The sequence below is a fragment of the Miscanthus floridulus genome, chromosome 5 (assembly GCF_019320115.1).
Source record: "Miscanthus floridulus cultivar M001 chromosome 5, ASM1932011v1, whole genome shotgun sequence".
NCBI classification, from domain to species: Eukaryota; Viridiplantae; Streptophyta; class Magnoliopsida; order Poales; family Poaceae; genus Miscanthus; species Miscanthus floridulus.
The window spans coordinates 148323820-148395908 of record NC_089584.1 but is presented as its reverse complement, the minus strand read 5'-3'; the positions used below and the strand labels follow the sequence as shown (position 1 = coordinate 148395908).

The 72089-nt window shown below is 45.3% G+C and overlaps 2 protein-coding genes, 1 long non-coding RNA gene and 3 pseudogenes across 3 annotated transcripts; 4 read left to right on the top strand and 2 right to left on the bottom strand.

Moving 5' to 3' along the window:
* The first annotated feature begins 400 nt into the window (after nucleotides 1-400).
* Nucleotides 401-1019, top strand: LOC136454092 (uncharacterized). Its single transcript, XR_010759118.1, has 3 exons — nucleotides 401-504; nucleotides 697-808; nucleotides 914-1019. It is a non-coding gene; the product is annotated as an uncharacterized lncRNA (long non-coding RNA).
* Nucleotides 1020-1125: 106 nt separating this feature from the next.
* On the top strand, nucleotides 1126-4842 carry LOC136454091 (uncharacterized; annotated as a pseudogene).
* A 1181-nt stretch (nucleotides 4843-6023) lies between these two features.
* On the top strand, nucleotides 6024-7895 carry LOC136455599 (uncharacterized). The gene is made up of 3 exons (XM_066455554.1): nucleotides 6024-6534; nucleotides 6728-6814; nucleotides 7054-7895. Exons 1-3 carry the CDS (start codon nucleotides 6024-6026, stop codon nucleotides 7893-7895), a joined length of 1440 nt encoding a protein of 479 aa, XP_066311651.1.
* A 20301-nt stretch (nucleotides 7896-28196) lies between these two features.
* Nucleotides 28197-47347, top strand: LOC136455598 (DNA-directed RNA polymerase V subunit 1-like; annotated as a pseudogene).
* Nucleotides 47348-47900: 553 nt separating this feature from the next.
* On the bottom strand, nucleotides 47901-58402 carry LOC136451144 (PH, RCC1 and FYVE domains-containing protein 1-like; annotated as a pseudogene).
* Nucleotides 51537-52559, bottom strand: LOC136454089 (uncharacterized). Its single transcript, XM_066454640.1, has one exon. It carries the CDS (start codon nucleotides 52316-52318, stop codon nucleotides 51692-51694), a length of 627 nt encoding a protein of 208 aa, XP_066310737.1. The 5' UTR covers nucleotides 52319-52559; the 3' UTR covers nucleotides 51537-51691.
* Nucleotides 58403-72089: the final 13687 nt, after the last annotated feature.

Here is a 72089-nt window from a genome sequence, read left to right as displayed (position 1 = left end):
AGATGCATGTACTAGTACATACGTTGATCCGTTCATGCAGGCTGTGGTCGCCACCTCCAAGTTGATTCTCCCTCGTCTCTGTTTTTTCCCAGTTTTTATTGATTCAAATTCAAATTTCCTCAATTATTAGTCATTTTTAAACATTTTTTCTGTTTTTTGTTGTATCAATTATTTTCAGTCAGATTTTTCTAAGGTTCCTTGCTGATGTGTCAAATTTCCATTGTATTCAAGAAAAGAATAAAATGAACTAATAAAAATACTAGTCAATTGCTACCAAGAAAATAAATAATTAGAAAGAATAGAATGGAAATAAAGGAAACGGGGCCACGATCCGGGCTGCTTCTACCCGCTGGGCCTATTATATATGGGCTGGCTGGAGTCCGTCTACGGAAACCGACCTCGATCTCCCTGATACGGACGGAAACATAATCTCCCGTTCCCCTCTTCTTCTTTTCCGTCCGACGGCTGGCTGTGCGAGCGGCGCCGGCGACGAGCATCCACCTGGTACGCCCTTGCCTTGCTCACCATGCCCGCTGTGCGAAACCGAGCACCCCAAACCCTAACGCTAACCTAGTTGTATTTGGAGTCTGCATTAGTGACCCTTTGATTAGTGGGTTCGTTATGGTTTTACTACGTTGTTTTAATTTATTACCGGTATTGAGCTACATTTTGTGCTCTTCTAGTTCTGCTCATCAGTGTGGGAAATATGTTGGTGACTAAAAGGGGTGGCGATGATCTCACAAGGTCAGGTGAGAACAAAAGAGCTTAGCCTGTAGTGGAGAAGAGGCAACTGAATCATCGACCTTAGGTCTGCCGGCCCTTCCTCTTTTCTCTGCTTCTGCACATATACTTTACACCTCTATTTGACCACTTACAATAGTATTGTCTCATGTTTGTTTGTTTGTTTATCTAGGTGACTTACAATTGGACTCTAATGATGAATGTATCTTGAGTGAAACTATTCAAGAAGTTGCATACAATTTGTCTAGAACTGTTGTCCCAGTTGTTCTGTCCAATGGTGATTATATTATGCTGTTATAATTTTATTTTCCCTATTACATATTTAATGCTTTTACCCATAAATGATTTTAAGGTATTTTCTACTGTAGGATACACTGTCCTTATTTGCATGCTCGGGCATAGCTATAGAGTCTGGGGAATCTGTCTCCCTTGGGCCTTGTACAGCCTTTCTGACTTCTGCATGTTTGGTCAGAGCTTTAGATGATAATAGAACAAAATACCATGATGATGACTTGAAGGTTGGTGCTTCTAATCATCCTTTAGACCTTTACCAATCTAGCTTGTTTGACTAGGAAAATTGTGATCATTGTGTACTTTCTTGCATTACCTCTATATAGATATAGATTGAAGTGCGCTACGAAGGCAATGTTTACACAGGGTCTTTGCAACAATATGATTTTGACCACGATATTGCTCTTGTCTACGTCATGATGTGCATTCATGTTAATGGCATATATTTTGCTGAGGTCAAGTGTCCTCCCTATAGTAAGGTAGTAGATGTAGGGCGTGACATATCTGGCAAACTAATGGCCACAAGTGGGATACTGACCGGCGATTCAAGTGGATCTGAAGACTGTGAAGATATTTAGCCTGTTCGCTTGGTCGTATTTGGCTTATAAGCCATGACTTATCAGCCAACGAACAATATTTTTCTCTCATACCAAACCAGCCAACAGTACTTTCAGCCATGACTTATAAGCCAAACAAGCCCAAACGAACAGGGCTATTATGATATCTACTTGTAAAATTTTTGAGGTACACTTCTCATATCCTATGAGTTTTTCAATCTGTTTCTGCTACTAGAATATGTATCCCTGAAGCAGTAAGTGATGTTTGTCCCATCCAACTTTGTTCCATATCATTTTATTTTGTTCCTGTGTAACCCTGGTTGCCTCTCACCTTTTCCTTTGTCCTAGGCTTGGAGAGGTGGGCCACTTGTTGATTTTGATGGGAACTTTGTTGGCATGAATATTTGTTTGGTTACGGAAGGAACTCTTTTCCTGCCCGTGGAACGAATTCTTGAAAGGTTGGGGTATTTTCGGACATCCATGCGAAGGACCAAATTTATTGCACGGTTATCGAATGCAATCAGGTATGTCATATATTTTCGTTTTTCTTATTTATGTTTGCCCTTCACTTGTTGATCTACAGTCTCCTATCTCGCTGCTGCATGAGGGTGTAATGAAGTCGGTTCATATGCTACACCGTTATCTTATGTGGGCTGTGCAACTATTTAGATATTAGAGGTTCATTTTGTGGCTTTTTTTTGGCATTTCTAATTGCTCGGCAGCGTTCAATGTTTACCCTTAATAACAACTTGGTTCCTTGCCATCCCTAACATGATATCTGCTTTCGTATTGGCATATATCAGTGTCCCTGGACTAGATTGATCATATTCCTTAACCTTTCAATGTCAAAGCCAAAATATGTATAATTAAAGAAATTCTTTTATTCAAATAAATATGCACACTGTAAGGGATTACGGTGCTTTGTTACTCTGGAGATTCTGTATGACATTTCCTCGATTCGTTCTTGTTTTCCTGAAATATTTATATACATACAACTTCTGTTCTCTTTTCTGAATCCTTCTCTATCTAGTTTCCTACAATTCTACCCATGTAAATTTGCTATCATGTTGATGTTCTTCTGCAGAGATGGAGGAAGACCTAACATATCTAACTTCGATCCAGAAGGTGAGCATACGTCCACTTGTTTTCTGTATGTTGTATTATTGTGCAATTCGTCACCATTTGTTAATGAAATATATACTTTTAAGATCCTCATAACCGTGCAAAATTAGCTTTTACATATGTACTTAGCTTTTTACGCTTTGTTCATGGTCATGTAATCATGTTTAATCAGAATACCTTGTCATGCGAGTTGTTTCTCTAGTTATCACTGTTTATTTTATTGTACACTCTGATTATTATGTGCAGAATTGTTTGTTAAGTTAACATTATATTTAGTATTAGCATCTTTCAGTGCTAATCATTTGGTATTTTTGCACCAGTACATAGAGTTATCGCAGAAGATGAGATTATGGATATAGACTCCTTAGGTTATCCAAAGCCATCAAAGAACATGTGAGATGGTGAGCAATTGCTTGTAATTTGGTGCCTTTTCCTGCATTACCTCTTTTTTCAGCAATGCTGCAGTGTTGTATCACTAAGAACAATTGTACCATGTGTCTTCAACCAGATGGCATGGTTTTGGTTAATACTTTTGAAGAACCTTTTGGTGATGTATATGGTAAAGGTGAATGGAGTGAGCTCGGTAAAAAAGTTTCTGCTACCATATGTCGAAATGTCGTGGCGCTTGCTTCATTCTTCGGTAATTTGCAATATTGTGCTGGTTACAGTACCATATTTGTATTTGGTCATCTCCAGCTAATAATATTCAAAATCGCGATATGCAGGAGAAACTAGGTTTTTTGCTTGCACTGGTTTTTTTATTGAATGGGATGGATTGGAGACTATTCTGACTTCGGCTAGCTTGGTTAGAAACTCTGTTGATCATAACAAGATTGATGAAAACTTGAGGGTTGGTACTCCTGAAGTCCTAAATCAAAACTATTTTGTGACCCTTTTTTAGTGTACTGCTTAACTAACTATGGTTTGCACTTTGCAGATTGAAGTGTTGCTTCCAAACAACAAGTACAGAGCAGGGACATTAGAACACTATAATTTACATTACAATTTTGCTGTAGTCAGTGTCAAGGATTTCCGTGCTGTTTGCCCAGCAATCTTTCAACCTGAGTGTTATTATGGTAGTCCTTCTAAGTTAGTAGCTGTCCGGCGATGCTTCAAATCAGGCACATTAATGGCTTCAAAGGGGCAACTGGTTGACTGGTCAGGCCAACTTGATTGCAGATGTCTTGTACACTCAACATGTAAAACCACTAAGGTACTGGTATTGACTTCCTTTTTTCTTGCCTACTTTTCTTTTACACAGTGGAAGTAAATTGTTTCACCAGAATATAAGTGTTAAAGTATCTTATCTATTTTTTGGATTACTAATAACAACATGTCCATGTCACCTCTCTATAGGCTGGGATTGGAGGGCCCCTTGTTGATTTCAGTGGGAAATTTATTGGCATGAACTTCTATGAGAAGAACATAGGAACGCCAAGCCTGTTATGTAATGAGATTATCGTTGTGATGGAATCTTTTAAGAAAACAGGGTAAGTCTACATTTCTTTCTGGTTACTCCGTATTTAAGTAACTTGTCATGGGAAGTATCTAGGTTTCAAGTAACATTCTAAGAATCTTGCTGAAGCAGATCTGGTAAAAAAATTTCCTCTAGCATGCCTTTCTGGACTATGGATATGGATAAAGATGATACTGTTCCTCCTAACAGGTATTCTTATATGTCTAGTTAGTAGTTACTACCATTATCTAAAAAAAACTTAAGCAGTTACCACCATGTTAGAATGTTTTGGATACATTTATTGATCATGTTGTGTCATGGGAAAATTATTAAATTACAGATGGCCCGTGCCTAAGCCATATTGGTGTCACCGTGACAATCTCCCTGAGGATACATCTGTATTCGCACCCAACGGTCGCATGCTATACGGGTATCGTGAAGGAAGGATGGTACAGTATGATTAAAATCCATCAGGTCCTTAGCTTGTACCATGTGGAAGAGCTCTGCATCATTTTAAGTCACAACAAACAGTGACTGTTGTATAGTCTTGTAAAGTTTCGTTTGCGCTTAGATTGACACATTTGTCTGGTTTGTTGCTATGATATGAGTATATTATATCTTGTACTGGTACGGTCATAAACTCAGTTGAAGCCCCTTTCACAAGGGGGGAAAGAAGTCCAAGTCTATGTACCCTTTAAATTTTGGAGGCAAGAATTTGTTTCAACTTTCAAGTCTTAGTGCATAGCATTTGCATTTGCATTCTTGCGGTTCAGTTGGAGAGATGGATGGCCCGGTTGGTGATAATGCAAGCACATCAAGAGCAGAGGTTTATGCGTCCAGTTCTACAAAATTAATTGTGACGGTGCCTTTCTCCCTGAAACCAATAAGAACGGATGGGGATTCATTATAAGAGATCATTTTGGCAGGTAGTTGCTGCTGGAGCAGGATCCGAATCTTTTATGTTGAATGCACAACAAGCTGAAGCAATGGCTTGCTTGAAAGGAATTGAGCATTTCTGCTCGGCTGGGCATGCAACGCATTACTGTGGAAACTGATGCTGTCAACGTGGTCAGTGCCTTAAACGGAATAGATTTTGATAGATCGTTTTTAGGCACTATGTTTAGAGAAATAAGAGCAAAAATGATGTATGATTTTGTTCGGAGCTCTGTTTCTCATTGCCCTAGGGCTTGTAGTTCAGTTGCCATACAGTAGCAACAATTGGTCTAAATTGTAATAATGGACCTGTTTTCTGGCAGGACCATTTACCTGAATACGTTGCTGTTCTAGTGTCCCGTGAGTTGGCTGGAAAGTGATTAACAGATATTTTACTTCAAAAAAAAAAGGAGCAGAGGTTTATGCGTCCAGTTCTATGAAGCTTAAAGACGGCTGCGGGCTCCTCCAGTCCTACCTATGCTTGCACTGGCCTTTTGTACCCATGCTTACGGGCCTTCTGATCATTCGGGATCCTTGCCCTTCCTTCAGAGATCTTCCACCGCTTATCCATGGTTCGTGGATCCTGCTGGGTGATTTCAACCTTGTCCGCTGCGCTAGCTGCTAACAAGAATAATGGCCAGATCAATGCGACACTCACCGCTGCTTTCAATGACGCGATCCAGGATCTCAATATCACTGAGGTTGATCTCTCAGACTGACTCTACACTTGGTCCAATAAGCAGCCTTTCCTGATCCTTGCAAGGCTTGATCGCTTGCGCCGCAACTACATCCGCATGGTGCGCGTGGATGGAGTGGAGTGGAGGTGGTCAACCACGACGGGAAGACAGCCGCCCTGACTGAGTACTTCAGATCGATCATAGGGGTGGCTGGTGCTTCCGTGCCTGCAGACCTTGACAGCATATATGAAGGGAGGAGCAGCCTCACGGGGCCATTCACTGAAACTGAAAACCAAGCTTGCGCTGCTCTCTATGAATAGGAACAGCGCCCCGGGGCCGGATGGGTTCGGCCCGGCGTTCTACAAAGCCGCATGGACAACAGTAAGGGTGCAGATCATGGAATCCATGGCGGCTTTTCACCGCGTCGATGCTGACCTTGAGAGAATCAATCGTTCTCACATGGTGCTCATCCCAAAGAAGCCTGCTGTGGTGGATGTCGATGCATTCAGACCTATCTGTCTGCAAAACTGCAGCCTCGAGATCCTTTCAAAAGTTCTAACCAGAAGGCTGCAAGAAGACATTCCAAACCTTATTGACCTCAACCAGACGGGCTTCATCAACGGCAGGTCCATCTCGGACACCTTCGTCTATGCGGTCGAGCTGGTTCAGGTCTGCCACAAGAGGAGAAGGCCAGCAATTGTGCTTAAACTTGATTTCGCCAAGGCCTTACTGGGACGGGATGTTCAGAGTGATGCGGGCAAGAGGAAGAGGATTCAGTGAGCGGTGGATCGGCTGGATGAATACAATTCTTACTTCCTCCAAGTCGGCTGTGCTTGTCAACGGATGTCCGGGGCCATGGATCACTTGTAAAAGAGGGTTGCGGCAGGGTGACCCAATCTCCCCTTACTTGTTCCTCCTGGCTGCTGAAACTCTGCATGGGTTGATCACAGGCTGCGGTGGCATCAAGCACCCGACTGAGGAGGGGCTACCATGTGCAGTGCTGCAATACGCCGACGATACCCTCATCGTGCTTAAAGGTGAACGCACAGGTGTAACCCTCCTCAAAAGCATTCTTGATCAGTTTGCATCCCTATCCGGACTGCATATCAACTAAGGGAAAAGCACCTTGGTTCCGATTCACATGGATGAGCACATTGTGACCGATTGCGTGGAGGCCATTGGGTGCAGAAGGGAGGGTTTTCCACAGCACATTCCGACCTCCCTTCCCCTCCTGTACTTTCCTTGCCTGAATCAAGTTATCTGTGAACCAATCTAGAAGAGTTGCTAACAGTTCAAGGCCGGGCATCCATATCAACGCTTAAAGGGGACATCCATGGGGAGCATTGGGAGGTTCTGCGGTCTCTTCTGCCGCTATACCAGGCGATAACCAATGTACAGCTTGGCGATGGGAAATCTTGCTCCTTCTGGCTAGATGTTTGGCATGGGGACGAGGCACTTGCTGACATCTACCCGGCATTATATAGCCACTGTACAATGAAAGATGCCACTGTCAGCGACATGGTAAGCTCTGGACTGCAGCAGGCGCTCGTGCCGCGGCTATCCCAAAGAGCAATGCAAGATCTACAAGATGTTGAAGGTGTGCTCGCGGACATCCAGCTGCTGGAGTCACCAGGACCAGCGCTCCTCAGTTTTCAGCAAGGGTGCCTCTGGGTTAGACAGTGGAGCAATCTACCGTCTGCTAAAAGCTCGCGGGCAACCAAACGACGAAGTGCATCGTTTATTTGGCAGAACTCGGCGCCACCGAGAGTTCAGATGTTCATGTGGCTGCTTGTTCAACGGCGCATCCAGTGCCGCACTGTGCTACACAAGAAGCATGTGCTGCATGATCGCACATGTGAGATCTGCCATGAGGAAGATGAGACACCTGAGCACATAATCAGTGGCTGCAAGCTTGGAAATCAATTCTGGAGAAGGCTCAACATGACCTCCATGCTAGGGACACACGCGGACAGTTTTCATACTCTGTCACCGCAAGGAGGGGTTCCAAGGGAAGAATTCTCAGCCTTCATCGCCTTGGCATGCTGGCAGCTGTGGAAGGCTAGGAATGCGGCGGATTTCAGAAACGAAACGCTATGTAACCAGACTATGATATATTGACTGTAATATGATGGTATGTGTGGGTAAATACGGTCGCCGCCGGCCGATCAACGAGATCGCCGCACGCCGCCGCCGCCGTCGCCCTCAGGCACGGAAGTTCCTAGTTCATGTCCAGGTTTTCCTTCCTACTCCTCTGTTATTTACAAAGAGGCCACGATGGACTGCCCTCGCGTCTGGGCCACACAGGGTCCGTTTTAGATGGTCCAGTCCGGCCCAAAGACTTTGTTACTGGGCTTCTTCACATGCTTGACTTCCTTGTTTCTTCCCGCCGGCTCTTCAGGACTTGCGTCTCTTGTCTTGCCATCGTCAGGTTCAGAGATATCAGCCCGCCGGTGACATCCCTTCCTCCTTTAGAACCAGCTTGTCCCCAAGCTGGTGCATGGGGAAACTGTTGGTGTAGAGACTCTTCGTCTTCCTAGGTGGAGAGAGTATCAGGGAGGTAGGACCAACGCACCAGCACTTGAGGGATCACACGATCATTGTGCTGACGAAGCCGGCGGTCTAAAATTGCTTGAGGCACACTGATTAGAAATGTCAGGTAGCTCTGGACTTGCCAAAGCAGCGGAGGGAATGGCTTTCTTGAGTTGTGAAACATGAAACACTGGATGTATTAGACAATCTAGAGGTAACTGCAGACGGTAAGCTGATGGACCAATCTTTTCAGTTATCAGAAATGGTTCGAAGAAACGAAAAGCCAATTTGTTTGACGATCTGGGCGCCAATGAGGTTTGTCCATAAGGCTGAGCTTTAAGATAGACAGAGTCACCTGATTGAAATGTTCTAGGTGTGCGGTGTCTGTCAGCCTGAGTTTTCATTTTGTGCTGGGCTCTGATAAGATGCTGACGGACCAGTGATTGCATTAGAGATCTTTCTTCCAACCATCCTTTAAGGTCACTGGATTTATAGGCTTGAGATATATCAATACCAAAATGCCGTGGTTCATGACCATAGAGTACCAGAAATGGACTTTGACCAAGAGAAGAATGGAATGAGGTGTTGTACCAGTATTCTGCCAATGCAAGCCATTGAGACCATTTTGCAGGGCAAGCATGCAGGAAACATCTTAAGTAAGTTTCAAGACATTGGTTAACACGCTCGGTCTGGCCATCCGTTTGTGGGTGATAGGCACTACTCATTCTCAAGTCTGTGCCTAGTAGTTTGAACAACTCTTGCCAAATGTTGCTAGTAAAAATTTTATCCCTATCTGAAACCATAACTGTAGGGAGGCCATGGAGTTTGAAGATGTTGTTCAGATAGGCTACAGCTACTTGCAAGGCAGTGAAAGGGTGGGAAAGAGGAACAAAATGAGCATATTTTGAAAATTTATCTACCACCACTAAGATGCAGTTGTAGCTAGCAGATTTTGAAGACCTTCTATGAAATCAAGGGTTACAGTGTGCCAAGCATGATCAGGAATGGGTAAAGGTGCCAACAGACCTGGATAAGCCACTCTCTTGGCCTTAGCTTGCTGGCAGATAGTACACTGTCTTGGACAAATTGTTTGAGCTTGAACCATGCAAATAGATGTTTGACTCTCTTATAAGTGACCTCATAACCAGAGTGGCTGCCAATAGCGCTGGCATGGAGAGAGGATAGGATCTTAGACTGTCAAACAGGTTGATGACCCACCCAAATTCTGTCCTTGTAGCGAATAATGCCATCCTTCAGTGAATACAACCCACTTGGAGAGGAGACAGAGAGTTCAGATAATAGCTTAATAGCTTGAGAATCAGCTGAATAAGAATCTTGAATCTCTTGAAGCCAGAGTGGGCGCACAGTAGAGATAGCAGAGATATCATAATATGGAGCTTGAGATACTCGTGAGAGGGCATCCGCTACTTTGTTGTCCACGCCCTTTTTGTAGTCAATTTGATATGAGAGACCCATTAATTTGGTTAAGGCCTTGTGCTGGATAGGAGTGGATAGTCTCTGATCATCTAAATGAATGAGGCTTTTCTGATCAGTTAGTATGGTGAAAGAGGAGGATTGCAAATAATGATGCCAATGATCCACTGCCATTAAGATGGCCAAACACTCCTTCTCATATGTCGAAAATCCTTGAGCCTTAACTCCTAGTGCTTTACTGACATATGCAATTGGGTGACCTTTCCGTTGCAGGACAGCACCAATGCCTTTGGCTGAGGCATCTGTTTCAATGATGAAAGGCAAGCTGAAATCTGGTAATGCCAGAACCGGTGCTGAAATCAATGCCTTCTTGAGCGCCTGGAAAGCAGCTTTAGTTTCTGAGGTCCACACAAACAGAGTTCCCTTTTTTAACAAGTTAGTAAGAGGTTTGCACAGAAGTCCAAACTATGAAACAAATCTTCTGTAATATCCCACCATGCCTAAAAAACTACGTAACTCCTTGATGTTCTGTGGTTGTTGTAACACCCTGGTGTTACATTGTAATGTTTTGCTTAAACATTTTGTAAGCATCTGAGTTATGTGCATATGTGTATGACATAAAGTATAACTCAATGTTCGGACACTTAAAACATTCATACGAAACATGAGTCCGTGGTTACGTTTCATATAATACTGTGTACTCGCATTGTTCTGGAAACTAAAAGGGCTAAAGAACGTTTGGCTAACGGCGATAAAATAGGTGTGGTCGGACAAGGATAGCTGGTTAGTACCTCGCGTAGGCTGGGTTTGGATTCCGACGCGGAATCATTCGTTTCAACGTCGTTCGCATAAGTTTTGGAAGTGACCGACGATGCCACTTTTGGCAAGCTCTGTGGAACGATCGTCTTAAGCAGTAGGACGATATCTTGGCTCCGTTAGATAGCTTAATGTACCCTATTGTGCATCGAATAGTTAGTTCGGCTTTTGGAGCATCGTGTACAAGTTTTCTGCTTGCTTTAAAAAGCGTGCGCGTCGCTAGAATTAACACTGGGCGCGGTCACCGTTGGCCTGGCACGCTGCTGCATTGCCAGCGCTCTGCCGTGCCGGCCACGTTCGTGCGCACACCGCGTCCACCGTCCCGCTGGGCACGCGCGCGGCTCTGGCATCGCGCGCCAGGTCCACCTGCCCCGCTGCTGGCCTCGACCACGCTATTGCCCCGCTGCCGGCCACGGCCACGCTGCTGCCCGTCGACCAACCTGGCCGCGCCATGTCCTGCTTCTGCACTGCCTTGGCCGGGAGCGCGCCGGGCCCGCGCTACAAGCCACCCGTCATCCCGCCGGTCCTGTGTCCGTTGATGTCTTGTTGGCTGCTCGTGCACTGGGCGACAGCCTGCCCCGCCGTCACCTCGGCGTCAATGTCGCGCTGCCTCTTTTGTCTGGCGCTGACCGACGCGACGGCGCCATACCTCGCTCGTCACCTTGCCGTAGTGGCTGTGCGGACGGCTCGCTTGTCTCGCTGTCCCGTAGTGGTGCTATTGGCCTATGCGTTAACGACGCAGATGAGCCAAGACATGACCTCCCCTGTCTCCGCTGTCCCCTTGGCCAGCCGAGGCGATTCTTCTCAATTCGCCATGATCGTAGTAGTAGACTCCAATTTGGCTTAGGCTCGGCTTCGTTAGGTATCTGACTGCGTCCCGTCCCCACCTTGCTGTGTATGCCTTTGCACAGGGCTGGAATTTCGTAATCCCACGCCACCGGCTCCATAAGGCTGGGCGGAGCCCCTCCAATGACGAGCCAGTCACTCAGTGCATCTCGTAGCTGATTCAGTGCATCCACTAGCCTCGCCGTACCCTCCTGAGCACCCCGCGCACCTCAGCCATAGAATCGCAACAGGCCAGCCCCCACCTCCGCGGTCGTGCCACCGTCGGGCATTGCACCGCGAGTGCACGTGGCCAGCTCTGCTCAGACCACCTCCGACTGAACCGTCAATGCGAAGGTATCCGTGAGTACTCCCTGGTGCTCGCTAGCTTGTGTGCTGGCCTTGCCTTCGCTGTTGCTTACGGGAACGCCTCCGCCATTGTAGGTCTGGGCTCACTGCCGGGGAGGGATTCCGGGACGACACCCCTGCTCGCCGAACCGCTTCCAGACCACATGTGCTGCCTTGGAGGTACTCATCGGCCCCTTAGTTAGGTTGTGGGGACTCGGGTGTCGCCGGCGTGGCCATCCTGTGCCCGCGTCGTCGCGCCGGTGCGCGCCCTAGGGGCCAGGGACTTAGCCACGGTGAAGAAGTAAAAAAGGGAGGGTGCAGCTGTAAAATGGTAGACTGGTGAAATAGTGTCATAGAGTTCTCTGTAAATACCGAAGCAACCTAGGGTGTCCGTGCATATTTGCCGACGCGCGCAGGCCGGCTGGGCCGCGCCTTTGCATGGGCCGCACGGCGGACTACTGACGCGCGCGGGCGGGATGGCACGCTGGGCCGAGCCGCAGCGTTGTGGGCCGACGTGGAGGATTCGGTTTTCTTATTTTCCTGAGAATAGAAATGCTTATTTATTTTTGTTATGAATCCAACTTCGATAAATCGTAGTAAATTACATGGTTGTCCAAAAATAGTGAAACTAAGTTTATTAGGTTCGCAAAAATGCCATCTACCTATTAGTATAGTTAGTTCACCGTTAGCTGCTAGGATGGTAGGCTCATAAGATTTAAGTAGAAAGCTTAGCGTTATATCGATCAATAATTGCAGGAATTATTGTGGCAAACCGACAATAGCTTTAGCTTTGAAATTGTTACAGTAGGTTCCTTAGGCCTTTATATACTTGCTGTAAAATTGGTAGCCGTAGAGCGAGTTGCTTAATAGCGTAGTTATTATCCTTGCTTTATTGTATGTATCGTAAATTGGCATTAGGAGTAGGAACATCCGTAGTCACCGTAAGAATATATGTTACGTTCATACTTGTTAGTGGTACTGGTACGTATATTAGCCTTAGTGGGTAGACCTCACTTAGTAGTTTAATAGATGTACTTTTAGGCGAAGAGTTGTTGTTGTCCTCTTATTAAGCATTGCATCATCATTTCATGTAGATCACGAACAGGTAGACTTCATACCCGTCGACGAGCCGAAGTACGATGAGGTGATCGAGGAATACGAGGAGGAAGATCTTCGCACAGGAGGGAGCCCAGGAGCCTGTTGGTACTAACCTTGTTGACCCGGCACCTGCCCAAGGCAAGCCCCGATGCATAACCCCTATTTTTAAATGATCACTGAATATATATATTTATGATATGCATTTACGTTACAAGGCATTTTATGGAAACTACATGCATAAATATATCTACCATGAGTCCTACTAGTTCAGGTCGAGTAGTTGCTATGCTCAGGATGTCGGTAGCGTGAGTAACCTGCCGTTACTCGTAAATAGGTGATTAAACTATGATATCATGATGAAATAATGGAAAGGAAAATGGTGACCGAGCAGGGATGTAGATTTGATACTGGTGGGTGTGAGGGGTTGTGTCCTGCGGCCAACAGGGCATAGCCCGGTTACACTTTTTCACTGTCTATGTCGATTAAGGACCGGTCGTTGCATATGACTCTAGGCAAGTCACAGATTATTGTCCCAAGCACATACTTGTATATGGGCGCAGGGAAGACTTGCTGCTCTCTTATCGTGGATCCGGCTCTTTTCGGACCGACTGATGGGAAGAGGAGGTGGTGGAGGTCCTTGCACCGCACTGAGTCCAGGACTTAGGGGCGGGGGCTTGGAGTCCAAGTTTGGACGGGGACCTAGACACCCGGGACAGGAGAGTGGTGGGTTAGTCCTGCTTGTGCCTAGGGTACAAGCGGGGCGTGTGTCTTCGGGGCACCTAGCTGGGCACATTGATTCGCGAATCACCGGGCTATCCGGTACGACTTGTCTGTGGTTTAGCACCGTAGTAAGAATTGGAAGTGGAAAAGGAGAAGAAACATCATCGATTGCTCTACTCTTGCTTGAAAGTAGAACATGTGCTTATATAGATTGACTAGATGAAAACTTAATATGGCTGAAAATAATAAAGCATCAATAAGGACTCACTATTAGTATTGCTTTCTGCTAAAGAAAACCAGCAACCATAAAGCCTAGCATATTCCTTGGAGTCGGAAAGTATTCCCACTGGTCGGATAAGTCTTGTGAGTACATTATGTACTCAGAGTTTATTTACCCCTATTGCAGGTGATGCTTGAGGAGTAACTTGTGTGGAGGATCCTTCTAGTGGGCTCAGACAGAATCCTCGTTATCTTATCGCTAGATGTTATCTTTTAATATTCTGCTATTTATCATTCTGCACTCTGTATTTGGTATTATAATAATGTACTTTTTAAGAAACTCTAATGTATGAAATGGACTTGTGTTGTAACTCGTTCTCATTATTGGATCCTTGGGAAAAATGTGGATCTTTCGGGTTCTCCGTCGGGGTGTGCCCGACGGACACCGCTCGTTGTAGTTACTTTCGGGGTGCTTAGTGTCTGGTGGAAGACGAGCGCCTCCGTAAGTACGCTATTTCAGGGCAGTTCTGCCACAGTTGGTATCAGAGCCAATAATGGTCACGAGTTTCCTCACTCTTTTACAAAACTAAAAATTTGACCGATAAAAGTTTTGCGAAAAGTAGGATACGATTAAGTTAAGTTATTTAAGTATAAGCCCTAGCTATATGTTATATCTAGGATAGTGGCACTGGTTTTATCTAATTAGTTTTCTGCAGGTACACTGACTTACGTTGCGTAAGAAATCGTTTAGAACACGGAAAGTGAGCGTACGGTGTGCTGAAAATTTTACGAATGCCGCTATATTCTGGCTTGAGGGAACGCATTGGTCGAAGCATGCATCATATAATAGCATCTTACTTGAACTATAAATCCCCCTTCACGTATAATGAAATTAGTAAATTGGTAGGACTAACTAAATGAATGCTTTAATAAGTGTGCTGTCATCTCTTTAATCCCTGGATTCTGATCAAGAGGGTGTTCTAATGGATGGTTCATCTCTCTTACAGATGAATCTGAGGTCCAGACATGGGAGCACCAGTTTGGGGGCGGCCAATGAGGGCCAAGGTGATAGTGCTCGGGCCTTTGAGCATGGCAACGGGGGAACTCAGGAGGTTTCACCTTTGGTTCCTCATCCTTTCCCGCCGCTGCCACCGCCTCCACCGATGTCCCCCGTGGAGATCATGGTGGAGTTGTTAGCTACTCATCGGGAGTCAGCCGCTGCTCATCAGGAGATAGCTCGTGCCATGGAGATTATGGCACAGGCCGTCGCAGGCCTTGTCCGTGGAGGCCCCGGGGGCAACGGTGGGAATGGGGGTGGTGCTCGCTGTCCTGAGGGACAGTCATCTTACCAGGACTTCCTCAAGACCCACCCACCCACGTTCATGCCATTGGACGAGCCTTTGGAGGTGGAGCACTGGCTTCGCACGCTGGAGCAGAAGTTTCGGCTGCTCAGAGTGGCCAACGAGCAGAAGGTGCACTTTGTGTCCTAGCAACTTTTGGGGTCCATAGGTGCCTAGTGGGAAACTTTCCAGGCCGCGGAGCTATCGGATCATCTAGCAACGTGGCAGGAGTTCTCCACCGCCTTCAGTGAGTTCTTCATACCTGCTGGTGTTATCAACCAGAAGGTGACTAAGTTCCTGGAGCTACGCTAGGGAAGCAGGACGGTAATGGAGTATGTGACCTAGTTTAATCACTTGGCTCAGTATGCTGGTAGTCAAGTGGATACAAACGACAAGAAGAGGGACCGCTTCCTTCGTGGTCTCACTCCTTCACTTCAGGAGAAGCTATATCTGGGAACTATCAGAACTTTGGGGCTCTCATGAACGCTGCTATTGCTCTTGAGGGTTTTCAGCGGGCATCGCAGGTAGATTGGAAGAGGAAGCGGGTGGCAGCTAGATCCTCTAGCCACCCTCATACACAGAAGGTACAAATTATGAGGCGAGGACCCTATCAACCATCCGGCGGGCCTCCATTTCGGTCACCCCAGTAGGCGTCACAGACTTCCTCTACTCAGTACAAAGCACCTCCACAGCAGGTGCAGCCTCAGCAGACTTAGGGACAGCAGGTCCCACCTCATCAGGGATTCGGGAACAAGCCTGGTGCTTGTTTCAAGTGTGGCAAGGATGGCCACTATGCCAGGGAGTGTCCTTAGCAGCAGGCAACTCAGTCGTCTCAGCCGTTTGCAAATTCCAGGCTTATTAAGAGGACTATCATCAAGAGGAAGGTGCCTAGCAGATCTGGTCAGGTGCACTTCATGGATGCTCAACAGGTTGTGCAGCAGGAGACAGTGATGGCTGGTATGTTTACCATCGAATCCCATCCAGCTTTGGTGTTGTTTGATTCTGGTGCATCGCATTCCTTTATGAGCATGGGGTTTGTTGAGCGGCACAACTTATCACTATTGGCTATACCGTATGCCTATAAGATCCGTACTGCGAGTTCCTAGATGTTCATCAATACCCGCATGGATACTGTAAGTTTGGTATTAGCTACCCACACTTACCATCTACAGTTCATGATAATGCCTGGGCAAGGCATTGATGCTATTCTTGGAATGAACTGGTTGTGGGTGTATAGGGTAGTATTGGATATGAAGAGAAGAAGTGTAGAGTTACGGCTTCCTTCTTCTGAGGATATGATGTCTCTCATCATACCCTCAGAACCGGTCTTACCTGTTGCTGCCCATGCTGAAGCCGTTCCTGATCTTACCTCCATTCTAGTAGTATGTGAGTTCCCAGATGTTTTCCCTGAGGATCTTCCTGGATTGCCACCAGACCGTGAGGTAGAATTCTCCATTGAGCTTGAGCCTAGCACTGCTCCTATCTCTAGATGTCCGTACCACATGGCTCTGAGAGAACTAGCAAAAATGAAGAAGCAACTAGAGGAGTTGATGGACAAGGGTTTCATCTGCCCAAGTTCTTCACCATGGGGTTGCCCAGCTATTTTCGTGAAGAAGAAGGATGGTACTCTACGGATGTGTGTGGATTATCACCCCCTTAATGCGGTAACAGTTAAGAACAAGTATCATTTGCCCTGCATAGATACTTTGTTTGATCAGTTAGCTGGTGCTAAGGTATTCTCGAAGATAGATCTCCGATCGGGCTACCATCAGATCAAGATCAGGCCACAGGATATACCAAAGACAGCTTTCTCTACTAGGTATGGGTTGTATGGGTACCTAGTGATGTCTTTCGGTCTCACCAATGCCCCGGCCTTCTTCATGTACCTGATGAATTCAGTTTTCATGCCGGAGTTGGATAAGTTTGTGGTGGTTTTCATTGATGACAACTTGATCTATTCCAAGAATGATGAAGAGCATGCCCATCACCTCCTGATAGTACTAACTCGACTAAGGGAGCACTAGCTGTATGCTAAATTCAGCAAGTGCGAGTTTTGGTTAGATCGGGTGCAGTTTTTGGGACATGTGTTGACACCTGAAGGCGTTTCTGTAGATCCCAGCAAGGTGCAAGATGTATTAGATTAGAAGTCTCCTAGGTCTGTGCACCAGATCCATTAGTTCCTTAGGCTAGCTAGATACTAGCGGCGTTTCATCCCGGATTTCTCCAAGATAGCCCAGCCCATGACCAAGCTGCTCCAGAAAGAAGCTAAGTTTGATTGGAGTCCAGCTTGTGAAGAAGCTTTTCAGTCCCTGAACACTTTTCTGACCACTGCTCCTGTGTTGGCCCAACCAGATATTGAGAGGCCCTTTGATGTTTACTGTGATGCCTCGAAGACGGGATTAGGATGTGTGCTTATGCAAGATGGGCGTGTGATAGCTTATGCTTCGCGCCAACTGAAGAAGCACGAGGTGAACTACCCCACCCATAATTTAGAGCTAGCTACTGTAGTTCACTCTCTGAAGATTTGGAGGCATTATCTGTTGGGCAACAAAGTGCATATCTTCACTAACCACAAGAGCCTTAAGTATATTTTCACTCAGTCTGAGTTGAACATGAGGCAAAGAAGATGGTTAGAGTTGATCAAGGATTATAATTTGGAAGTCCATTATCATCCAGGAAAAGCCAATGTGGTAGCTGATGCTTTGAGTCGTAAGTCACATCAGGTTGAGGAAATACCCTTGTCACTCCACCACATAGAGGTGCTAGCTCAGATTGCATTGACCTCAGAGTTGCTGGAACAAATTATTTGGGAACAGAAGGAAGACTCCGAAGAGATTCCTCATATCAGGAAGTTGCTGGCTGAAGGGCGTGGACCTCATTTTAGCATTGATGGGCAGGGGGTCGTGAGATACAAGAATAGACTGGTGGTTCCATCTAATGAGGAGTTGAGAAGAAAGATTTTGCATGAAGCCCATCATTCAAAGTTGTCTATCCACCCTAGTAGCAACAAGATGTACCATGATCTACGCCAACTGTACTAGTGGTCCTACATGAAGCAAGATATCACCCAGTTCATTGCGGAGTGTGACACTTGCGGTAGAGTCAAGGCAGATCATATGCGTGCTCCTAGATATCTGTAGCCTTTGCCCATTCCTATTTGGAAATGGGAGGATATTTCCTTGGATTTCATTGTGGGTTTACCCCGCACCTTCATGGGCTTTGATTCTATTTGGGTCATTGTGGACCGTCTCACTAAGTATACCCACTTCCTTCTGGTGGATACTAGATACACTGCCAAGAAGTATGCAGAGTTATACTTTGATCGGATTGTGACCCTACATGGAGTTCCTCTCACCATCATCTCTGATAGAGGGTCAGTTTTTGTCTCTCATTTCTGGAAGAAACTCCAGGAATGTCTAGGTACTCGTCTTCTCAGAAGCTTGGCATACCACCCACAAACTGATGGTCAAACTAAAAGGGTGAACCAGGTGCTCGAGGATATGCTGCGGGCTTACACCATCTCTTTTCTTGAGAAGTGGGATCAGTGTTTGAAGCTGGTAGAATTTTCATACAATAATAGCTACCAAGAGAGTATCCACATGGCACCATTTGAAGCTTTATATGGGCAGAAGTGTAGGACGCCACTAAACTGGGTTGAAGTAGGAGACCGTGGGTACTTCAGGCCTGATTTCATAAAGGAGGCTCGAGAGAAAGTAAATATAATTCGTGAACACTTGAAGGTAGCTCAGAGTTGGTAGAAGGCTTACGTAGATAAGCGAAGAAGGCCTTTGGAATTTATAGCTGGGGATTATGTTTATCTCAAGGTATCTCCTATGAGAGGGGTACATCAGTTTGGTGTCCATGGCAAGTTAGCCCCTCGGTATGTGGGTCCAAACAAGGTGTTGCAGCAGTGTGGTCCCGTTGCTTATCGTCTCCAACTCCCTGAAATTCTCTCAGTAGTTCACAATGTATTTCATGTCTCGCAATTGAAGAAATGCCTACGAGTTCTTGAAGAATCTGTGAAAATAGAGGGACTTCTGCTCCAACCTGATCTATCTTATGTGGAGCATCCTATAAAAATCTTAGATGAGAAGGAGAGAGTGACCAGGAACAGGGTGATAAAGTTTTACAAGGTGCAATGGCAAAATCATTCCGAAGATGAAGCCACCTGGGAGCAAGAGAGCTACATATTAAAGCATTACCCCCATCTCCTCTCTAGGTCAGATAGTTAGTTATTGCGCCAAATGTACTCCCTACCTCTTTTTCACACTAGGCACATGAAATCTCGGGTTGAGATTTTGTTTTAGGGGGGGTAGATTTGTAACACCTTGGTGTTACATTGTAATGTTTTGCTTAAACATTTCGTAAGCATCTGAGTTATGTGCATATGTGTATGACATAAAGTATAACTCAATGTTCGGCACTTGAAACATTCATACGAAACATGAGTCCGTGGTTACGTTTCATATAATACTGTGTAATCGCATTGTTCTGGAAACTAAATGGGCTAAAGAATGTTTGGCTAACGGTGATAAAATAGGTGTGGTCAGACAAGGATAGCTAGTTAATACCTCGCGTAGGCTGGGTTTGGATTCCGACGCGGAATCGTTCGTTTCAACGTTGTTTGCGTAAGTTTTGGAAGTGGCCGACGATGCCACTTTTGGCAAGCTCTATGGAACGATCGGCTTAAGCAGTAGGACGATATCTTGGCTCCGTTAGATAGCTTAATGTACCCTATTGTGCATCGAATAGTTAGTTCGGCTTTTGGAGCATCATGTACAAGTTTTTTGCTTGCTTTAAAAAGCGTGTGTGTCACTGGAATTGACACTGGGCGCGGTCACCGTTGGCCTGGCACGCTGCTGGCATTACCAGCGCTCTGCCGTGCCAGCCGCGTTTGTGCGCGCACCGCGTCCACCATCCCATCGGGCACACATGTTGCTCTGGCATCGCGCGCCAGGTCCGCCTACCCCGCTGCCGGCCTCGGCCATGCTACTGCCCTGCTGCTGGCCACGGCCACGCTGCTGTCCGCCGACCAACCTTGCCGCGCCATGCCCTGCTTCTACACTGCCTTGGCCGGGAGCGTGCCGGGCCCGCGCTACACGCCGCCAGTCGTCCCGCCGGTCCTATGTCCATTGATGTCTTGTTGGCTGCTCGTGCGCTGGGCGACAGCCTGCCCCGCCGTCACCTCGGTGTCAATGTCACGCTGCCTCTTTTGTCTGGTGTTGCCCGATGCGACGACGCCAAACCACGCTCGTCACCTTGCCGCAGTGGCTATGCGGACGGCTCGCTTGTCCCACTGTCCCATAGTGGTGCTGTTGGCCCGTGCGTTGACGCCGCAGACGAGCCAAGCCATGACCTCCCCTGTCTCCATTATCCCCTTGGCCACCGAGGTGATTCTTCTCAATTTGTCATGACCGTAGCAGTAGACTCCAATTCGGCTTAGGCTCGGCTTCGTTAGGTATCTGACTGCGTCCCATCCCCACCTTGTTGTGTATGCCTTTGCATAGGGCCAGAATTTCGTAATCCCACACCACCGGCTCCATAAGGCCGGGCGGACGCCCTCCAACGGCGAGCCAGTCACTCAGTGCATCTCATAGCATTTCAGTGCACCCACAGCCTCGTCGTACCCTCCTTAGCACCTCGCACACCTCAGCCGTAGCATCGCAGTAGGCCAGCCCCCACCACCGTAGTCGTGCCACCATCGGGCACCGCCGCACCGCCGTGAGCGCACATGGCTAGCTCTGCTCAGACCACCTCCGACTGAACCGTCAACGCGAAGGTATCCGTGAGTACTCCCTGGTGCTCGCTAGCTCGTGTGCTGGCCCTGCCTTCGCTGTTGCTTACGGGAATGCCTCTGCCATTGCAGGTCTAGGCTCACCACCAGGGAGGGATTCTAGGACGATGCCCCTGCTCGCCGAACCGCTTCCAGACCACATGTGCTGCCTTAGAGGTACTCATCGGCCCCTTAGTTAGGTTGTGGGGACTCGGGTGTCGCCGGCGTGGCCGTCTAGTGCCCGCGCTGTCGCGTCGGTGCGCGCCCTGGGGGCCAGGGACTTAGCCACGGTGAAGAAGTAGAAAAGGGAGGGTGCAGCTGTAAAATGGTAGATTGGTGAAATAGTGTCATAGAGTTCTCTGTAAATACCGAAGCAACCAGGGGTGTCCGTGCATATTTGCTGACTCACGCAGGCCTTCCCCGTCGCGGGCCGTTGGCCGGCTGGGCCGCGTGGCGGACTGCTGACGTGCGTGGGCGGGATGGCACGCTGGGCCGAGCCGCGCATTGTGGGCCGACGTGGAGGATTCGGTTTTCTTATTTTCCTGAGAATAGAAATGCTTATTTATTTTTGTTATGAATCCAACTTCGATAAATCATAGTAAATTGCATGGTTGTCCAAAAATAGTGAAACTAAGTTTGTTAGGTTCACAAAAATGCCATCTACCTATTAGTATAGTTAGTTCACCGTTAGCTGTTAGGATGGTAGGCTCATAAGATTTAAGTAGAAAGCTTAGCGTTATATCGATCAATAATTGCAGGAATTATTGTGGCAAACCGACAATAGCTTTAGCTTTGAAATTGTTATAGTAGGTTCCTTAGGCCTTTTATACTTGCTATAAAATTGGTAGCCGTAGAGCGAGTTGCTTAATAGCGTAGTTATTATCCTTGCTTTATTATATGTATCGTAAATTGGCATTAGGAGTAGGAACATCCGTAGTCGCCGTAAGAATGTATGTCATGTTCATACTTGTTAGTGGTGCTGGTACGTATATTAGCCTTAGTGGGTAGACCTCACTTAGTAGTTTTATAGATGTACTTTTAGGTGAAGAGTTGTTGTTGTCCTCTTATTAAGCATTGCATCATCATTTCATGTAGATCACGAACAGGTAGACTTCATACCCATCGGTGAGCCAGAGTACGACGAGGTGATCGAGGAATATGAGGAGATCTTCGCACAGGAGGGAACCCAGGAGCCTGTTGGTACTGACCTTGTTGACCCAGCACCTGCCCAAGGCAAGCCCCGGTGCATAACCCCTATTTTTAAATGATCACTGAATATATATATTTATGATATGCATTTACGTTACAGGCATTTTATGGAAACTACATGCATAAATATATCTACCATGAGTCCTACTAGTTCAGGTCGAGTAGTTGCTATGCTCAGGATGTCGATAGCGTGAGTAACCTGTTGTTACTCACAAATAGGTGATTAAACTATGATATCATGATGAAATAATGGAAAGGAAAATGGTAACTGGGCAGGGATATGGATTTGGTACTGGTGGGTGTGAGGGGTTGTGTTCTGCGGCCAATAGGGCATAGCTCGGTTACACTTTTTCACTGTCTATGTCGATTAAGGACCGGTCGTTGCATATAACTCTAGGCAAGTCACAGATTATTGTCCCGAGCACATACTTGGGTATGGGCGCAGGGAAGACTTGCTGCTCTCTTGTCATGGCTCTAGCTCTTTCCGGACTGACTGATGGGAAGAGGAGGTGGTGGAGGTCCTTGCACCGCACTGAGTCTGGGACTTAGGGGCGGGGGCTTGGAGTCCAAGTTTGGACGGGGACCTAGACACCCGGGATAGGAGAGTGGTGGGTTAGTCCTACTTATGCCTAGGGTACAAGCGGGGCATGTGTCTTCAGGGCACCCAGCTGGGCACATTGATTCGCGAATCGCCGGGCTATCCGGTACAGCTTATCTGCGATTTAGCACAGTAGTAAGAACTGGAAGTGGAAAAGGAGAAGAAACAATATCGATTGCTCAACTCTTGCTTAAAAGTAGAACATGTGCTTATATAGATTGACTAGATGAAAACTTAATATGGCTGATAATAATAAAGCATCAATAAGGACTCACTATTAGTATTGCTTTCTGCTAAAGAAAACCAGCAACCATAAAGCCTAGCATATTCCTTGGAGTTGGGAAAGTATTCCCACTGGTCGGATAAGTCTTGCGAGTACATTGTGTACTCAGGGTTTATTTACCCCTGTTGCAGGTGATGCTTGAGGAGTACCTTGTGTGGAGGATCCTTCTGGTGGGCTCAGACAGAATCCTCGTTATCTTATCGCTAGATGTTATCTTTTAATATTCCACTGTTTATCATTCCGCACTCTGTATTTGGTATTGTAATAATGTACTTTTTAAGAAACTCTAATGTATGAAATGGACTTGTGTTGTAACTCATTCTCATTATTGGATCCTTGGGAAAAATGTGGATCTTTCGGGTTCTCCCTCGGGGTGTGCCCGATGAACACCGCTCGCTATAGTTACTTTTGGGGTGCTTAGTGTCTAGTGGAAGATGAGCACCTCCGTAAGTACGCTATTTCAGGCGGTTCTGCCATAGTTGTGGCCAATCTTTGATAGATGCTGTCTTGCAAGGATCTGTGGCTACACCTTGCTTACTGACAATGTGGCCCAGATAAGATAACTACTGTTTGGCAAATAGGCACTTGGACATCTTGACATGGAAATTGTTTTGTTGCAGTATACTGAGAATTTCTTGTATGTGTAGAAGATGATCTGCCCAGGATTTACTATAAATGAGAATGTCGTCTATAAAGACAACCACACATTTCCTTAGTAAGGGAGCCAGAATCAGATTCATAACTGTTTGAAATGTGGCTGGACCTCCTGTGACTCCATACGGCATGACCCTATACTCATAGTGTCCATTATGAGTCTAGAATGCTATTTTGAATTCTTCCCCGGGGGCCATGCGTATTTGATGAAACCCAGAGCAAAGGTCAAGAGATGTGAACCAAGAAGAACCATGTAACTCCTCTAGAAGCTCTTCAATGATAGGTAGGGGGTACTTGTTCTTTTTAGTCAGTGCACTGAGTCTACGAAAATCAACGCATAAACGACAGTCGCCAGTTTTCTTGCGTACCAGTAGGACAGGAGATGAATAAGGGCTTGTACTAGCTTGAATCCATCCCTTCTGGAGCATGTCAGCTATCTGATTCTCTATCTTTGTCTTCTAGGCGGGGTTGTGGCGATAAGGTCTGAGGCAAAATGGTTGAGCGCCATCTAATAATGGAATGGAGTGGTCACCCAGTCGGGAAGGTGGAAGTGTGGTTGGGGGTTCGAAGACTAACTTGAATTATGCCAACAAGTGTTGGAGATCTGGAGGTAATGATGGTTCTTGAGGTGCAGCAGGTTCCAGTGCTTGAATTTGTACCAAATATAGGATGGAGTCTGTCTTGTCAAAGGCAAGCAACTAATTGTGAGTAACTGGAGGTCCTAATTGAACAACAGTAGGAATGCCTTGAAGAGTTATGAGTTTGTCTTGATAGGAGAATTGTAACCATCTATCCACCCAATGAATTTTCATAGGGCTGTGGGTTTCCAACCAGTCCATGCCTAATATGATATCATAGCCTCGGATTGGAATGATTTTCAGTGTTGTACAGAAAGAATGGCCTTGTGTGCCCTAGACTTGATCAGGTAGCTCATGAGTACAAGACAGAACCTCTCCATTAGCTACTCTGATAGTTACTGACTGAGATAGTGGCTGCCATGGAGAAACATTAGCTACAACCAGATCGCTGACAAAGCTATTTGAGCTTCCAGAATCAATCAACATAAATACTTCTTTGCCTTGAAGGTAACCTCTTAGTCTGATGGTTCTAGAGCCTTTAATGCCATTCAGAGCTTGTAGAGATATAGCCATCAGATCATCTCCTGAGTCAGACTCTACAGCTTTTGTTCTTGGTACTAGATCTTCATGATCAGCAATACATTTCCAGATATCTTCTATAGCATTGAGAGATATAGAAGGAGGACACTTATGGTTGGGTCCCCATTTTTCTCCACATTTGAAACACAAGCCTTTGGATCTTCTATAATTCTTCAAAGCAGTCAATTTATCCTCCCCTGTATGCCTGGGCTTGCCAAGATCAGGTGGCTTCTTCTCTTCGACAACTCTTGCAAAATGAGGAGTGGTTGCAAAAGGTGCTTTGACAGAGTCTTGATTGTTTCTCTTTGGATAAGAGCCCAAATCAGTTCACCTGATAGGTTGGTCTTGAGAAGCTTCTTCCTGCAAAAAGGCCAAAGAGCTAGCAGTATCCAAATCTTGAGGTCTGTGCATCATAACCACTGCACGTACATCCTTTTTAAGGCCATCAAGAAAGTGGTTTGTAATAACGGTAGCAGGAAAAGATGGATCATGGGCTAATAACTGATGGACAAGGTCACTGAATTGTTCGACATATTCAGAGACTATAGTGGTTTGCTTAATATGAAAGAAATGGCGCAACAGATGATTGTGTTCATCTTTGTCAAACCTATTACAAAGAGCTACAACAAAGGATTCCCATGACATTTTACTGATGGCAGTTTGCATAGTCTGAAACCAAAGTGCTGCAGAACCCACAAGACGCATAGTAGCTAAGCGAACCCAAAGACTTGGATCAGTTTGATAGACATCGAAGTATGTTTCACAGTGTTTAATCCACAAACGTGGGTTAGAGCCATCAAACTTATGGAATTCAACTTCAGGAAAGGGTGTGAGGGGTGGGTAGTGGGAGTAGTGTAGCCGATCACAGTGCCCAGAGTCATAAGTATGAAGTAGAACAGGGGTGGATTTGGGAAGAATTGGTGTCGCACCTGTGACCGGGGACCGGTTCCGGGGCGATGGTGTACACTGCCCTGAAATCAGCACCCCGGTGAGAAGTTCGCTTGCCGTGGTCTAACGACCCTAGGTACCTGCCCTTGACGGGTGAAACTCCAGATGAGCGGAGCTCGGCGCCTTGACGCTCGGAGAGGCGAAGTGGTCCTCCCGAATTGTCCGTGGTGAGCGAGGGTTGGGCGATGGTGACTTCCCCAGACTGCTCCCCATGGTTTGGTTCCAGAGGTTGGGCCAGCGAAATCCGAGATCCCAGAGCTTGCTCGATGCGCTCCCCCAGATTCAGCACGACGTGCTCGAGCTCATGAACTCTGTTGTCGACTTCGGGCTTCCACAGCAACAAATCCATCTTCATCGCGGTCATCTCCGTCATCGAACTCTTGAGCTCGTTGATTCCCTTGGTGTTTTCTCCCAGCAACGCCAGGATTTGCCCCAACTGCTCTTCCTTAGAGATTGAGGCCATCTGTCTTCGGGTGAGGTATTGATGTGATGCCAAAGTCACGAATTTCCCCACAAATCGATTCGCGGGCTTGGGAATTACCGAGAAATCTCTGGTGGCAGCAGCTCACTGCCCTCCAAAAATCTCAATCGTACCCGAAGCGTTTGCGACTTTGACCGATGGAATGCGGAAATTCGAGGGACCGAGGATCGAGAGGCAATCTGATACCAGATGTAACCAGACTATGATATATTGACTGTAATATGATGGTATGTGTGGGTAAATACGGTCGCCGCCGGCCGATCAACGAGATCGCCGCACGCCGCCGCCGCCGTCGCCCTCAGGCACGGAAGTTCCTAGTTCATGTCCAGGTTTTTCTTCCTACTCCTTTGTTATTTACAAAGGGGCCACGATGGGCTGCCCTCGCATCTGGGCCACACAGGGTCCGTTTTAGATGGTCCAGTCCGGCCCAAAGACTTTGTTACTGGGATTCTTCACACGCTTGACTTCCTTGTTTCTTTCCGCCGGCTCTTCAGGACCTGCGTCTCTTGTCTTGCCATCATCAGGTTCAGAGATATCAGGGCCGCCGGTGACACGCTAACAATCACACAAGTGTTTGCAGCCTGCAAGGCAACGGTGGAGCAATGGCGCTTCAGATTTTCCAAAAAGAAGAAGCACATTGCCGATACATGGTGTCAGATTTTCGAGATGGCAAGACAAGGGCAAGGATAGATACACTGACGCAATTGTTTTTCTTATTTTTCTTGTTCAACATCACCATCTATGTGATTTTGTAACAACAATGTACTCCTAAACATCATAAGGGGCCGTTTGGGGCCAATATAAATATATCAGGTGGGGAACGCCTCGCCCCGTTGACCTTCAAAAAAAAAGATGAGATCCTGGACAGCAGCTGTGCTAGGTGACCATCAGCAGCTAGCCAATCAAAAAGGAAACATGAAATTTCTGAGTTATCCTTCTTCACATGAACCTGTCATGCTTCTGTATAGCTAATTGAGAAGAACATGCATTGTACCAACTCACTTCCACATTGTACACATTTTAAAAAAAAAGGAATCAGATAATCAAATCATGATTTTTGTACCACAAACATGCCGTATGTATTTCAGTTTAAAAAAACTACATTGTATTTATATATTACATCTTGTATTCAAGTCTGACGAAACTGAAACACTTCTTCAGAGTACGCCGGCTGTGAGGAGAGCTGAATATTGCTACTCATATTATCCATCCCCCCCGTCCTGTTATCCTGTTAGAAGTTAGAATCCTATCCTATTATATCGATTTTCATCCACTCCATCCTTGTCTCTCGATCTCTGTGCTTCTTTGGGGACGGACGAGTACTGAACTGGGTTTAATAACAAGTCAAATATCTCATTTCCAAGTTTTTTCGGTGCAAGCACGGGAGTACCAACACACCCTTTTCGTTCATTTACTCAACGGAGTTCACTGAAATAGGGCAATGAATCCCAAGCAGCTGGCCCCACGCCACATGTCGATCCATCCATCCATCTCACATGACCCCCATATATCATCCAGTTCAGACGACCATGCATCGTGTTGCTGGTTCACCGGAATTCCAAAATTCACTTCAGCCTTCTCTCTCACGAATACAAGTGCACCCAACTACAGGTCTGTACATGAACGAGTAGTGGACTGGATTTTGTAACAAGTAATAAAACATCTCCTTTCCAAGTTTTTTTGGGTACAAGCTAGCTAGTACACAAGTACCAAATAACACATCCTTCTCGTTCATTTACTTCACGTACTTCACTGAAATACTCAAATGAATCCCACACTTAAAAGAAGTAAAAAAAAAACATACTGATGCTGGTAAGTGGTAACACGACCAACTTGTGATGAATGAACAAAAACATATAGGCAGGCTGTACGTAGGAGACCTCTTCGGACAGAAACCCTTCTGCTGTTGGTTGGTTGTTGCTCCCGCTGCCTTCTCCTCTTCCCAGCTCCTACTCAACTCAACAAAGCTAGTAGCCGAGACCACATCGGAATGGAGGACGACGATCCAGCAGCTGCTGGCCTGACCGTCCCAGAGGCCTTCATCCGCCGGGTCAAACTCAGCGTCGCAAGCAACGAGGAGATCGTAAGCACCTCTCCTCTCTTCCCTTCACGTTAGTTTTCTCCTTCCATCAACTCTCCCTGTCTGCCTAGCTCATGCATCTTCTTCTTCTCCGATGAACAATGCCCATCATCCGGCTGGCAGAAGCTCATGGCGCATCCGGTGGAGAACCCCATCCCGATCACGCACTGCAGCCAGCTCCAGGACAACCCATCGCTGGGGCTGCCCCTGCAGGTCGGCACCAGCTGCGAGTCCTGCGGCGCCACGCAGCTCGACAAGTGCGAAGGGCATTTCGGCTTCATCAAGCTGCCGGAGCCCATCTACCACCCCAGCCACATCTCGGAGCTGGGGAAGATACTCAACCTCGTCTGCCTCTGCTGCCTCCGCCTCAAGAAACCCAAGGTACGCGCGTGCCAGCCAGCCACGGACAAGAACCCTGCCAAAATTCAGAGAAATCATATCTGTTATGGTTACAAACAGAATGCCTCACATGCTTCTTTTTTGTTTGTTTGTTTATTATTCTCAAGCAGAAGGGCACCGGGAAAGAAAGCAGATTTACTTCATGCTCATACTGTCAGGTACTCCGTAATACTTTGTGACTGATTAAACGACATATCCTGCCATACCTTATTGTTCATACAAATTTGTTCACTTAGTCACTTGGGTTGATTGGAACACACACATATATCCTCAAATATCAAATCATGTCTGACGGTCACAATTTCCCATGTCAGCACATTCCTGATCTGGAGCACTACTTTGCTTGAACAATGAAATAGCGCTGCTCTTACAAATCCCTGCATTTTCCTCTTGTTCTAGGATCTCCCATGTAACACCCTAAAATTTCATTTGCAAATTAATAATTAAATTTGAGCCAATACTTGATTCTCTATGCATTTTAACCTAGGCCAAATAATAATTTTGGTTAATTAAAATTAACTATAAAGGTTAAAAACATGTTTGTTGCATTCATGCCGAAGCATACTGTTTTTTTGTTGAGTGTAGGGCTAGGTTGTTTGGGGTTGAATTCAAATTTCATTTGAATTTGATCAATTTTCAAGCTCCGAAAATAGAAAAGGGTTTATTTTTGAAAAACTCTCTTCTTCCTCCTTTTCAGCCCAACTCCAGAACCGGCGCAGCCCTTTCCTCCTTCCCCTTCCCACGCTTGGCCTGCTGGCGGCCCAGCCCCGCGCCCCCTCCCTTCCTTCGCGCACGCGGCCCACTCAGCGCCGTCGCCCCGCACCCGCGCCCTTCCTCCGTGCACGCCTGCAGCCCGTCGTCGCGGCCCAGCTCGGCTCTCGGCCCAGGCAGGAGGCCTGCTCCGCGCCACGCCGCGCGCACTCCTTCTCTTCACTCGCTGCGACGCGGGACCCGCCCATCACACGCGCCTCCCTCCTTTCCTTCTTCGTTCCCGGAGATGGCAGTTGCCATGCTCGGCAGCATGGAAGGGATTCGAAATCCCGTGATTCGCAGCCCGCCGCGCTTGCTTCCCATCTCTGCACACTCGTCCGGCCTATAAAGCCCGCTGCCGAGCCCCTCCCTCACTTCCTTTTCCCCGTCCACGCTCGGGCTCGCACTACCGCCGTAATCCGCCCGCGCCGGTGCTCCAACGCCGTCGACAACGCACCCAGAAGTTCCGTCGTCACTCACCGCGACCTGTAGGTGCCCTCACTTCTTCGTTTTTGTAACGAATCGCTCGAATTTCACTCACCCGCGAACATGCCCTCTCTCCAGCTCGCCGCCACCATCGACCCGGTTCCTTCGGTGCCTTCCCAGACGCCGCAAACCCTCGCATCGGACTCGCGGTATACCCCTCGTTGTTCCCGCGCCTTCGTTTTCACTTTCTGTTCACAGACTCACCGTAGCAGCGTGCTCCGCTTCTTACCGATCATGGCGCCGCCGTGGGGGCCATCGTCTCGACGTGTTCCCCGCCCAAGATTTGCATTTCGTTGAGTTCGCGAGATCGCGCACATCATCCCCGCGCTTTCCGTTTGGAACGGCGTGGCCGGAATCGCCATCCCGGCGTCCGCCGCCGAGCTTGACTAGCCGCCGGCCATGGTGTTGGCCGCGGGAGTTGTCTTCTCCGGTGGTCTGCGCGTCCCTTCGTCTGGTGTTGCCGTTCTTGGATGGACGGCCACGATTAGGCCATACCGGTTCGGTATGTAACCGGTCCACCAGTAGGGCTGTGGACTCGGTCTTCAGCGCCGCGTCAGCACGCGTCCACGCACACATGGTGCACCGCACCAATCACGCGCAGCCTCGTGGCGCCCAGTCAGCAGCCACGCGGGTCAAACCGCAGTCAGCCGGGCAATTTTTCAGTTTAGCCGTCGGGTTTTCAGTGAATCAACCCGCGGTCCAGTACAGTTCAAAGGAATTACTTTTCAGTCCCGTTTTTATTCGTTTTAATTTTAGAAAATAGTGCGTGCCGTCCATAATTCGTTTAAATTCAGATTTTAATTGTTTTAATTAAAAAAATGAGTTCGGTCTATTTACAGAAATGCCATTGAAACTTGTTTTATGCATAACTTTTGCGTTTTAAGTCCGGTTTAAGTGATTCTTTCGCTCATGTGTTCGTAGCAGTACGTAGATTAGCTTTATAAGCTTTTCAATCTATGTTTTTACTGTTTGGTATACTGTTCTAATAGAAGTCTATTTGTATGCATGTAATGATTGGATTGGATGCTTGATTGGTGAATTGGAACACATTTAGAATGTGATCAGTTTGAGGCTCCTAAGGACTAGTTGGGAGATCAGCAATACCAAGAGAAGAACTTTGAGGAATGTAAGTGTAGCAAATGCCCCTTGTACCTATGAGCTCTACAATTTATTTACATGCATGTGTTTAAATTTGAAGTACCCTTAAGAACTTTACCTAGATTACTACTTGTACCACATATCCTTGTTACCTATGGTTTGGGATGCATTTTTTATAGATGCTGCAGCGCTCAACATAAAGTAATTGTTAAACATGACTAAAGATATTATGCAATGTGATAAAATGGAGCTTTTTAGCAACAACTTGGGGGCTAGAGTACGGGGTTGAGTGCTCTAGTGCCTTTTCATAAGAACTTAATCCTAAAGCGGCCACCCAGGAGGTTTCGTACAACCCCGAGTGTCATATGGCTCTGACTTTAACCTGTTACCTAGATTGTACTAGCTCGTATGTAGCTTTCCGTAAGGGCAAGAGGGGGGCACTAGTTGGTATGTTTCTTTTACTGCTAGGGTGTGTACCAGTGCCGCGACCACACGTGCCACTCCTAGAGGAGGGCCACATACGGCTAGACGGCTTAAACCTTAGCAGCTACGACTTGTTAGTGCGACTAGCGAAGGGTTATGTAGTGAAACCCTACCACACTTCCTAGGTAGAGGTGTTGTGGGCTTAGCAAACCCCGGCATTGGGAATCACGGCTCGATGGGTAAAGTTGTTCAATTTCTACAGAAATATTTAACCTGTTATAACAGCCAGTGCTCACGGATACGAGCGATCTGGATCCTTCATGATTAGTGGTTACTATGGATGGTTGGAAAATTGATATAATCTTGATTATTCACTATTACCACTTGGGTTGGGTTTATTTACTAAATTAGTGATTCAGGATGCTAAAACTTAAACAACTAAAATTACGAACCGCAGTCAAACCGTGTCTAGCCTTTGAGCCTCATAGATCCCTTTGATATACTTGCTAAGCATGGTGAGCTTACACTTATTTTACATTCAATGAAAATCCTGGATGGGTAACAGATAACGTATATGAAGAGTTTCTAGAAGATGTCCAGGACTACTAGATTGATGTTCACCAGTTGGAGTCCCTGTGGCAGTTTGGGCTAGTTTTCCGCTTTGTGTAATAATGTTGCCAATGAGCAAGACTATGTGATAACAGTATGATGAGATATGCGGTGTAATAAAGTACTTTACTTTGATATTATTATAATTTGATGGTATATGTGTGTTTGGACATCCTGGGCGCACATATATAAGTACTTGATTTTATTATGCAAAATTGGGTGCGACAAATTGGTATTAGAGCTATAATTGACTGTAGGACGATCAACCTAGTTAGAAATAGACATTTTTAGGATCACATTATCTTTATTTTGCTACCTTTAATTTACTATTAAATTTTTGCTTATATCCTGTCTTTCATCTGTTGCAAAAATTATCTTATTCTAATACTCAACCTTTTCAATCTTATAGATGGCCCGCACCAAGCTGACACCCCGCAAGCGTACCATTGTGATGCCAACAAGAAGGACGAGGTTCACGCTTGGCAAGCGCGTTCCTGCACATCTGGTGGAGGCTCTGAGGAGCATGGAGGAGGAACCGCCTATGGAGGTGCCCATGGAGGAACCTATGGAGGACCAGATGGAGGATGAACCCATGGATGAAGAGACTGAAGAGGGGCCCATGATTGAGGAGCCCATAGAGATAGAAGAATCTAAGGAGGAGCCCATGGAAGAAAATGGACTAGGGTGGTCAGGATGGAGCTGGTGACCCTGATGATGGTGATGATTCTGGCAACTCTGATTCTGATGATGGGGGTAATGATGGTGGTGATGGAGATGGTAGTGATGGTGGAGATGATAGTGGAGATGATGGTGGTAATGGTGATAGAGATGGAGGAGACAGTGGAAATGATGGTGATGATGACCATGATGCACTGCTGGCTCAGGGGTGGACCGTGGAGATCCACTATGATTTGCAGGGAGATGCCTACTACCACCCCAAGCTTCTCTCACTTGTACGTCGCTACCACACCAGGTGCATTGTACAGTATAGGACAGAGCATTGGACCCACCCCGACTACACTGGCTTCTAGGGAGACAGAGGTGTACATCCACGAAGGGACTCGGGTGCGCTACATCCACCATGCTATCACTGCACGGCTCACACAGTGCAGCCGCCATTCGGGATGCTGCTCGACAGGCGTTGGTGGTCAATCGCTGACCGCCACTTCGACGACATTGCATGGGAGGAGGATCGTTATCTTCCCCACCGTCGGAGCGGTCAGTCTACCTGCAACATCGCCGCACCACTTGGGGTGGCGAACCATAGGCTTAGGCCTACCTTGATGAGCTTGGCCCAGACCAACACCGACTTGGATCAAGCCTTGGATGAACTAGATGTCATGAGGAAGGCATACCTGCAGCTTGCCCGTGAGAATGCTACATTGAAGCAGCATCTAGGAGGACCTGATGTGGAAGAACCAGGGATTCCTGCTCAATTGCCCCCAAGGAATAGAGGAGGATTTGGAGACCCCAACACTAGCACCAACATCGACCCATAAGAGGATTTCCCCAAAAATATGTAATAAACACGCATAGATGTGCGAGAGTGTGTTTAGTTTCTTTTCTTTTTAATGATTGAACAATTGTCACTTGAATGGTTGGATGATTGTTATGATGAACAATGTTTGATTTGGATTTTTGACATGATTGTAATGACTTATGGGCATGTCTATGGTCATTTAGTTTAAGGTTAAGGCTTAAGGATGATATGAATAACTAGTTGGGTTTCTTTATATCTTGCTGCCCATTCTGTATCATTCTGAGCAGTCCACCTTTATCAGTTCATATCTCATGTTCTAGATGTCCAATGGTCATGAAAATTTTATGAAGAAAAGTAGACTTCTATATCTTTCTTTTGGATCTAGAATCACCTCAATACCTATTAGAAATTGTGAGATACAGCTGTTGTAAGTTGATGTTTCTGTTCTGTCATAATTCTGGAGCAGTACTTCTTGTCTTCTATTTTTACCTGATTAAACATCAGAATTTGAGAATGTGTTCTAAATGAAAGTTGTAGATAATTTCATAAGCTTTCCAGAAAGGTAAAATTCATATTCAGATAATAAACAAAGAGTGAGATATGCTCATTTTACTGCACTATTGTTTGTCCAACTCGCCGGAAAAATTTAGAACAATTATTTTCTTGTATACCCTATATATATCTGTTGTCTTGATCTTGTGATACCTACTCTCAATAGGCCATTATCTCTTAAAGGTTATATATTTTTGGACATATGAGACTTATATGATGTATCTATAGATGGTGAACACCAGAAGGAACAACCAAGGAGGCGAGGACTTACCGCCGCCACCCCCTTTCACCATAGAGCAACTAATGATGATGCAAACTCAATTGCTTCAGCAGATGGCTCAGAGCATGCAGAATATGGGGAATGGGAATGAGAATGCACCCCCCTCAAGTTAGAGACAAGAGGGGAGAGTTTCTAAAGGGACATTCGTCTGTCTTCAAGCATTCCACTGACCCACTCCAAGCTGATGACTGGCTGCGTGTAATTGAGAGGCAACTTGAGATTGCATAGTGTGATGACAAAGAGAAGGTTTTGTATGCTTTTGGACAGCTGCAAGGAGCTGCACTTGACTGGTGAGACTCTTTCTACTTTGGTCGTACTGAAGCTAATCCCATCACTTGGCAAGAGTTTCGCAGTGCCTTCCGCTCTCATCATGTGCCTGCTGGGTTGATGAAGCTGAAGAAGAAGGAATTCTTGGCTCTCAGGCAGGGGAGCATGTCTATTGCAGAGTATCGTGACAAGTTCATACAATTGTCATGGTACGCACCTACTGAAGTGGAAGATGGTGAGAAGAGGTAGGAGCTATTCATGGAAGGTCTGAATGATGGTCTATAGTACCAACTGTTGTCTCATACCTTTGCTAGTTTTCAGCAGCTAGTGGACAAGGCCTTGGTTATAGAGAACAAGCGCCGCCAAATGTAGGACAAGAAGAGGAAATTACAGGGGCAACAGCAAGGGAGTAACTCTCATGTCCGCACTGCTCCTCAGCAAGCTTACCCACAGCAGCGCTATCAAGGTCAGTCCAGTATGATCAACCTCAACCAGCAACCACAACATGCACAACAGCCACAGCAACAATATAAGGCACCAGTTCAGCGCCAGCAGCAAACCAACAATGCTCCTGTGAAGAATAATGTCCCTAATGCTCCACAGAAGAATGACACACCAAAGGCGCCAAATGCAATCAATGATAACAGATGCTTCAATTGTGGAGAACTAGGACATTAGTCCAACAGATGCCCCAAGAGGACGGCTAACATGCAGTGGAACTATGTCCGTGGAAAGGTGAATCATGTGACTACAGAGACAGCTTAGGAGGCACCTGATGTGGTGATCGTTACGTTTCTGGTCAACTCAAACTCAACTATAGTTCTTTTTGATTCTAGTGCTTTGCATTCATTCATAGCATATACATTCATAAAGAAGCATGGTATTATCATATGTGTTATGAAGAAACCCATGTTAGTAAACTCACCTGGAGAAGAAATAAAAGCAAATTGGATATGCTTAGCTGCTAGTCTCATCATAAGGGGGGTAGAATTTCAAGCCAACCTTGTAGTCATAGACTCATCTGGAATTGATGTTATCTTGGGTATGGATTGGTTGAGGTCCCAGAAGGCACTTATAAATTGTGGGAACAGTTCTGTGAATCTAACCACTCCATCTAGAGAGAAAGTTGAGTATGTGGCAACACAATCAGCCTCAGAAATCTGTCGGGTTAATCAATTGGAGGGCACAACCCTAGGGATATACGGATAGTAAATGAGTATCCAGATGTCTTCCCTGAGGAGTTACTAGGTATGCCACCTGAATGAGATATTGAGTTTATAATTGAATTTTTACCTGGAACTGCACCCATAGCTAAGAGACCTTATAGAATGGGAGTGAATGAATTAGCAGAACTTAAGAAACAAATAAGGGAACTGCTGGATAAGGGTTATGTCCAACCTAGTTCTTCACCTTAGGGTGCACCAGTATTGTTTGTAGAGAAGAAAGATGGTACACAAAGAATATGCATAGATTATAGATCACTTAATTAGGTCACAATTAAGAACAAATATCCACTACCTAGAATCAATGAACTGTTTGACTAGTTGAAAGGAGCTTGTGTATTTTCCAAGATCGACCTCCGATCTGGATACCATTAGTTGAGAATAAGACATTCTGACATTCCCAAAACCGCTTTTGTGACCCGATATGGATTATATGAGTTCACAGTCATGTCTTTTGGTCTGACAAATGCAACTGCTTACTTCATGTATTTGATGAATAAAGTATTCATGGAGTACCATGATAAGTTTGTCATCATGTTTATTGATGATATAATAGTCTACTCTAAGAATGAAGAGAAACATGAGGAAAATTTGAGGCTAGTATTGCAAAAGCTTAGAGAACATCAGCTCTATGCTAAGTTTAGCAAATGTGAGTTCTGGTTAAAAGAAGTATCTTTCCTTGGTCACATAATCTCTAATGGAGGAGTAGCAGTAGATCCCAAGAAGGTTAGAGATGTGTTGAGTTGGAAGCCACCTCAAGACGTCAGTGAGATTCGGAGTTTCCTTGGTATGGCTGGGTACTATAGGAGATTCATCGAGGGATTCTCTAAGTTAGCAAAACTCATGACTGCTCTGTTAGAGAAGAATATCAAATTCGTATGGTCTAAGCAATGTCAGGATAGTTTTGAGGAGTTGAAAAAGAGATTGACTTCTGCCCCAGAGCTTATCTTACCTGATCTTACCAAAAGCTTCTCTATCTATTATGATGCCTCATGACAAGGTCTAGGCTGTGTTCTTATGCAAGAGGGTAGAGTTGTTGCCTACGCATCTAGACAACTGAGAAAACATGAGTTAGATTATTTGACTCATGATCTAGAGTTAGCAGCTATGGTACATGCTCTCAAGATTTGGAGGCATTACCTGATTGGTCATAAGTGTGAGATTTATACGGATCATAAGAGTTTGAAGTATATATTCACTCAGTCAGATCTAAATTTGAGGCAGCGCAGATGGCTAGAGTTAATCAAGGATTATGATTTAGAAATACACTATCATCCAAGAAAAGCTAATGTTGTAGCAGATGCCTTGAGTAAGAGGAGTTATGTGAACATGGCCTATGCAACTCAATTACCTAAAGAGTTGTGTGAGGAGTTCGAACACCTAAATTTGGGTATTGTGGCTAACACTATGGAGTTAGAGGTGGAACCTACTCTAGAATGAGAGATTCGTAAGGGACAATTGAATGATGAGAAGATCAAAGATATTGTTGAACGTATAGTGATTGGTAAAGCCCTAGGATTCCACATGGATGATCAAGGAACAATATGGTTTGGTAAAAGGATTTGTGTGCCAGAAGTGAAGTCTATTAGAGAACCCATTTTGAGGGAAGCTCATGACTCGGCATATTCTATACACCCGGGGAGTACTAAAATATATCTTGATCTTAAAGAGAGATATTGGTGGTATGGACTAAAAAGAGATGTAGCTGAGCATGTGGCCATATGTGATACGTGCCAAATGGTAAAGGCAGAGCATCAGAGGCCAGCAAGTTTACTTCAACCTATGAAGATACCCGAGTGGAAATGGAAAGAAGTTGAAATAGATTTCATAGTGGGATTACCTCGTACACAGAGGGGATATGACTCTATCTGGGTAATTGTAGACCATCTAACAAAAGTAGCACATTTCATTCCTGTCAAGACAACTTATTCTGGTGTGAAGTTGGCAGAGCTATACATGGAAAGGATTGTATGTTTACATGGAGTACCGAAGAAGATTGTTTTAGATAGGGGTACACAGTTCACATCGCATTTTTGGCAGAAGTTGCATGAATCCATGGACACGAAGTTGAACTTTAGCTCAGCTTATCATCCTCAGACAGATGGGCAGACTGAGAGAACACATCAGATTCTAGAGGATATGTTGAGAGCTTGTGCTCTACAGTACGGGACAAGTTGGGAAAAGAGTTTACCCTATGCTGAATTCTTCTATAATAATATCTACCAGAAAAGTCTCAAGATGTCACTATTTGAAGCGTTGTATGGCAGAAAGTGCAGGACACCACCGTTTTGGAATCAAACGAGGGAAAGTCAAGTCTTTGGACCAAAAGTTTTGCAACAGGTAGAGAAACAAGTACAAACAATAAGGCAAAACTTGAAGGTCGCACAATCTCGATAGAAAAGCTATGCTAACACGAGAAGAAGGGAATTGGTGTTTGAGATTGGTGATTTTGTTTATCTCAAAGTTTTACCTATGACAGGAGTTAAGAGATTTCATACCAAGGGAAAGTTGTCACCCAAGTATGTGGGACCCTTCAAGATCATCAACAAGAGAGGAGAAGTTGCTTACCAGCTGGAATTACCAGAACAGCTCTCTGGTGTTCATGATGTCTTCCATATATCGCAGCTTAAGAAATTTTTAAGAGTACCTAAGGAACAGTTAACTTTGGATGAACTGGATATCCAAGAGGATCTATCCTACAAAGAATATCCAGTGAGAATCTTGAAAACAGCTGAGAGAATCACAAGGAGCAGGATTATAAGAATGTGTAAGGTTCAGTGGAACAGACACTCTGTGGATGAGGCAACCTGGGAAAGAGAGGATGATCTGAAATCCGACTATCCAAATCTGTTCGAATCATCCAAATCTCGAGGATGAGATTCATCTTAAAGGGGTAGGTTTGTAACACCCTAAAATTTCATTTGCAAATTAATAATTAAATTTGCGCCATTACTTGATTCTCTATGCATTTTAACCTAGGTCAAATAATAAATTTTGGTTAATTAAAATTAACTATAAGGGTTAAAAACATGTTTGTTGCATTCATGCCGAAGCATACTGTTTTTGGTTGAGTGTAGGGCTAGGTTGTTTGGGGTTGAATTCAAATTTCATTTGAATTTGATCAATTTTCAAGCTCTAAAAATAGGAAAGGATTTATTTTGGAAAAACTCTCTTCTTCCTCCTTTTCAGCCCAACTCCAGAACTAGCCCAGCCCTTTCCTCCTTCCCCTTCCCGCGCTTGGCCTGCTGGTGGCCCAGCCCCGCGCGCTCTCCCTTCCTTCCTTCGCGCACGCGGCCTGCTCGTGGCCCGCTCAACGCCGTCGCTCCACACCCGCGCCCTTCCTCCGCGCACGCCTACAGCCCGTCGTCACGGCCTAGCTCGGCGCTTGGCCCAGGTAGAGGCCTGCTCCGCGCCACGCCGCGCGCACTGCCTTCTCTTCACTCGCTGCGACGCGGGACCCACCCGTCAGAAGCGCCTCCCACCTTTCCTTCTTCGTTCCCAAAGATGGCGTTGCCATGCTCGGCAACTCGCCGCCGCGCCCGCGCCAACATGGAAGGGATTCGAAATCCCGTGATTCACAGCCCGCCGCGCTTGCTTCCCATCCCTGCACGCCCGTCCAGCCTATAAAGCCCACTGCCAAGTCCCCTCCCTCTCTTCCTTTTCCTTGTCTCCGCTTGAGCTCACACTGCCGCTGTAATCCGCCCGTGCCGGTGCTCCAACGCCGTCGACAACACACCCAGAAGCTCCGCCGTCACTCACCACAACCGTAGGTGCCCTCACTTCTTCGTTTTTGTAATGAAACGCTCGGATTTCACTCACCCACAAACATGCCCTCTCTCCAGCTCGCTGCCGCCGTCGACCCGGTCCTTCGGTGCCTTCCCGGACGCCGCAAACCATCGCATCGGACTCGTGGTATACCCCTCGTTGTTCCCGCGCCTTCGTTTTCGCTTTTCGTTCACAGAATCACCAGTAGCAGCGTGCTTCGCTTCTTACCGATCATGGCGCCACCATGGGGGCCGTCGTCTCGACGTGTTCCCCGTCCTAAATTTGCATTTTGTTGAGTTCACGAGATCGCGCACATCATCCCCGTGCTTTCCGTTTGGAACAGCGTGGCCGGAATCGCCATCCCGGCGTCCGCCGTCGAGCTTGACTCGCCGCCGGCCATGGTGTTGGCCACGGGAGTTGTCTTCTCCGGCGGTCCACGCGCCCCCTTCGTCTGGCGCTGTCCGTTCTTGGATGGGTTGATTAGGCCATACCGGTTCAGTATGTAATCGGTCCACAGTAGGGCTGTGGACTCGGTCCGCAGCGCCGTGTCAACACGCACACGTGGTGCACCGCACCAATCACGCGCAGCCGCATGGCGACCAGTCAGCAGCCACGCAGGTCAAACCGCAGTCAGTCGGGCAATTTTTCAGTTTAGCCCTCGGGTTTTCAGTGAATCAACCCGCGGTCCAGTACAGTTCAAAGGAATTACTTTTAGTCCTGTTTTTATTTGTTTTAGTCCATGTAGTTTTAGAAAATAGTGCGCGCCGTCCATGATTCGTTTAAATTCAGATTTTAATTGTTTTTAATTCAAAAAATGAGTTCGGTTTATTTACAGAAATGTCATTGAAACTTGTTTTATGCTTAACTTTTGCGTTTTAAGTCCGATTTGAGTGATTCTTTCAGCTCATATGTTCGTAGCAGCACGTGGATTAGCTTTATAAGCTTTTCAATCTATGTGTTTACTGTTTGGTGTACTGTTCTAATAGAAGTCTATTTGTATGCATGTAATGATTGGATTGGATGCTGGATTGATGAATTGGAACATGTTTAGAAGGTGATCAGTTTGAGGCTTCTAAGGACCAGTTGGGAGATCAGAAATACCAAGAGGAGAACTTTGAGAAAGGCAAGTGTAGCAAAGGCCCTTTGTACCTATGAACTCTACAATTCATTATATGCATGTGTTTAAATTTGAAGTACCCTTGAGGACTTTACCTAGATTACTACTTGTACTACATATCCTTGTTACCTATGATTTGGGATGTATTTTTGGATAGATGCTGCAGCGCTCAACATAAACTCATAAAGTAATTGTTAAACATGACTAAAGGTATTATACAACGTGATAAAATGAAGCTTTTTAGCAACAATTAGGTGGCTAGAGTACGGGGTTGAGGGCTCTAGTGCCTCTTTATAAGGACTTAATCCTGAAGCGACCACCCAGGAGGTTTCGTACAACCCCGAGTGTCATATGGCTCTGACTTTAACCTGTTACCTAGATTGTACTAGATCGTCTGTAGCTTTCCGTACGGGTAAGAGGGGGGCTCTGACTTTAACATGTGATAGTTTGGACTAGTTTTCCGCTTTGTGTAATAATGTTGTCAATGAGCAAGACTATGTGATAACAGTATGATGAGATATGTGGTGTAATAAAGTACTTTACTTTGATATTATTATAATTTGATGATATATGTGTGTTTGGACATCCTAGCGTACATATACGAGTACTTGATTTTGCTATGCAAAATTGGATGCGACATCCCACCACTATGTGTCAGTCAAGTGAAGAAATCTAACGGTGCCCGTAGCTTGGAACTGAAAGTGCCATTAAAGCAAGAGGTTGCCGACGGGTTTTGGAGCTTCCTTCAATTTGGCTTCCACACAAGCGGTACATCTCACCGCCGCCCCTTACATCCAAAAGAGGTACTCAACGATTCTGGGCAATATCTACACTCCTGAAACATTTCAAATGTACTCACATCTTGTTCAGAGGGACTCACAGCTTGTTCTTCAATTTCTTAGGTTCAGGACATAATGAAGAAGATCACTGAAGAAACAAGAGCTAGGCTTGCTGCTAGGGGATACAATCTTCAGGATGGATTTGTGATGGATAACATGTCCATCCCACCCAATTGCCTGCAGATTTCAAATATGTTAGATGAGAACACAGAATTGTGCCCTCCTGTAAGTACCTCCTGATAAAACAATTACCTGTTTGCATAAGACCCCCTTCTTCCAGATCATTATAATTACTCCTGATTGTCCCTTCCTGATTTAGAACACATCAAAAGGCTTGTTGCGGAAAGTCCTACGCATGATAGAACAAATCAAAAGCTTAAATATCAGCCACCCAAATATTGAAGCACGTGAGTTAGGGGCAGATGATCTTCAGGTAGCTGTCGCCGATTACATGAATATGGGAGGGGCAGCAAAGGTACCTATAGTTAATCTGTAAAATAAGTAGAAATTACGTTATTGATCATAACTGCAGCAACATAATGTGTTATCGTCTTACGTCTTTTGAAGGTTTCCCAGCATGTCACCTTTACAAGACAGCCTGCACCAAAACAGTGGCATAAAAAGATGAAGGCCCTCTTCCTTGGTAAGAGTTCAAGCTACACGTGTCGTGCAGTGATCACTGGTGACCCATACATTGGCCTTGATGTAGTAGGGGTGCCTGATGAAATAGCTAGAAGAATGTCAGTACAAGAATGTGTCACAAACTACAACATTGCTAGGCTGCAAGACATGATAGATAAAGGACTATTATGCCTGACATACACCGATCTGAATACCAATACATATGACTTGGATGGGAAGAAAGGAAACAACAAGTGCATCATGCTGAGGGTTGGTGAAACTGTAGACCGAAGAGTCCTTGACGGGGATCTCGTCTTCCTCAATAGACCACCAAGCACTGACATGCACTCAATTCAAGCTTTATATGTCCATGTCTATGATGACCACACTATAAAGATCAACCCGCTCAACTGTGGCCCACTTGGAGCAGATTTTGATGGCGATTGTGTTCACATCTTCTTCCCAAGATCAGTTCCAGCAAGGGTTCAAGCTGCAGAGCTCTTCACTGTGGAGAAACAACTGCTGAACTCCCACAATGCGAAGCTGAACTTTCAGATCAAGAATGACTACCTACTAGCTCTGAAGATAATGTGTGACAGATCGTATTCTAGAGAAAAGGCAAACCAAATTGCCATGTTCTCGTCAGGGATGATTCCACCGCGCAATCGTTGGACTATTTGCGATCGTTGGACTATTCTTCACATTCTACAGACTACCGATGCATTAAGAATCGTACCAAGCCACCCGAACACTGTTGGAGCCTCAGTTACTGCCATCATCTCATCAACTCTTTCAGAAAAGGGTCCAAGGGAGGCCATAAAGCTCATAAATCTTCTGCAGCCCCTCCTAATGGAATCACTGCTTATGGATGGTTTCAGCATAAGCTTGAAAGATCTTGATGGCCGGAGTGCAATGCAGAAGGCAAATCAAAGTATTTCTCTTGAGATCGATGAGTTCAGCAAGTCAACTGTGGACTCCATTGCTAATTCCTCTGCCCTTGGTCTGCTCGTTGATCCAAAAAAATGATTCAGCTCTGAAGAAATTAGTTGAGCAGATTGGTTTCTTGGGCCGTCAACTGCAAAGCACTGATAGGTTATACTCTAGCAGGTTATACTCTAGCAACTTAGTGGAGGACTGCTATAACTTTCTGGAAAAGTGCAGCGGAAGCACCAAGTGTTATGAACCACCAAAGGGACATGATTTTGTTACGAGTTCATTTTACAATGGTTTAAACCCATATGAGGAACTACTACACTCAATGTCAGTAAGGGAAAAGATAGAGCGCTCATCATCTAAAGGACTGGCTGAACCTGACAATCTTTTTAAGAATATGATGGCAATGCTCCGAGATGTCACAGTATGCTATGATGGAACCATGAGAACTTCATACAGCAACTCAATTGTACAACTTGATTCGACAAATGTATCAAGTTCTGTGACACCAGGTGATCCTGTTGGTATCTTAGCAGCCCCTGCATTTGCAAATGCTGCATACAAGGCAGTGTTAGATCCAAATCAGAAAAACATGACATCTTGGGACTCGATGAAGGTGAAGTGCTTAGTAGATCTGTTCCATTCCCAGTATAATTTAATATGTTGAGTATAATGACTTCTATATGTTACTTTACAGGAAGTACTTCTTACCGATGCTTGCTCTAAAACTGGTACCATTGACCAAAAGGCAATTTGTATCTGAACAAATGCTTTTGTGGACTCAAGTTTTGTACGGAAATAGCAGCACACAGGGTGCAATCCTGCTTAAAAAGAATCAAATTGGAATATTGTGCCACTGAGATTTCCATCAAGTATGCACTATGCACTTCCTAGTTATTTATTTCACCACATTGTAGTGCATTTGTTGAATACTGTTAGCCTACTTGATTAAAAAGAATGCTTGGCCTAAACTTTGTGTTGATAGTATTATATTACAAAAATGATTCAAAAGCCTAAATAACACTTGAAAATTACAGATAATCTGAGCTGATGTAAACTGGTATTTTATTCAACTTTGCTCAGTCCACCTTAAGCCACAATGTGGAGTTATAATAATAGCAATCACTTATGGTTTCAGCGTATGTTGTTATCAGTCTAATCATTGTCCTATTTCAGGTACCAGCAAGAAGCAACTCAAGCAGCACAATGCCTTGTTGGTCACATTCACCTAGATAAGGTATATCATTCTACTTCTGAAATAATATTTATCTATTTTCAGAATTGTCACTAATAATATATTGGTTTCTGTTGCTACTGTAGGAGCAATTGAATCGGATGGAAATAACTATGGGAAATATTCTTCAAACATGCCAAAAAAAATATCAATAAACATGTAACAAAAAATAGGCAGCTGATGCAAATTTTGAAGACAACTGAAATAATTTCAAGGTGCTTCACTTTTCTACAATATAGTGCTGAAATAGCATGGATATTTTTTCCCATTTCTTTCATATGCTCACTTACTGTTTAGACCCACTAATATTGAGTTATCAGTTTAGTACAAGGTTAACATATGCATAGTTCAGCTATTAGCTAAAGCCTGTAATAATCTAATTTTTACCTCATAAATTGTCTGGTTCTAGTTCATACCTTCTTAGTAAACTTCTTAACATGATGTCTTCTCTTTGCAGTGAATACTGCTTGTGTGGCCAGGATATAGGTGATGAGCGAGCCTTGCAAGTTTCCTGCTTGCAGTGTTACATCCATGCAAGCACCACCACAGCGCAATCTGAATCTAATGTTATCCAGATGACGACCAATACAATTTTTCCTATACTATTGGACACGGTTATAAAAGGTTATAACGGAATTCACATTGACATAACATCGAATGGAAAACACAAATACTTATGCAGAAATTATGCCTTTTGAAGTTCTTACTGTTGAACCACTCTTGCCTCGTCTCATAGGTGATCCTCGAGTCCAGGAGGCTAAGTTGATATGGGTTGAACCAGAATTAACACGTTGGGTCAAGAACTCCAGTGCAGAGCAAAAAGGATAACTGGCACTGGAAATCGCAGTGGATAAGATAGCGGCTGCAGAGAGCGGTGGCACCTGGGGAGTAGTAATGGATGCATGTGTCCCTGTGATGGATCTAATTGACACCACCAGGTCTGCACCTTGCAATATCCAAGAAGTTCAAAAGGTGTTTGGTATTTCCTGCGTCTTTGATCGAGTCGTGCAGGTTGGTTCTTGTCTTCTGCCTTTCTGATTAATTCAGATCAACTAAAGCTTATATTGAAAGGTTTCTCATGTTCTGCCCTCCTCTCGGATCATTCTTTCAGCACCTTTCCAAGGCTATTGGGATGGTTAAAAAATCAGTTCTCATGGAGCACCTGATAACCGTGGCAAGCAGCATGACCTGCACAGGTAGCTTGCATGGCTTCAATAGATCTGGTTCCAAGGCCACATTCCAGTCCCTGAAAGTTCAGGTGCCATTTACTGAAGCTACACTGTCTGTAAGTGTCGTACATTTTTTTTGAGTTCCCTATTTTGGTGCCCCAGTACCTATTGCCAACCATAATACAAAAATGAGGAAACATGCTGCAGAGACCAATGCAATGTTTCCGGAAGAGTGCAGAGAAGGTAGACTCTGATCAGCTGGCTAGTGTTGTGTCAACCTGCTCTTGGGGTAATCACACAGCAATCGGGACTGGCTCAGCTTTCAAAATCCACTGGAACGATGAGAACCAGGTAATTTGGCCATTTCACCTATCTATGCTATTCACAGAACAAAATCATCTACCATTTCTCATCTATTATGAACTCATTTTGGTCTCTTACAGTCTGCAAGCAACGAAATACTCAGAGAATACAATTTATATGACTTCCTTGAAGCCGTTGGAACAGTAGGAGCTACTGAACAGAAGACAGATGCTCCTCACAGTTTATGCTTGTATGACGTTGACCAGCTTCCAGAGGACGAAGTTCAAGAGGATGAGGTGGTATGTTTTGGTGGAACTAGTCCAATATCATGGACAGACAAGCCAAAAGGTGATTCCCTGCTGCATGATTTTATGGGTAGGGCTGGAATGTGCAGCACTGTACAGGAACACCAGGGAATGCAAAATAAGATAAAATGGAACTCAGTTGCAAACTGGAAAAATGATAAGCCAATGGGTCCTCCCCGTACAGCTTTTGCAGAATCAACTAGCACCAGAGGACAGAATAAGAGACAGTTTACCGGCCAAGTATATGCTCGAAAGCAACCAAAGCATAGCTGGAGCCAAGCTGCGACACACCAAAATAACAAGCTAAGTTGGTGTAGAGAAAATGTTGCAGGCGCACAGGACTTTGCCAATGCAGAATCATCTAGCTCAGGTGGATGGAACAGGAAGAATAGTGGTTTTGGTCGAGGTGGTCTTAGAGGTGGCGGTAGAGGCATGTGGAAATTAGAGGGACCACACCGTGGAGGCAGTAACAGCAGGAACTGGAGAGCCCAGAATAACAACAATGCTAGACCAGGAAGGATCAGTTACAGTTTCACACCAGTGGAGCAGCGGATATACACACAAATTGAACCAATCATTAAGAATGTAAAAAGGATCATCCGTGAATCAAGGTACATTTCCTGGCCTAATGCAGCTTGGACAAACAAGCCTGCTTGATAAGTAACTAGGATAATTCAAGTAGTATGCTGAATTGCTGAAAGATAGGATGACCATGATTGATTTAGCTCGAGCTTCACAAGGTCCAAGTAACTGCAATAGTAAACAATATGCCTATTTTTTTGGTTACCTTGAGACACCAGGTGCTCCTTCTGCGCCTGAATCACTTATTCACGGTCTGCCTCGATTTATAATTTGCAGAGATGGCATGAAGCTTTCTCAAGATGATGAGATGTTCGTGGTGAATGAGATTCTGATGTACCACCCAGAGAAGGAGAAGAAGATGGCTGGTCAGGGCAACTACATTATGGTAAGCACTAAGCAGCTCATCTTTGCATGAGAATGAGATCATAGAGAAATGCTCTTCTGGTTAACTGTTTTCCTGCTTGCAGGTCGATAAGCATCAAACTTTCCCTAGCAGCAGATGCTTGTACGTTGCGTCCTCAGAAAGATCGAGATCAGGTTTCTCTTACAAGAAGTGCCTAGAGAATTTCATCAGGATCCACTACCCACATGCTGCGGATTCGTTCTGCAGAAAGTACTTCAAATGATGAGCCATAGCATGCTAATTTGCCCCAGAGGTGCTTGCATGCAGTGGTGCCACATTCTAAGTCCTTGGAGTGATCTGGATTGCCTCCAATTTCTGCTACAATGTTGCCTTTGATGTCCACTAACTTTAAAGTTTAATTTGGTTGAAACTTCTGTAACTGTGATGCTATTTATGAACAGTAGTAAACCGAAACGCCCAGACTTTTAAAAGTTTACAGTTGTCTGACAATTGAATGACTGATGATGATGGTAAGGACTAAATTAAAAGAGACTTGCTCATGTAAACCATGAATTATCCCATTGTGCCCACATCCATAGAGGAACATAGTTCATGCACCTGAACCATCATACTCAAAATCATATAGCACAATCATAGTAGATTTCATTCTTATGTCCAATGCATTATTATTTTAAACATCTATTTGGTAAAATCATCTAGAAGCGTTAATATAGCCACTGCATGAACATACGCCCTGTTCGCGGCTTATAAGCCGTACTTTTTCAGCCAACGAACAGTATTCCATCAGCTGTGAATTAAAACACATGTAGGAGTGATAGAGTAACCAAACGATAGATTTAATTCTTATTGCCTGCTATCATTCAACTCTTCAATGAACATTTGATGTTGCTAAAGCCGAGAGATTTAACAGGTACATCAGCTGGAAGGTAGCATACGCCTAGATTTGTTAACTGAAACAAAACTTGACACTCCCAACACTAGCAGACTACAGCACGAAGTAGCCACAGTTACCTTCCCTCGCTCGGGGAAAAGCCGCAAAAGGAAAGCAGGCAGGCAGCAAACTCAAGTAGAAGCAGCAGCAACTCCAGGCTCCATCTCAGGCTGTGCTTCGGCCTTGGCCTTGATTTGGCAGCGTTCAAGGTAGCACTGCAGGATGGCAAGCCTCGCGGTCTCGAAGGCACAGTAGCCGAGCGCGGCAAAGCACGCGCTGTGCAGCACCCGTGGCCCGATGCCACGGGACAGGCCGACGAGCCCCTCCTCGGCGACGACCTCCCTCATGGTGCCGAGCACGGTGCGGCTGCCCTCGGCGCCGACCCTGGTCATGAGGCGCGTCTTGACTACGTCGAGCGGGGTGGTGAGCGCAGCAGAGATTGCTCCCGCGAGGGCGCCGCAGAGGACGCTCTCCCCGGGCGTGAGGCTCTCCCCGGCACGCCGCTTGAGCGTGAACGCCTTGAGGTACTCGAAGGAGGAGTAGCTGAGCACGCCCGCGGGGAGGTTGCGGAGCAAGGGTGGCGGCGTAGCCCGCGTAGAGGCCGAAGAAGCCGTCGGCGCGGAGGATGCCGAGGAGCACCTGCCAGGAGCGGCCCGTGGCGGCACCCGACTGGAGGCGCTGCGTGATGAGCTCCTTGGGCACCATGATGGCGGAGGAGGAGACGTTGCCGCTGGCCCCCGCGAGCGGCGGCACGAGGAAGGGCGGGAGGTGCGGGCGGAGCAGCGACTTGGCGAGCTCGCAGGTGCCGAAGTAGACGGCGGAGGAGGAGGCGGAGCCGAGGATGACGGCGGAGAGGCCGCGGTAGAGGCCGAGGGGACCGTCGGTGCGGAGGATGTCGAGGAAGACCTGCCAGGAGGTGGCCGACGGCGCGGCGGCCGCCTGCACCTGGAGCCGCGTCTTGACGGCGTCGATCGGGAGCAGCGCCGCGTAGGTGAAGGCCCCCGCCGCCGCTCCCGCGCAGGCCCCGATGGCCGCGCGCGCCAGCGGGGTCGGGGTCGGGACGGCTGATGTGGGAGTGGGAGTGGGACTGGGCTTGGGTTTGGGAGTCGGGGTGGGGATGGAGAGGGAGGAGGAGGAGAAGACGGGGCCGGAGGCGGCGGTGCCGGCGGGGGAGTGGAGGAGTAGGGAGGTGAGGTCGGAGATGAGGGACGGGAAGTCGAGGTCCGCCTGGGACTGGGACTGGGATCGGGATCGGGCCATAGCGGGGAGCGCGAGGCGGGGAGTGGAGTTGCGCGGCGGCGGCGGCGGCATGCCGTCGGCTGGGCTCCTGGCGGCGCGGCGGGGATTCGATGCAGTTTTTTTTGGTGGGTCGATGGGTGGGGAAGGGTGGGCGTGGGAGTGTGTGGGGACTGCCGGACTGGCTGGCCAGATTGCACGGCAGGTGGAGGTGGCGCGAGGAGCGGAGACGACGATGCGGCGTGGCTGGTGGCTGGAATGGATGGCGTGCAGAGCAGCCAGCAGCACAGCTGAGCCTGGACTGCAGGAGCATGCTCTCACCGCTCACAACATGCTCGCGAAATCTCAATCACCAAATCCTCGACGTGCATGATAATCAGTAGACACAAGTTTTTTTCTTTCTTCATTCTTTTTTAAGGGATGGGCAGGGCAAGACCTCAATTAAGATAGAAGAGCAAAAATATGTTAAAGTATCGAAGCCTCGGTTTGATTAACGATGGTTGATGCAATCGCTTGGGCGTTTACATTCTTTTACAAAAGAGATTCAACCTATAAGGAACTAGGCGGTTTTTCGTTAGGAAGGGAATATGCGTCCAAATTCAATTCGAGAGATGGCTTAAACCATTTTGAATGGTTGGATACTCACTACCGCTAGGCTCACATTTGTGGGTGTTTACACTGTGCCCCTTGTCTTTTGATGCCTGCATAATCAGTGAACGGTATTTTTCAGCCTGACTTTTCAGCGAAACGAATAAAGCCGGAGTGTCATGAACCAATTTCAGAACCTATTATTCATCTAAACACACAAAAAAAGAACCTATCATTCATCCTCCAAGTTTATTTCGTGAGGAGAGAGAGAAAACATCTTCTGTGAACATTGCTGTTATAATTGCTTTTGCAGGAGTCTGATAGCTGTGCCAAACAGAGTAGTGACGCAGCTCGCTGCCTTTTTAGAAAACAAAAGGAGAGAAAAGGCTTATTCCTAAGGACAAAGCACAAGTTATGTCTTTTCAATATATATCCATAGACTCCTTGTTCAAGTGAACAACATGCAATCTTTCAAAAAAGTGGGCAACCTGCAGTAGCCACAAATGAAATCCCCCATGTAAAACATTAAGGGCCTCTTTGGCACCGGCTTATGTCGGCTTCTGCTTCATCTATTTTTCGCAAATCGAGGCACTGTAGCGTGAAGCCGTTTTGTAAGCCGGAGTTAAAATGAACTAGAAGCCGGGAAAAAGCCAGTTTTTCTGGCTTCACCGGCTTTGGCTTCACCGGTGAAGCCGTTTTGGATGAGCCGTGCCAAAGGAGGCTTAAGTATATCCAATTGCAACTCTCTGGTGCAATTCATACTTCAAGTGTCATACGCTCGCATCCACCATTTAATTTTAAGCTAACTGCGAACATGTATAACATATTTAACACATACTACTGATCAACTTCCATCAGTACCCCCTCCGTACTAAAAAAAAAATTAAGTCATTTTGGACAGCTACAAGGTCTCCAAAGCATAATTTTGGACTCCTTGTTCTTATAAAAATATTTATCAAAATGTTTTATATGTATATTTCTATGAAAGTATTTTTCAAGACAAATCTATTTATATGATTTTCACATTTCAAACTCAACAACTTAAAAGTTACTCATGATTTATATTTCCAATGTTTAAGTCAAATCTTGTCTAAAACGACTTATTTTTTTTTAGTATGGAGGGAATATACAACAAGTGACAGGGTGTTCTAAAAACGACATGGCAGTATTTCTAGGACTGTTAAGGGCTTTTAAACAATTTCTGTATTTGTTTGCTGCTTTCAGTTTTGGCAAATATCCTATGCAACAAGATGAAAAACACTGATACTTTGTTCAATTCTGATCGCTTGTGAGGTTAACACGCAGGATCGGTGCACAACTACTGAGCTGCACAACAGTGTTTGTCAAAGACCAGTGCAATGCAAGGCAAAATTGGCAGCGTTGTTGAAGCTGGAATCATGTTTGAATATGCACCTGTCTGCCAAGAAGCTTTCCAGTACAAATTTGAAGCACTTGATGATACATTCTTGCAAAATACTCGGTACACTTTAAAAAAACATTTTTGCAAAATCATTTGTGTCAGTAATGTAATATATGATTCATCAAACCGCATAGACAATATATGAATATATAGAGAGAGAAATATGCTACAAACAATTAATCATTGACAGCAGACTTAATTTGTCGTCAAAAATTAAAGATTTCTGCATCATCAAATTCTACTGCCAAGGTTTTCTACTCCAGTTAATAACTGATGGGTGAAGTTCCATGGATATGGATATGAATGATGATTGCCACAAAATCAATGGAGTTTGTTTCCATTTCTCTGGAACTGGGAGTGGGAATACATAAGCTATATGGGTGGAGTAAGTATTCAAACAAAAGGAAAGTAGAAAGGGGTTGCTCGTCGTGTCATTGCAGGAAGTAGCCGGAGATGAAGAAGAGGAAGCCGACGAGGAGGCTGCCGTAGATGAGCAGGCCCTTCTGGCCGGAGGTGAGGGAGTTGCCGCCCAGCCCGAACTGCTGGTTCTGCGCGAACCCGGCGATCTCGACGCTCTTGCTCTCGAAGAAGGACTGCGCGGCGCCGCAGGTGGGGCACCGCCAGTCGTCGGGCAGCTGCGCGAAGGGGAGGCCCGGCGGCACCGGGTACGACGAGTCCCCCGCCGCCTGGTCGTAGCGGTACCCGCAGGAGCGGCACTCGTGGATCCCCGTGTTAAGCACCGCGAACTTCTCCTCGAACCGCCGAGGGTCCAGCTTTGGCCCGCCGTCGTCGTCCTCGGCCTCCTCCTGTAAAGCGGCGGCGGGCTGGGGGCTCTCTGTCTCTGTGGTCGTCGCCGTCGGCGTCTCAAGCGGCTTGTCGTCCTTGGACACGTCGACGGAGTGGCGCGCGAAGTGGCTGCTGGCGACGGGCCTATGGTGGAGGATGTGGAGGTGTAGGCAGCAGGAGGACGGCGGCGGCGGCGGCGGTGTTCTTGGGTGCTTGGACACCATGCCCATGCAGGGGTGGACGAGCCTGGCTGCTGTACAGGCTAACGCCATCGTCAACCTCCCTCTCTCTCGACTCCTCCTGGATGACAATGCTAATGCCTGTTCGCGTTTCTTCCAGGATCGCTAGGGAAGAAATTAAAGGAGCTGCTGGCCTAGGGAAGGAGAGGGAAGCAGGAATCCATGGAGGGGATATGCGCGCGGCGCTCCTCCTCCTCCGATGCTGCTGCCGCGGAGGGGTCTTGCAGAGACACAGATGGAGGCAGGCCACGGGGAAGCGGATAAGGTATGTGTGCACCAGACGCGCACCCGTCACCAAAACTGGACCTCTGCTGAGGCTTTGCGAAGAGTTCGAAGGGGTTTTTTTTTTTCCGTCCCAAAATAATTATTTTTTTAGGATTTTTATTTGGACAGATTAGCTCAAACCACATGTGTATTCAAGGTGATCCACACTTCACTAATAAAGGAATATAAGCCATTAACTGAAAGTAATGCATAGAGGCATGGCCCCAGCCTAGTGTTTATAAGAGTTATAAAACATCAAATTTTTTGACAATTTTTTAATCCTGATTCCTAAAACATTAAGTTCAAGTTGAGAGGGAGAGAGTATATCTCTGTTGTGTCGCTTTTTCATTGACACCGGCCATCCGAAAAAAAAAAACCCCCTTGCCTGCGAGAGTCGCCATCAGAACTCTGCATGGGCATGGGCATGGGCATTTACACATGTACACATGTAATTGGCGGCCAAAATGTGGCGCAAGACATTTTTGGAGACAAAAAAAAAAGCCACTTCTTTACAGCTGCATTGGCTACAGCCAAGGCTTTCATCAAAGGGTAGAAAAGGGGTGGGCTGGCCCCTCAACAGTCAACACACTGCTGTCCCACCCTCTGCCGGCCCACCACCCCCTATTCCATGTTTCGGTGTTCCACAACTCTGTCTTTATGTACATGACATCGGAACAGGGCAGCCTAACGAGCCCTTGGATGGATGACTTGACTCAATTTCACAACAACAGTAACAAGAATTATCGACATTACACGGGCAAAAACAATTCCTCGGTGCCTTGCCACCCTGACTTTGGCTTTGGCGCTCCCACTTCAAGTTTTCTGATGCCCACTGCCAGGCAGTGAGTAGGAAGGAGGGGGTCATCGAGCTGACCGGATCGATGATGCCGACGAGACTCGTTCAGAGCTCCTTACATTGTACTTCTCGTAGACCTTGTCACGATTCTCGTTCCACCAGCTCTCTGCCTGATGCTCCCCAAAACGCCTTCGACTGCACAGAAAATTTGGGACAGGAGACAGTGACACTGGTAAGTGGTAACTCGGAACAGCAGGCAATGACACTAGTAAAATTAGATGCTTCTGAGTGCTAACAGCTGAACACAAAAGCAAACCAGTTCATGGTTCTGGCAAGATCCTTTCATGGTTCATGTCAAGATTCAGTTACAGCCGGGTCAATTGATTATTTAAAATTTATTGCACAAAGCATTGAGCACAAATGATGAAAGAATGTTATGTTGTGTTCTACAATATGCTGATATGGTCTATGCCAAAGGTAACCTGCAGCTCTACGTTGCAGCTATTATGGAATGTCAGGATCAGCAAATGATTTGCAACACCCTATTTTTACTATTTTATTCACTATTAACGTTTAACGTTTTTAACTATAAATGAAACACAAACAGGGGAGAAACCCCATTGGCAATTGACAGCACCTAATGAAGGTGACAGAAGAAACCTTACCTGAAGCGTACGCGCTTTAGATCTCGGGTCCCATCACGAAGAGTTGTCAGTGTTATGTATACACCCGGTTCATACTGCTCAATCCACTCAGCCTGAACTTGGTTGCTGGGCAAAGATACTGCACTCCGAGATTTGTAACCATCCTCACCATTGAAAAGCGACCTAGCATCCTTGCTGCTACTATCATCTGCTCTACTGCTTGCACTGAGCATCTCATCACTACTGCTATGTCCCCTTCGATTAGGATTTTCAGCGTCAGGAGGACCTGAAACCCTATGGGTGTGAGCACTCACTTCGCTGTTTTCACTAATACTTCCTGGTGATTTATGCTGATTTGATATTCCATTTGGGTGCAATGATCGTCCGATGTTCAGGCTTGGCGTGCTTACGGCACTGATAGACTCGTTCCGTGGCTGATGAATACCATTCATGCCAGTGTAAATAGAAGCATACATCTCAATGCCATTTGGAACGTGCGTTTGTTTTGCTTCACTGCCATCATAGGCTCCCTGATCTGGAGGTAGTCTTTCAGCCATATCCTTGAGCTAAACAAGCAACAGCAAAAGATGCATGCAACAATCATCAGAGAAAGCAATCTCAGTCGAACAAGCAAAGAAAGGTGGCACTTTGCCAAGATAAAGTAAGCTCAAATCAATAATTTAATATTTTGATAGGCTAGGTACCAAATATGTAAGTTTTTTTTTGGATAGAAGTCAGCAATTTTTTAAATCTTATGACCATATGGGTATTACTAGAGTATAATATGGGTAAAGGGTATATATAAACTATATAGTTATACCAAAAAGGTGGTTATATATGTACTACATTATTTTGAATTTGTATAATTTGATGACACAAAGCCATTGCTGTTCTTGAAATAGAAAACATATACCTTATGTACAACAAACCATGGCCATAAGACCATAAGCATGAAGAAAATGTCTTGGCAATCTTAATAGCCAATTATTTTAAATAATTGGATATTTGCAATGAATACCACAGGAACAGTATAGATTTGTGGGTAACTAGAAAGGCATTAAAACTCTTAGCCAATCAATATTACCTGTGCTGTTAGGGACTTTATGACTTCCTTAGCAGCTTTAGACTTTGCAGATTCCTCTGAAACCATTGTCATGGCTTCTTGTACTTTTTTTGCTGATTTCTGCAACTCAAGTTCTTGAAGCTCGCAGCGGTGCCTCAGATTATCAACCTAAAGAGGTCCACAGATTTCACTGTTTGTCCACATAATAACACAAAGCTGCAAACTTGTATATAAATCAAAGTCAATACCTGTGCACGGAGTCTTTCAACCTCTTGACTTAACCTCTCGTTAGTTTTTGCAAGACTATCAGCAGCAGTTTTAGCAATTGAAAGACCATGAGTTGTTGGAACTGGTGTGGTTGAGCGTGGTGGACTAGGCTTGCGAGAGAAAGGGGAAACAGCCCTAGATGAGTTCAATGATCGAACTGATGTGCGAACTGCTCTTGGAACTGACTTGTTCAGATCAATTCCACCAGATAAAGCGATATCTTTTAGCTGAAGAAGTGAACTCATTTGGGGAGTCCGAAGGAATGACAGTGCATCAGTTTTCTTCCCTTGTTTTGCTGCCTTGCTGTCCAAACTTCTAATCATATCCAAATTGCTGGCCACAATTGCTCTAGCTAATTTAGCATCATTGTTGCTTTCACCAGAGTGGCGAGGCACAACCTCTTTCTTCTTATTAACTGCACTTGAGTATGCTGCACTGTTCAATTTCATAAAACATGAATCGCAAACACGGTATGGTTTTGCAGGATTAGGAGCCAATGCTGCTCTCAGGACCTTATGTGAGGTGCAAGCATTACAATGGACAAGACCACAATTATGGCAATTATGCCTCTTCCTGGTGAACCCAAATGGTTGCCGGCATGAGGCACATTGCGACTGCTCAGCTCCAGAAACCCATTTATGTTGGCATATAGCTGAAGTGAAGTTTGAACCACAAGCTATGTGCCTAACAGCCCTGTCTCTCAATGCTTCAACCAGTGTAGGTATTTTCCTATCCTCTATGTCTCCATGACCCAGTCTTCCATTGGCCCCCTTTCCCCATGTAAAAACCTCACTCTTATTTGTTAAGACTGCAACATGGTAGGAACCACATGCAACTTGGACAACATGTTCACCCATGATATCTTCAACTAAGCATGGAAGTTTACCGTCTGAACGAGGATTCCCAAGCTGACCGTAGACAGTATTACCCATGCTCAGAACCTGTCCAGATGTTGTCAGTCCTACAGTAAGACTATGACCACATGCTATCCTGCAGAAATCATAATCAATAAGTGAAGCCACACACGTAGGCTTAAGTCTTGGTTCCTTGTCACCATGACCAAGCCGATGTTTGTCGCCATCTCCCCATGTGAAGAGCTTCCCAGAAGACATACTTGAACTGGATTGGGTGACTATAACTTCTACAACAGCTGCAGTGTGCCATACACCACAAGCCACAGCGATTGTTTTCAACCCCGATAAAGACTCTACCTCCTTTGGACACGAAAAACTTTCACGGTTTCCATGTCCTAAAACTCCGAATGTACCATCGCCAAACGTAAATAGCTGCCCTCTCGATGTAACCAAGGCTGTATGCCAGGTCCCACAAGAAACATAAGCAACTTGATGACCCTCCAGTGCTCCTGAAATTCTTTTAGGAATCCAGTGGCTTACATCGGTACCATTGCCTAGAAGTCCAATATTATGTGTTCCATCACCCCAGGTGTAAAGCTCACCAGCTGTTGTCACAGCACAGGTGTGGAACTCCCCACAGGCAACAATGTCCACATTACAAATAGCTAACGACTCAACCAGACAAGGGTGAACAGAGTCCTCCCTTGATCCATGGCCAAGACGTCCTCCAGATTCCTCACCCCACGTAAACACTTCCCCATTCTTTGTGACCAAAGCAGCGTGCTTGACCCCACAATCCACATGGTACACATCAAGAACTAGCTTGGACTCCAGGGGCTTAGGCAATAGAAAATCAGCCTTCCCGGTTGACCTGATTACTGTATCAGGACCAACTCTTACAGTGTTGTCACAAATGACTTCACCCCACACGTACACGTCGCCAGAGGAATCATAGTCATCTTGTGCAGAACCATGGCTTGATGTGCTAGGGGCGCTAGAAGTGCTAACTCTGATGGCATCTGAAGAAGCCCCTTTAGTGTGCATATTTGTCGCATCTGATCTCCAAGTAACTATTGGGTTTCAAGACCAGTAGTGATACATAGCAATAAGGGTTGATCAGGTAGTTCACAACCTGCAAGTATTTAACAATAATGAAGTAAAATCCACTGTACAACACTAACTGATTGGTAAAGTATGGAAAATTCATACTAAATAAATTACAGGAAATAAAGGGCATTGAGAAAATTTGGTTTTAGGTACTACGACTGCTGTGAAAACGGTTATAGGAACAAAATACGAGCACTCTACCTATGAAGCTAAGGAGGTCGCTTGATGGTAAAAGAGGGACTTTGCTTCGCATTAAGAAGTAAACACACTCAGCATTATGGGTAAACGGGTGTATAAGGACTAAGGAGACCGGGTCTTAAAAATAAGCTAACAGGTTGGTAGGACCAGAAGTAGCTAGAATTACACACTGCAGGTATTGCACTAAAATAAATCCTCACATGGAGAGTGTTGTGGAGGAAAGAAATAAAATTAGTTGTTTGTCGAAGCACTGAGCATCTAGTAGTTCCTAGTGAACGAGCATGCTGCTACCACTAGTTCAAACAGGCAGGGCATGGCAAGGCGATTGGGCTCGTTTCCGCCGAGCCCCCAAATTGTTGGGGGAAGCGAAACCAAGCTGCCCACCCTCCGCACGCACAGCAAGCGAACCCGTCGATCCCAGGAAGAAAGATTCGAGCTTGATTTGCGTCAGAGCAAAGGGGAGAGGGAAGATCCCGCGGGACATGACCCGGTCCTAGAACAACACAAACCCCATTCCACACGCAAAGGCTAGGGCTTGCTTCATTACCAGGAACCGACGGAAGCGGTGGGTAGTCCGGTGCGGATCTCCGCCCCGCGGCGGCCCAGGAGAGCACAGGGGCGGGCGGGCGAGGCGGCGCGCTTCGCTTCGGCCCGGCGGCTCGTTGGCTCTCGCTCGCCGGCAGGCCGGGAGGGCCGGCGGAGGAAGCAGGCCGGAGAGCGGTGGCGCCTCGGGCCTTCGCCTTTGCCTCTCGCCTGTGGAATCTGAAGCGCGCTGGTGGAGTGAGAGGGGAGCGGAGCGGAGGCGGCGGGGCCGGGGGCTCGAGGGGCTCGGCTGCTGCAGTGGCCGCTTCTCTCGCGAGTCGCGAGTCTTTGCGGCAGCGGCACGAGGGGCGCTTGGTCTTCTTGGTCCTCGGCCTCGCTCAGTCCTCTCCTGCCTGGCCTGCTCTCTTTTTTCTCTCCCTTTTCTGATTATTATTAATAACAAGGGAAAGAAAAACAGTGTACTGTACTTGTTCAACAGCAAGTACTCCTACGGAAGTTGCTTCACATTTTTCTCTAGTGCAATTTAATCAAACCCAAGAATTTCTCATGAACCGGTTCAATTTTACTAAAAAAACATAGAAATACGTAGAGTGTAGGCGTAGGAGACTAATAAGCACTCTAGAAAATCCAATTGGATCATGTCTCTCGAGTGATTATCCATCGCGTGTAGCTGAAATGAAAATTATTGTTTTTTAAGAAAGGCTTGGCTTACCCATGGTCATGATCTGACGGGCTCTTTTTGGCCGGATTTATTTTGGCTATGACTGATTTGCAGACTTTTTGTTGTGAAAAAAAAATATTTCATTACTTAAAAGTATAACTAATTCTGGCCGATTGATTTGACTGAATCCTTGGTGAACGTAGACTGGCAGCAGGTTCAGGTTCAGGACCATCCGACCATCTGCATGCTCTGCCTACATCCTCCATGTTCACACCGGGGGGGGGGTGTTCCACGAGCTGACCTCACTAGCTGACTGGGCATCTCATGTCACAAGATCGAGTTCTTATATAATCCATGTCAGTCAATCGTTCAATCTTCCTTGGAGCAGGATATATAAGGCCTCCTTTGGACTGAGAGGATTTTCATAGGAAAGATGGAGGATTTCATTTCCTACAGGATTGAGACTGTTCATGTCTTTGGATGCAGGATTGGACCATACGAAAACTGAAGGAAAATTTCCTATCCTACTCATTTCAAAGAAAGATCGTAGGAAAGAAACATCTACCTGAACCTCCAATAGTGTTTTTCTCTCATAACAAACCAGCACTAGCTGGGCTTATCAGTCCAGAAATCAACCAGGGAACAGGCCAAATAATTTATCAATCTTTCCAATTCCGACTCTGTTCGGTAGGACTTATTGCTGCGGCGGCTGATTTGTAGGGCTAATTTGCTGTGAGAGAAAAACATTGTTCCATGACTGAAAAAGTAGAGGTGATTCTGGCTTATAAGCTCAAGCGAACAGAGCCTCCTTTCCTGTGCTCGATCCAAACGGTTTATTCCTTAGTTTTCCTATGTTTCTCGATCCTCTATTTTGCGTATGCATTCCTATAAAAATCCGATGTTTTTTCTATTCCTGTGATCTTTCATGCGTTTCAAAGAGGCCCTAAATGGGCTAGCCTACAAACATGTATAAGCCATATACGTGGGTTCACGGGTTAGCTGGTTTGCATTCCTAATTCTCGTTATATTTCATGACGATAAAACTTACTATATATCATAAATATTGTGTGTTTTTCAGTCAAACTTAAATAGAAAAACGAGAATAACATTTTTTTAAGAATAAAAAGAGGTGATTGGACAAGACATGATGATGGCAGTCAGAGTTGTTTTAAGATAAAAGAAGTTTTATTGGTCATAAATAATTATTACATCAAGTTTCGACAATAGTTGTTTTCTATATGTGTGTGTGGATATTCAGTTCAGACCACTCCCTACCGCTCTAGAAGAAATTAAAATGCTTATTTCCTCGGTCCCTAAATAATTATCGTTTTTTTGTTTCCGTACCGTAAATTTGACTAGATTTATAAAAAATACGTGCAACATTTGTATCTCTAAATAAATTTATTATGAAAATAGATTCAACGATCTATCTAATAATATTAATTATATACTATAGATATTAATATTTTTTTATATAAAATTAGTTAAAGTTATTTATCGGAAAGCGACAACGGTTATTTAGGGAGGACGGAGGGAGTAGTAATCTTGAAATTTTCTCGTGACACGAAAAGTATCAGCCTGTGATCCCTAGCTAGCTAGCTAGCTAGGTTACGTACCAAGCGACAATGTGAGCGAGGTTATGAATTATGATGACTGAACCTAAGACGACAAGAGGGGTTCAAAAAGGGGACGGTGGCGCTTTACAGTTACATGAAGCGGCAGCAACAGCGCCTTTTCTTGCGAGGAACTAGTAATGAATTGCATCGTGCCGCGCACATGTCTCCCGTGTACCGACAAAAAGGGGACGGTGGCGCTTTGAAGTAGTGGTGGCTAGTAGCACCTGCATGTGTGCACGCTCGTACCAAATATGCTATCCTTTATTCTAACAACCCGGCACATGTACATGTTTTTCCATTTATTTAAGAGCAAATTTTCTATTTACATCGGAATATGACATGGTTCCTTATTTAACACCGAAAGATAAAATCTTCTCAATATAGCATTGGGTTTATTTTTTTTTTCTTATATAGCACTGCCGTTAGATTTGATCTCTAACACCGTCAACTATGAGGGAAAAAGACCATTTTACCCATGTTTTCATGTGCAGCAACAACACTGTGTTAAGAGTTAAATTTTATTGCACAGATTTTTTTGACAATACCATTTTATTACAAAATTAAATATTTTTTGACAATACAATTCTTTTGGACCATGAATATTTTTTGGTAGTACAATTCTTTTTCACAGATTATTTACGACAATTCTTGATGTACATTGGGTACGGTAAAAATGATTATTATCCACAGAATTGTACAGCCATAAATAATATGCGCAAAAAATGTACTGCCAAAAAATATTCATTGTCCAAAAATGTTGTAATTCAAAAAAAAATGTGCAATAAAATATCATTGTTAACATGTTGATGGTATTATAGATGAAATGGGGGTAAACTGGTCTTTTCTCTTCATAGTTGACGGTGTTAGAGGCCATATCTAACGACAGTGCTATATAGGGAACCAAAAATAAACTCAATGCTATATTAAGAAGATTTTATCTTTTGATGCTAAATCAGGAACTATGTCCAATGCTAAAGAGGGAATTTTCTCTTTATTTAAACGACAGTACATATGTTTTTCTAGATTTTTAGATAGTGCAAAAAGTAACTGGCTTCATTTTTACTACAGAGCTATAGGTAACAAAGTTTTTATTATAACAAAACAAACTCAAGACCCAATAAACAATAAAGAAGGTCGTACAAAGGACGCAAAATGTTTTATTGCCACTATCTCTAAAGTTCGACAAGCCCCTACCATGAACATTTCTTGATCCTCACACCGTTGCAACTGAGCCTAAAAATGAAACAAATGGGTGGCTTTTGGTTTTTGCTATGCACTTAGATTAAGGATGGTAACGGGACGGGTTCGAATCGGGTGTGGTGTCTGGGCACCCAAAACCGAAACCCGAACTTAAAACCGGAATCTGAAACCAAAACCAATTCGGGTGAAAACCCATCCTTGAAACCGTAACCCGCGGATTCCCGAAACCCGACGGATAATCCGAAACCTGAAAAAAGTTTTCACAAGGCCTGCGACCTGCATGCTCGCCTCGAAGGCCGACGCCTCCCGATAGGTAGCGTGCGTCGGCGGGCCGCCTCTGCTGGGCACGCCCGCGCCTTGTGCCCTACGGCGTCGGCTATAGGCAGGCGACAACTCGCAGATGCGGGAGCAGGGCCGAGGAAGCCACTTGCCGCCGAGGGCCGACCGCCGTGAGGGAGCAGCCGAGGCGCCGACTGGGGCACTCCGCATCCGTGACCGAGACTCCGAGAGAGAGGGGGCACGAATGTGGTGCAGCCGTGCGGGGGAAGCGCCGAGTGGGTGCGGCCGCCGTGTGCCCGTGTGGGGAGCCGGGGACGTGTTTTAGTCGCGTGGGCGTGGTGCGTGTCTGACTGTACCTGGTGGGATACGGCGGATGAGGGCTGAGCCGCTGGTGGGATCGAGGAAGAGATGAGGATTTCAGGATTATATACTTAGGGTTGCTAGTTGGGCCTCTATTGGGCTGAATTTTTGAAGCCCCGATGGAGCTCCACGGGTGAAATTAAGATCTGCCCCAAACCCGCGATATTTCGGGTATCCAAATCCGAAAATCCGTGGGCGAAAACCAGGCACCGAAGCCGAAAGCCGTGGATCCGAAACCTGTGGATATCCACCCCGAACCCGATCCGTTGTCATCCTTAACGTAGATGTACACTATGTCAAGATAATAAAAATAATGTATCTAGAAAATCCAAGATGCATGCCTTATAGTTTGAAACAAGGGAGTAGTATTATTGTGAGAGCTACTATGTGCTCATTCTGTTCCAAATTATTAGTTCCTTTGTTTTTTCAAGGTATATAGGTTTTGGTATTTTGCTATTCGTATGAATGTGATATGTCTCGAACAGTTAGAACGACTTATGATTTTTTAACAACAAAATGGCGCTATACACGATTTCACACGGAGGATAATGCTTCTTGGTTTTCTTCTTTGTGAACGCACGTAACATGCAATATTTTTCATTCTCACAACGATGACATAAGACTAGAGAAACAATAATCCAGCGTCGTTTTGAATAGGATGTAGCAGTGGCGCCTTAGAGCATCTCCAAGAGTTTGTTATCTCAACATGGCATCCATATAATTTTGGCAAAACAAGAAAAAATAGCCTCCAACAGTTTGGCAAAACAACTTGGCATCAATATTAACTTGGCAAATCTTCCCTCCGCGCGCGCAAATATACGCACGCGTATACGGCTTGGCATCCGGGGCTCTTCGTTTCTTAGCGGGGCTCTTCGTTCGCTCAGCGGGGCTCTTCGTTCGCTTAGCGGGCCTCTTCGTTTTGTTAACGGGTTTTTTTATTTTACCAAGTTAAAAATGCCAAACTCTTGGAGATAGATTGTTTTTTTATTTGGCATATAATTTTGGGAGTTGGCAAATCATAAGATTTGCCAAGTAAAATTTAACAAACCCTTGGAGATGCTCTTATATATGTCACGGTAAGCTTTAAGAAGATATAAAAAAAAGGAAGACGAAATAAAGTACTAGTATTAGTATTAGTTATCAATCAGTTTACTCTTAGTACCGTACGCACCTTAGTAAAGGGAGAGACTGAAGCTAGAATTCCACTGCACCAGCTTGTGCACGCAATGATTATGCTACGAGCTAACGGAGATTATTGTACTGTTCGTTTGGCTAATAAGCTATGGTTAAAAGTAATGTTGACTAATTTGTTGTGAGAGAAAAATATTATTTATTAGCTGAAAATGTACGGCTTATAAGTCAAGTGAACATTACGTATATATGTTTGCATAATGGTACGGTGCTGCCAAGCTACCACTTGAACATCAGTTGTTCAAAAGGGAACCTTAAATTAGCACCTAAAGTCTTTTTTTTCCAAATTCTCGAGTGGTGAGTTAGTTGGGTATACAACTGCCTTATTGGCTTTCTTGTACCGGAGAAGTGTCGCAGACTGACAGACACCAAGATTAGGAGATCTGTTTGGTTTGTTGTTACACAAAGTTGCTTGGCACTAGCGGCTCTCCGAGACGTTGGACTTTTGATTGACGCTTAAACGTCTAAAACTAATACATGTATGGATGATCGATGTCTCATGTCTGGCCGGTGACCTGTCCTAGAAAAGCGCCTCCATGGCTCCATCCCATAGGATAGGACTGTTTGATGAAGGCTTAATATCTGTCTAGATCAGGCAACACTCTCAGACATCCGATTTTAGACGTCTGAAACCAGAATAGATTTTCCTTTGCCTGAGAGGTCTCCACCTAAATAAACCCTACACACCTAGGAGGACTATACTGCTCTGGCCTAAAAAGGCTCCAACAGACGGTGGGAATGTTGAAGGCCTCGAAGCTGCCATTAGCTGGCTACTGTAATAGCCCTGGTGTTACGATCTTGTTTAGCACTGCGATTTAGCTCTAAGAAAAATTTTCAAAATAATTTTTCTCAGATTTTAAAATTTTAAAAACCAGCTTTTCGTGTCAACGGTAAAAATCAGGAATTATATTTTAAAACGTTGTTTGTGGCGATTTGTTTTGCGCAAAAGAATTACATAACGCTTTAATATTTGGCGTGGTACGAGTATGAGCTATCGTGTCCGATATTTTTTATATGAACGGCAGTCGCATCGAGCATTCAAGCTTGCAGCAGGTCCTTTTTCTCTTCCCCGCTCTATCTCGCGCGTCTGCTTTTCAAATGCCTCTTATCTTGTCTCTTTGCCTGCCTTGCGCGGTCTCATCCTTGCCTGCCTCCGTTGTCCCGTCGAATTAGTGACCTTGGCGTGCTGCCCTTGCTGGCACTGCCCTGCGGACGCCTTCGCCGGCCACCCGCGTGCGCTTGCTTCCTCGTCGGCCCGCTCTCGTCCTTCCAGACATTGGCCGCACTCGCTGCTGCTGCCCTCGTGCGCCTTAAGCCGAAAACCGAGCCGCGCTGCTGCCGCACGTCACTGGTGCTCCTGGCTCCCTACTCGCTACCCTGCAGCGCCGCCCTCCTCTTCCTCCCTCGTGCATGCCCTGACCCCGCGTGGACCTGCTGCTCCTCCACGCGTCGAGCCACAGCGCCCCACACATAGCGTCCCTGTCGCTTCCCTTCCCGCGCCCGCGGCCACCTCGCCCTCGAGCAACCGCTGGGGTCACCGTCGTCGCGCCTCGCCAGCCGGTCCGTCCGTGCCCTACCGTGGCCGGCCATCTCTTCTGCCTGGGTCAGACACGCCGCCTCCCTGCTCCTGCTGCTTACCGCCTACCCGCGCCGGCTGTCACTATGCGTGGTTCCGCCTCCTGGCGCCGCCTTTGACCGTGTCGCGGCTGCCTTGGGGTCGCAGAGGGACCCACGCTGGAGCCGGCCATCCCATCATCGCCGTGGCGTACCTCCCCATGCCGCCGCAGGGGCCGACGGATTATTTCCTCTGCTCCGTGCTCTTCGTTGGGGAGAAAGAGAAGGTGAGGACGTAGAACTGTGAATAGAGTCATTCCCGGGGGCTAGGTGTGATGCCTGTGACTCACATGAACAATGTGTACCAAATAGATGGAAGCGTAGGGACGTTTTTGCAAAACTGTCATGCGCCGGCCTGTTGGGCCACTCGCCTTGCGCCTCCACGGCCTCGGCCTGCTCGTCGTCCGCGTTGGGCCGCGCTCACAGCGCCTGGGCCGCTCACGCCTGCGCTGGGCCGGCCTGCCGTCGCCTGCGTCGTGCTGGGTCGCGCTCGCCGCGCCGTGGGCCGCGGCCTGTGGTCGCGCGCGCGTCCCGCCCGTGCATGGGCCGGCCGTGCCGCCCGTCCACGCATGGGCCGTCCGCGCCGCCTGCCCGTGCCTGGGCCGCGCGTGCGCCTTCGGGCCAGGGTGGTTCGCTGGTTGTGGGCCGATCTGATAGCCGCTGGCCTTTTAAATTTTTGAAGCAGTGTTAATATAGGTTTCTAGTTAACTTGTAAAATCAAAATAATATTGTGTAGGTGTCCAAAAATGGTGAAATCAGTTTTGTTGAGTTTCTAAAAATATGGTCTACCTGTTAGTATATTTTGTTCACATAGTTTGACAATATTCTTGGAAGCTATATAATTAATTTAAGGTACTTAATATTGTAAAAAATATAAACTTGTAGGAATTATTGTGATAAATTGGTAATAGTATTGAATCTAAAATTTTTACAGTAGGCTCCTAGCAATATTAGGTACTCATTGTAATTTTGTGTCTCCAGAATAATTAGTTTGCTAGGTAGTTAATGATGCTCTATTGCGAACAAGGATTAAACCGATAGAATAAAATAAAGAAACAACATGGGTTTATATAACTAAAATAATTGTTGGGACATAACGCCTTATTCGACAACATGGATACGTAGACTAGCGTTAGAGCTACCTCGTTAGCTTGTAAGGTATGATCGGATTTCTAAGCATTTCGACTGTCGTTGATTATTTACATCTATGCATTTGCATCAATGCATATCATATAGGTACGATGATGGGTCAATGGATCCATTGAAGGATGATTGGAAATCCGAGGATGGTGTAATGATATTCTCTCTAGGAGATGATGTAATGGGCTTTCTATCTAGTTGATGGGGATGATCTGAGGATGCAGATACTAACTTTTTAATATATCTTAGCCAGGTGAAAGCTCTAGTTTGGTTTTGATGAATTGATGAAACCCTAAGTGCTAACCTAGTTTATCAAGTGATCATAACATAGGTAGCATATTCCAAGTGGTGAAGCAAATGAAGATCATGACATGATGATAGTGATACCATGGTGATGACCAAGTGCTCGGACTTGAAAAGAAGAAATAAAAAAATAAAAGGCTCAAGGCAAAGGTATAAATGGTAGGAGCTATTTTGTTTTGATGATCAAGATACTTAGAGAGTGTGATCACATTTAGGTTTGATAGCCGTATTATTAAGAGAGGTGAAACTCGTATCGAAATGCGGTTATCAAAGTGCCACTAGATGCTCTAACTCATTGCATATGCATTTAGGATCTAGTGGAGTGCTAACACCCTTGAAAATATTTGTGAAAATATGCTAACACATGTGTATAAGGTGATACACTTGGTGGTTGACATATTTGAGCAAGAGTTAGGAACTTCACCAGCGCCCTAGACAAAAAAGATGGAGGTCACTGTATGTGACCGAACACTGGTCTCTGAAGGACCGACGCGTCTGGTCAGTAGCAGTAGAAAAAGCGTAGCGTCGGTCATCGATCGGACGCTGGCGCTGAAACGACCAGACGCTGGCTGGCTGCGTCCGGTCACACTGACATGGTCATGCATAGAGGAGTCACCGAGTGACCAGACGCTGGATATGTCCGGTCGAGCATGACCGGACGCGTCCGGTCGTGAAAAGTTGTCTCTGGATGCTTACTATAAACGACCGGACGCTAGGGTTCAATGTTTGGTCACTTTGAGCTATAGTGTCCGATCATCACTTGACCATTGAGATCGGACGATCAACATTTAAAGAGAGGGGACATGTGGCACGCATCGCGTGACCGGACACTGAGGTCCAGCATACGGTCGATATGATCGGAGCATCCGGTCACCCCGTGTTGTGTCCAGTAAAGGGGTACAACGACTCTATTTCATGGGGGCTTCTATTTAAGCCCCATAGCCAGCTCAAGCTCACTCTCTTAGCCATTTGTATTGATATAGGAACCTTATGAGCTTAGCTAAAGTCCTCTCACTCATCTCCATCATTGATTCATCATTTTTATGAGATTGGGAGAGAATCCAAGTGCATTGCTTGAGTGTTTGCATCTAGAGGCACTTGGTCTTCGTGTTTCACTGTGGGATTCGCTTGTTACTCTTTGTGGTTGCCATCACCTAGACAGCTTGGAGCAGCGAGGATCGTCGAGTGAAGGGTGGTGATTGTCTCTGGCTCCGATCGTGGTGATTGTGAGGGGTTCTTGACCTTTCCCAAGTGGAGAGCCAAAAGATACTCTAGTGGATTGCTCGTGGCTTGTGTGATCCTCATCGTGTGTTGGTTGTGTGGCACCTAATTGAGGGTTTGGCGTGTGAAGCCAATTAGTGCGTGAACCTCCAAGTGAGTGATTCGCTACAACGAGGAGTAGCTTACCGGCTAGCAAGTGAACCTTGATAAAAAATCATTGTGTTCATCATTTGATTCCAAGGTGATTGTTCTTCATTAGTATTTATTCTTGTGATTGATTGGCCCCTTCCCCGATATGGCGGTATAAACAAATTGTTCACTCTCTTTACTTTACCGCAAACTAGTTATCATGCTCTTTAGTGTAGCTAGTTGTGAGAGCTTATTAGTTTGGTTAGTGTGGCTCTTTAGCTAGCTTTTGAGAGCACATTAACTTAGTGTAGTGACATAGTTTTTGTGTGGATAGAAACTACATAAGCTAGAATTGAGGTAGGTGGCTTGCTATTTTAGTAGGCTAGCGCAACACTTGCTTAGCCTCATAATTATCTAACCAGTTTGTTAAGTGTTGTTGTAGAAATTTTAATAGGCTATTCACCCCCCTCTAGCCATTAGGACCTTTCAAGTGGTATCAGAGCCGAGGTCACCGTGATTTGAGGCTTAACAACCTTCGATGTAAAAATGGCTCAAATCAACAACACCAAGAAGCCACCCCAATTTGATGGCACAAATTATCCGTATTGAAAATCAAAGATGACCACACATATCAAGTCAATCAATAGAAAAGTGTGGAAGGTGGTAGAAACCAAAATTGAGATTGGTGATCTAGAGAATCCCACCACGGTCGAAGAAGTGCTTCTCCAAAACAATGATATTGCTCTAAGTGCCATTCATGATGTAATTGATGAGAGAACATTTAAGCAAATCAAGAATATTGAGATGGCTCATGAGGCTTGGAAGAAGTTGGAAGAATCATTTGAAGGCACTCAAGCCATGAAGGGTGCAAAGGCATACATTCTCAAAGAGAAGTTTGTAAGCTTCAAGATGAAGGAGGATGAGAGTGTGTCGGAGATGTTCCATAGGCTTCAAGTACTTGTCAATGATCTCAAAGCACTTGGAGAAGAGGTGAAGGACAAGGACTTCTCCCACAAGTTTTTGAGATGTTTACCTTCAAGATTTGGCACATTGGTCACTATTCTAGTGAGAAGTGGTTTGGACACCATGACACCAAACCAAGTGTTGGGAATATAATGACCGATGATACATATAGAGATGATGATGAGAAGGAAGAAAAGAAGGAGAAAAAAGATGAGAAGAAAGATGAGAAGAAGAAGAGTGTGGCATTCAAGGCCACATCATCCAAGGGCAAGGCTAAGCAAGAAACATTAAGTGAAGATGATGGCTCATGGCATGATGATGATGATGAGAAGATGGCTCTCTTCATCAAAAAATTTAGCAAGTTCATGATGAAGAAAGGTTATCGTGCTAGAAGAAAGAAATCTTTATCCAAGAACAAGGAAGAGTCAAGAAGGTGCTTCAAATGTGGAAGCAAAGATCATCTTGTTGCTTAATGTCCATACAATAGCGACAATGATGACGACAACAGGAAGAACAAGAAGAAGGACAAGAAGGAAAAGAAAGAGAAGAAGGACAAGATGACCTTCAAAAAAAAGAAGGGTGGTTCATATGTGATCATTTGGGATAGTGATGCTTCCTCAAGTGATGATGATGATAGTGATGATGGCAAGACCACCAAGAAGAAGGCACTTGCAAGCATTGCAATTAATGAGAAGCCTTCTCTCTTCGATACTCCATCATGCTTCATGGCTAAGGCCACTAAGGTACAAATCTGTGGTGATGGAAGTGATGAAGAACATGATAACAAAAATGAAAATGAAAATGATAGTGATAGTGATGATGATGAACCTACTAAAGATGAATTATTTGACATGCTAGAAGATGCTAAAGAACACTTTGATATTAAGAGAAGGGAATGCAAGAGCTTGAATAAGGAGGTAAAAGCCCTTAAGCAAGCCCTTGATAAGCTCAAAGCAACACATGAGAGGCTAGAGGAAGCCCATGAGAAGCTTGACAAGGCTCACAAAAAGCTTAAAAAGGCTCATTCCTCTTTGCTTAATGAGCAAGATAAAAAGAAGCATGTTGAGACTTGTGATGTAGGTTTAACTTGTGATATAATTGATGAATCATTATCTATGCCTATCATTGTTGCTCCCACTAACCCATCTTGTAGTACTTCTACTTCCACCTTATCTAGTAGTGATGGTTTCACTTGTGATGCCTCACTAATGGTTGAGAATGAGAACCTAAAAAAGGAGGTCGATAAGCTCACTCACACCTTAGCTAAGGCCTATGGTGGTGAGGACCGCTTGCTTATGTGCTTGGGTAGCCAAAGAGCTTCTCTCTATAAAGAGAGATTAGGCTATACCCCCAAGAAAGGTAAGGCGGCCTTTGCTCCTCACAAGACTAGTTTTGTGAAGAACAATGGTCGGTTTTGCACTAGTTGCAAGCAAGTTGGTCATAAAGAGCATAAATGCAAAAACAAGAGCAAAATTGCTAATGAATCCTTAATTAAGATTAATTCTTTCTATGTGCTTACTAAGGGTACAAATAGTGTGAATGCTAAGTTTATTGGTAAACCATGGATGGGCTCAAAGAAGAAAGTCATTTGGGTACCAAAGAGCTTAGTAACTAACCTTCAAGGATCCAAACAAGTTTGGGTACCTAAAAAGAATTGATCTTCTTTTATAGGTCAATTATAAAGCCGAAGGAAGGCATTGTGTTCTTAATAGTGGGTGCACTCAACACATGACTAGTGATATAAGAATGTTCAACTCAATCAACACCAATGGCAATGATGGTTATGATAGTATTACATTTGGTGATAATGGCAAAGGCAAGGTCAAAAGGCTTGGTAAGATTGCAATATCCAATGACATGAGCATATCCAATGTGTTGTTAGTAGAGAGCTTAAACTTCAATTTGCTATCCATGGCTCAATTGTGTGATCTTAGATTCAAATGCATATTTGGGGTAGATAATGTAGAGATCATAAGTGTAGATAGCTCTAACTTGATATTCAAAGGCTTTAGATATGAGAATCTATACTTGGTTGATTTCAATGCTAGTGAAGCTAGATTATCTACATGCTTGTTCACTAAGTCTAGCATGGGTTGGTTATGGCATAGAAGGCTTGGTCATGTTAGAATGAAACAATTGAATAGATTGGTTAAGCGTGACTTGGTTAGAGGCTTGAAAGATGTTGTGTTTGAAAAGGATAAGCTTTGTAGCTCTTGTCAAGCCAACAAACAAGTTGGAAACACTCATCCTAAGAAAAGCATGATGAATACTAGTAAATCATTTGAGTTATTGCACATGGATATATTTGGGCCAACTTAATACACTAGCATTGGTGGTAACAAATATGGTTTTGTGATAGTGGATGATTACACTAGATACATATGGGTATTCTTTTTAGTGGACAAAAGTGATGTGTTTGCAACATTCAAATTATTTGTCAAGGGCATTCACAATAAGTTTGAAACAACCATCAAGAGAGTTACAAGTGACAATGGTAGTGAGTTCAAAAACACTAGAATTGATGAGTTGTGTGGTAAATTTGAAATTAGATATCAATTCTTGGCCAAGTACACTCCATAATCAAATAGCCTTGTTGAGATAAAGAATAGAACACTCATTGATATGACAAGGTCTATGTTTAGTGAGTACAATGTGAGTCAATCTTTTTGGGCTGAAGCTATCAACATGGCTTGCTATTGTAGCAACCGCCTCTATTGTCACCTATTGAAAGAGAAGGCACCATATGAGCTCTTGAATAGTAGAAAACCCAACATTGTATATTTCTAGGTCTTCGGTTGCAAATGGTATATCTTGAAGAAAGGCACTAGATTGGGCAAGTTTGACAAGAAATATGATGAAGGATTTCTACTTGGTTATTCCACTACAAGCAAAGCATATAGAGTTTGGAATTTGGATAGTGGTACTCTTGAGAAAGTTCATGATGTTGAATTTGATGAAACCAAGGGTTCACAAGTAGAGAATGAGAACTTAGAAGATGTTAGAGGCATTCAACTTTCAAATGCCATGAAGAATATGGATGTTGGTGAATTGAGGCCTAGGCAAGTGAATGATGATGAAGATGATCAAGTGCAAGTGCTCTCCAACTCAATTGTGCAAGATGATACAAATCAAGTTAGTACAAGTGGCTCTTATGATAATGAACAAGATCAAGTGGCTAGTACATCATCTCAACCCAATGATCAAGCAAGTGCAAGCAATCAAGTTCCAATCCTCCAACCAACCAATATTGCAAGGGATCATCCATTGGACACTATCATTGGTGATATTTCAAGAGGTGTGCAAACTAGATCAAGATTGGCTTCATTTTGTGAGCATTTCTCATTTGTGTCATCCATTGAACCAAAGAAGATAGATAAAGCATTGAAGGATG

Excerpts from the sequence above, each read along its gene's own strand:
- LOC136455599 (XM_066455554.1), top strand. The coding sequence starts at position 6,024 with ATGAAGGGAGGAGCAGCCTCACGGGGCCATTCACTGAAACTGAAAACC. Across the intron at positions 6,535-6,727 it reads GGATGTTCAGAGTGATGCGG|GCTGCGGTGGCATCAAGCAC; the intron begins GCAAGAGGAAGA and ends GGTTGATCACAG. Across the intron at positions 6,815-7,053 it reads TACCCTCATCGTGCTTAAAG|AAGAGTTGCTAACAGTTCAA; the intron begins GTGAACGCACAG and ends GAACCAATCTAG.
- LOC136454089 (XM_066454640.1), bottom strand. The coding sequence starts at position 52,318 with ATGGCGTTAGCCTGTACAGCAGCCAGGCTCGTCCACCCCTGCATGGGC.